General features: G+C 46.7%; 1 protein-coding gene across 2 annotated transcripts; it reads right to left on the bottom strand.

Annotated features, from left to right (window-relative positions):
* Positions 1 to 662: 662 nt before the first annotated feature.
* On the bottom strand, positions 663 to 34642 carry kpna6 (karyopherin alpha 6 (importin alpha 7)). 2 transcript variants are annotated; one of them, XM_064982862.1, is made up of 12 exons: positions 34525 to 34642; positions 29278 to 29411; positions 27824 to 28019; positions 27434 to 27528; positions 27055 to 27186; positions 26856 to 26944; positions 26647 to 26746; positions 17173 to 17474; positions 16833 to 17037; positions 12811 to 12938; positions 9196 to 9386; positions 663 to 2005 (listed from the first exon to the last, which is right to left on the bottom strand). In XM_064982862.1, the coding sequence occupies exons 1-12, from the start codon at positions 34526 to 34528 to the stop codon at positions 1818 to 1820; spliced, it is 1764 nt and encodes a 587-aa protein (XP_064838934.1). In that variant the 5' UTR covers positions 34529 to 34642; the 3' UTR covers positions 663 to 1817. The 2 variants fall into 2 exon arrangements, with proteins under 2 accessions (XP_064838934.1, XP_064838933.1); XM_064982861.1 differs by lacking the exon at positions 34525 to 34642 and having other exon boundaries at positions 29278 to 29436.
* Between the last annotated feature and the right edge of the window lie 26306 nt (positions 34643 to 60948).

Raw genomic sequence — 60948 nt, 5'->3', positions numbered from 1 at the left:
AACTCAGCCAGCACAAACATATATTTACCCCAGGGGTCAAGTCCCAAATGGCACACTATATATATACATACATATATATAACACAGCTTTTGGCCAGAGCCCATAGGGTCAGAAGTAGTGCACTCTATAGGGAATAGTGTGCCGTTTGGAACGCATCCCAGGCTCCTATGGAACGCATCCCAGGGGTCAGAGGAAAAACTAAAAAGCCCATATCCTAACCGGACATGCATGTGAGTAACTTCAATATAGTTTTGCATAAATCTGATGTTGCCATCTGACTAAAGTTACGCGTGTTTTTTTCCCCAAGTAAGGAATCATCCCTAATCCTTATATAAAAGAGCAACGATCCCTTGAAAGCCAAATGAAGATCTGACAGTGTCTGTATTTATATATAAAAATAAGTTTGGTTTGGATAATCACATATTCTCGTGCTATGGCTAGCGTAGCGTAGCCCCCCCCAGCGGTGTGCTGTTTAAACATTTACAATCACTTCATAATTCAAATGTAACATTATTAGGAACACGGCACACAACAAACATTATATTGCTAGTTATATCAAGCTCGGATCAAGCTAGTAACCTAGGTAACTTTATATATCTTTCAATATCCCCACACACCTATACTCCCTTTCCCCCTCGCAGCCCCCCCCCCCCCTTCCCTAATCAACATCCTCCCTTAGCCCCAGACGTTTACCTGATTTTACGATTCAGATCCCAACATGCTCCTCCACAAGCACAAAACTAAAAGTTCAACAATAAAGACATTGTAGAGAAAGGACTCAGTTCGAGAAGGGGAGAACCTTGGCTCTACACTTCTAACCATAGTTCTAGAATTCCTAAGAACCCCAAGAATTGCTTATTGGAACCCTGTATGTCCGATATAGACAGAAACCAATATGAATGAGGGTTTGGCCTAGTTGAGAATACATCCGGATTGTTTTATTGTTAACAGTAGAGAGACCATTCGTCTGTCTTGGGACACTTCAGTCTTCAGGTGGTGCATGTAGATGCAGTACGTTTTAGAACAAGCCAGAGGGAAACACAGGGTGGACAAAAGCTAAAACGAGGGGAAACAGATAAGGACTAGGAAGAGAATTGTCGTAAAGGAGCTGGGTAAAAATTAAATAAAAACACATCTCTCCCACTGGTTAGGTTTGACCCTTACATCCCGAAGGAGGACATCCCCTATGGGCAGACAGGAAGCACTAATAACCAAACCAAACCGCCCTTACGGTCAGAAGAATCAGGGTATCAACAGCACTGGCGGTGTATCTGTTATTGTATCTGTGCATTAAACCTGGACTGGACCAAACCTCGGCTGGTTGTGGGATCACTGATCAGGAAGAGCTTTGTTTTATCGTCAGGTCGGGTTGAGTTCAGGTCTCCTATTGGCCGAGACGTGGCATTCCGTTAGAAAGCGTCTGATCTGTTAGGGTAGGTAAAAGCCAGCTCAAAGATTGGGAATATAGGTTGGATAGTTGAATCTGTAAAGCCTTCCATGGGAGAGGAGGGAGAGGACAACGCTCTAACTTCCATGGAGGTGGAGGATATAAGGTGGATAAGGTCATTGCTTCACAGGTGGGGGGTGTGTCACCTCCACCCTTTATCTGTTGGGGCTAATACTAGCCCTTGGGCTCAGGGTGGGTATAGAGGATGGGGCAATGGTTGGACATGGAGGGTGGAGGGGACTGATTATACGCCAAATTCCTCCATGGGTATGAGGATAAGGGGGTGGATGTTTCATCTGAAACTCCTCCATGGGTATGAGTGATGGTTGGTTAAGATGAACCAGATGAGAACCAGAGGACAAGGAGGGCGTTATAGCTGAAAGCCCTCCATGGGTGCCTCCTGCTGGGGGAAGAGGAACTGCTGATTGGCCTGGTCCATTGGAGGAGCCAGGTTCTGGTCCTCCTCCTCCACTCCAAAGTAGTGCTCTATCAGATCAAAAGCCTTCTGGTAGATCTCTTGGTTCTCATGGCTCTGAAGGAACTCGATCTTATCTAGACCTGGAGAGAGATGATCTATTAATTCACATGGTAGATTATGCAAGTGTGTGTCCTGTATGTATGTGTGTATTTGTGTATGTGTGTATGTATGTATGTATGTATGTATGTATGTATGTATGTATGTATGTATGTATGTATGTATGTATGTATGTCCTGTGTGTGTGTGTGTGTCCTGTATGTATGTCCTGTGTGTGTGTGTGTATGTCCTGTGTGTGTCCTGTATGTGTATGTATGTATGTATGTATGTATGTATGTATGTATGTATGTATGCATGTATGCATGTGTGTCCTGTATGTAAACTCAGCAAAACAAAAGAAGCGTCTGTTTTTCAGGACCCTGTCTTTCAAAGATAATTCATATAAATCCAAATAACTTCACAGATCTTCATTGTAAAGGGTTTAAACACTGTTTCAAATGCTGGTTCAATGACAAATAAACAATTAATGAACAGGCACCTGCGGAACGGCCGTTAAGACACCAACAGCTTACAGACGGTAGGCAATTAAGGTCACAGTTATGAAAACTTAGGACACTAAAGAGGCCTTTCTACTGACTCTGAAAACCACCAAAATAAATATGCCCAGGGTCCCTGCTCATCTGCGTGAACGTGCCTTAGGCATGCTGCAAGGAGGCATGAGGACTGCTGATGTGGCCGGGGCAATAAATTGCAATGTCCGTACTGTGAGACGCCTAAAACAGCGCTACAGGGAGACCGGACGGACAGCTGATCGTCCTCGCAGTGGCAGACCACGTGTAACAACACCTGCACAGGATCGGTACATCCGAACATCACACCTGCCGAACAGGTACAGGATGGCAACAAAAACTGCCTGAGTTACACCAGGAACGCACAATCCCTCCATCAGTGCTCAGACTGTCCACAATAGGCTGAAAGAGGCTGGACTGAGGGCTTGTAGGCCTGTTGTAAGGCAGGTCCTCACCAGACATCACCGGCAACAATGTCGCCTACGGGCACAAACCCACCGTCGCAGGCCTGTACCCTGGCCTACACTCTGTACACCAAGGCCTGTACCCTGGCCTGTACTCTGTACACCAAGGCCTGTACCCTGGCCTATACTCTGTCCACCGAGGCCTGTACCCTGGCCTACACTCTGTCCACAGAGGCCTGTATTATACTCTGTACACCGAGGCCTGTATAATACTCTGTACACCAAGGCCTGTACCCTGGCCTATACTCTGTACACCGAGGCCTGTACCCTGGCCTATACTCTGTACACCGAGGCCTGTACCCTGGCCTATACTCTGTCCACCGAGGCCTGTACCCTGGCCTACACTCTGCACACCGAGGCCTGTACCCTGGCCTATACTCTGTACACCGAGGCCTGTACCCTGGCCACACTCTGTCCACCGAGGCCTGTACCCTGGCCTAGGCCTGTACTCTGTACACTCTGTCCACCGAGGGTACCCTGGCCTATACTCTGGAGGCCTGTACCCTGGATCGAGGCCTGTACTCTGGAGCGGGATCGCTTTGGAGGGTCCGTCATGGTCTGGGGCAGTGTGTCACAACATCATCGGACTGAGCTTGTTGTCATTGCAGGCAATCTCAACGCTGTGTGTAACAGGGAAGACATCCTCCTCCCTCATGTGGTACCCTTCCTGCAGGCTCATCCTGACATGACCCTCCAGCATGACAATGCCACCAGCCATACTGCTCGTTCTGTGCGTGATTTCCTGCTAGAGAGGAATGCCAGGGTTCTGCCATGGCCAGGGAAGAGCCTGGATCTCAATCCCATTGAGCACGTCTGGGACCTGTAGGATCGGAGGGTGAGGGCTCGGGCCCTTCCCCCCCAGGAATGTCCGGGAACTTGCAGGTGCCTTGGTGGAAGAGTGGGGTAAAATCTCACAGCCAGAACTGGCAAATCTGGTGCAGTCCATGAGGAGGAGATGCACTGCAGTACTTAATGCAGCTGGTGGCCACACCAGATACTGACTGTTACTTTTGATTTTGACCCCCCCTTTGTTCAGGGTCACATTATTTCATTTCTGTTAGTCACATGTCTGTGGAACTTGTTCAGTTTATGTCTCAGTTATTGAATCTTATGTTCAGTTTGCTGAAAATAAAACCCAGTTGACAGTGAAGACGTTTTTTTTTTTTGCTGAGATATGTATGTGTGTGTGTGTCCGTGTGTGTGTGTCCTGTGTGTGTGTCCTGTGTGTGTGTGTGTGTGTGTCCTGTATGTGTGTGTGTGTGTGTGTGTGTGTCCTGTATGTGTGTGTGTGTGTGTCCTGTATGTGTGTGTGTGTCCTGTGTGTGTGTGTGTGTCCTGTGTGTGTGTGTGTGTCCTGTATGTGTGTGTATGTGTGTGTGTGTGTCCTGTATGTGTGTGTGTGTGTCCTGTATGTATGTGTGTGTGTGTCCTGTATGTGTGTGTCCTGTATGTGTGTGTGTGTCCTGTATTTGTGTGTGTGTCCTGTATGTGTGTTCATATACTATATGAAGGTGTTTGTATATAATAACAGCACATTGAGAAAGTATTCAGACCCCGTGACTTTTTCCACAGTGTTATGTTACAGCCTTATTCTAAAATGGATTAAATACAATAATTCACACACTACCCCATAATGACAAAGCAAAAACAGGTTTATATTAATGTTTGCAAATGGTTAAAAAACATTTTTTTTTAAAGAGATAGCTAATTTACATAAGTATTCAGACCCTTTGCTATGAGACTCTTGAATTGAGCTCAGGTGCATCCTGTTTCCATTGATCATCCTTGAGATGTTTCTACAACTTGATTGGAAGTCCACCTGTGGTAAATTCAATTGATTGGACATGATTTGTAAAGGCACACACCAGTATATATAAATGTCCCACAGTTGACAGTGCATGTCAGAGCAAAAACCAAGTCATGAGGTCGAAAGGAATTATCCGTAGAGCTCCAAAACAGGATTGTGTCGAGGCATAGGGAAGGGTACCAAAAACATTTCTGCAGCATTGGTCCCCAAGAGACACAGTGGCCTCCATCATTCTTAAATGGAAGAAGTTTGGAACCACCAAGACTCTTCCTTGAGCTGGCTGTCCGGACAAACTGAGCAAATCGGGGAGAAGGGCCTTGGTCAGGGAGGTGACCAAGAACCTGATGGTCACTATGACAGAGCTCCAGAGTTCTTCTCTGGAGATGGGAGAACCTTCCAGAAGGACAACCATCTCTGCAGCACACCACCAATCAGGCCTTTATGGTCGAGTGGCCAGACGGAAGACACTCCTCAGTAAAAGGCACATGACAGCCCGCTTGGAGTTTTCCAAAAGGCACCTAAAGACTCTCAGACCATGAGAAACAAGATTCTCTGGTCTGATGAAACCAAGACTGAACTCTGGCCTGAATGACAAGGTTCACGTCTGGAGGAAACCTGGCACCATCCCTACAGTGAAGCATGGTGGTGGTGGCAGCATCATGCTGTGGGGATGTTTTTCAGCGGCAGGGACTGGGAGACTAGTCAGGATCGAGGGAAAGATGAACAGAGCAAAGAACAGAGAACCTTGATGAAAACCTGCACCAGAGCGCTCAGTACCTCAGACTGGGACAAAGGTTCACTTTCCAACAGGACAACGATCCTAAGCACAGACAAGATAACGCAGGAATGGCTTCGGGACAAGTCTCAATGTCCTTGAGTGTCCCAGCCAGAGCCTGGACTTGAACACGATCTAACATCTCTAGAGAGACCTGAAAATAGCTGTGCAGCGAAGCTCCTCATCCAACCTGACAGAGCTTGAGAGGATCTGCAGAGAAGAATGAGAGAAACTCCCCAAATACAAGCTTGCAGCGTCATACCCAAGAAGACTCCAGGCTGCAATCGCCGCCAAAGGTGCTTCAACAAAGTACTGTGTGATGGGTCTGAATACTTACATAAATGTGATATTTCAGTAAAAAAAAAAAAAGTTTTATATAATTTGCTAAAATTTCTAAACTGTTTTTTTTTGCTTTGTCATTATGGGTAGATTGAAGGGTAAAAAAACATAACGTAACAAAATGTGGAAAAAGTCAAGGGGTCTGAATACTTTCCAAATGCACTGTGCATACCATAGGCCTCCTCTATGAGAGCAGTAGGGGATGATGTTTGTATGTGCCATAGTCCTCCTCTATGAGAGAGCAGTAGGGGATGATGTTTGTATGTTCCAAGGCCATAGTCCTCCTCTATGAGAGAGCAGTAGGGGTTGATGTTTGTATGTACCATAGGCCTCCTCTAAGAGAGAGCAGTAGGGGATGATGTTTGTATGTGCCATAGGCCTCCTCTATGAGAGAGCAGTAGGGGATGATGTTTGTATGTACCATAGGCCTCCTCTATGAGAGAGCAGTAGGGGATGATGTTTGTATGTACCATAGGCCTCCTCTATGAGAGCAGTAGGGGATGATGTTTGTATGTACCATAGGCCTCCTCAGAGAGAGCAGTAGGGGATGATGTTTGTATGTACCATAGGCCTCCTCTATGAGAGAGCAGTAGGGGATGATGTTTGTATGTACCATAGGCCTCCTCAGGGAGAGAGCAGTAGGGGATGATGTTTGTATGTACCATAGGCCTCCTCTATGAGAGCAGTAGGGGATGAGAGCAGTAGGGGATGATGATTTGTATGTACCATAGGCCTCCTCAGTAGGGGATGATGTTTGTATGTACCATAGGCCTCCTCTATGAGAGCAGTAGGGGATGATGTTTGTATGTACCATAGGCCTCCTCTAAGAGAGAGCAGTAGGGGATGATGTTTGTATGTACCATAGGCCTCCTCAGGGAGAGAGCATTAGGGGATGATGTTTGTATGTACTATAGGCCTCCTCTGAGAGCAGTAGGGGATGATGTTTGTATGTACCATAGGCCTCCTCAGGGAGAGAGCAGTAGGGGATGATGTTTGTATGTACCATAGGCCTCCTCAGAGAGAGCAGTAGGGGATGATGTTTGTATGTGCCATAGGCCTCCTCTATGAGAGCAGTAGGGGATGATGTTTGTATGTACATACCATAGGCCTCCTCAGGGAGAGAGCATTAGGGGATGATGTTTGTATGTACCATAGGCCTCCTCTATGAGAGCAGTAGGGGATGATGTTTGTATGTACCATAGGCCTCCTCTATGAGAGAGCAGTAGGGGATGATGTTTGTATGTGCAGTAGGGGATGATGTTTGTACCATAGGCCTCCTCTATCAGAGGCAGTAGGGGATGATGTTTGTATGTACCATAGGCCTCCTCTATGAGAGAGCAGTAGGGGATGATGTTTGTATGTACCATAGGCCTCCTCTATGAGAGAGCAGTAGGGGATGATGTTTGTATGTACCATAGGCCTCCTCTATGAGAGAGCAGTAGGGGATGATGTTTGTATGTGCCATAGGCCTCCTCTATGAGAGAGCAGTAGGGGATGATGTTTGTATGTACCATAGGCCTCCTCAGGGAGAGCAGTAGGGGATGATGTTTACCATATGTACAGTAGGGGTTGATAGGCCTCCTCTATGAGAGAGCAGTAGGGGATGATGTTTGTATGTACCATAGGCCTCCTCAGGGAGAGCAGTAGGGGATGATGTTTGTATGTACCATAGGCCTCCTCTATGAGAGAGCAGTAGGGGATGATGTTTGTATGTACCATAGGCCTCCTCAGGGAGAGCAGTAGGGGATGATGTTTGTATGTACTATAGGCCTCCTCAGAGAGATCAGTAGGGGATGATGTTTGTATGTACCATAGGCCTCCTCTATGAGAGCAGTAGGGGATGATGTTTGTATGTACCATAGGCCTCCTCAGAGAGAGCAGTAGGGGATGATGTTTGTATGTGCCATAGGCCTCCTCAGAGAGAGCAGTAGGGGATGATGTTTGTATGTACAATAGGCCTCCTCTATGAGAGAGCAGTAGGGGCTGATGTTTGTATGTGCCATAGGCCTCCTCAGAGAGAGCAGTAGGGGCTGATGTTTGTATGTGCCATAGGCCTCCTCTAGAGCAGTAGGGGAGAGCAGTAGGGGATGATGTTTGTATGTGCCATAGAGCCTACCATAGGCCTCCTCTATGAGAGAGCAGTAGGGGATGATGTTTGTATGTACCATAGGCCTCCTCTATGAGAGAGCAGTAGGGGATGATGTTTGTATGTACCATAGGCCTCCTCTATGAGAGCAGTAGGGGATGATGTTTGTATGTGCCATAGATGCCTCCTCAGAGAGCAGTAGGGGATGATGTTTGTATGTACATACCATAGGCCTCCTCTATGAGAGAGCAGTAGGGGATGAGTATGAGCAGGTAGGGGATGATGTTTGTATGTACCATAGGCCTCCTCTATGAGAGAGCAGTAGGGGTTGATGTTTGTATGTACATACCATAGGCCTCCTCTATGAGAGAGCAGTAGGGGATGATGTTTGTATGTACCATAGGCCTCCTCTATGAGAGAGCAGTAGGGGTTGATGTATGTACATACCATAGGCCTCCTCTATGAGAGAGCAGTAGGGGATGATGTTTGTATGTACCATAGGCCTCCTCTATGAGAGAGCAGTAGGGGTTGATGTTTGTATGTACATACCATAGGCCTCCTCTGAGAGCAGAGGGGTTGATGTTTGTATGCATAGGCCTCCTCTATGAGAGGCAGGATGATGTTTGTATGTACATACCATAGGCCTCCTCTATGAGAGAGCAGTAGGGGAGATGATGTTTGTATGTACCATAGGCCTCCTCTATGAGAGAGAGCAGTAGGGGATGGTTGATGTATGTACATACCATAGGCCTCCTCTATGAGAGAGCAGAGGGGTTGATGTTTGAGCAGTAGGGGATGATGTTTTTGTATGTACATACCATAGGCCTCCTCAGAGAGAGCAGTAGGGGTTGATGTTTGTATGTACATACCATAGGCCTCCTCTATGAGAGAGCAGTAGGGGATGATGTTTGTATGTACCATAGGCCTCCTCTATGAGAGAGCAGTAGGGGTTGATGTATGTACATACCATAGGCCTCCTCTATGAGAGCAGTAGGGGTTGATGAGCAGTAGGGGTTGATGTTTGTATGTACATACCATAGGCCTCCTCTATGAGAGAGCAGTAGGGGTTGATGTTTGTATGTACATACCATAGGCCTCCTCTATGAGAGAGCAGTAGGGGTTGATGTATGTACATACCATAGGCCTCCTCTATGAGAGAGCAGTAGGGGTTGATGTTTGTATGTACCATAGGCCTCCTCTATGAGAGCAGTAGGGGTTGATGTATGTACATACCATAGGCCTCCTCTATGAGAGAGCAGTAGGGGTTGATGCCAGTACCACTGGGTCCTGCATCCTGCTTGGCCTCTTGGTCTCCCAGTCGCAGAATGTTCTCCAGACCGTTCAGAGACACCTGGACTATCTTACTGTCCATCACCGTCAACAAGTCACACAGAGGCTTGATACAGCCCAGGTTCACCAGGTACCTAGAGAGAAAAGGGGATAGAAAGAACAAAAAAAGAAAGAGGGAGAAGGAGAAAGATGCATTGAACCTCAAAGAAAACTAGGGAGGAGAGATAGTGTATCGTCGAAGAAGGAGAGGAGAAAGCAAGACAGGGAGAAAGAGAGAAACCTATGTAATAAATCTGGAATGTTATTTGGTACAATCCAGATGCTTGCCAAATGCAGCGGCCTTGAGACAGGAGTGTTATGGTCTCGTGACATTCTGGGGGAAAATAACTGCAAAGAAACTCAATATGGACAAACAGCTCCCAACCAGGCCTCAGACACATGCAAGTTCACCAAATGTAGCTCCTGTCTGATATCACCGGGACAACAAGGGAATTTAAGGATGCACACCGTGGAAAAACAGCTTGAGCCTGGAATCTCAGACCACATGAGTAGGAGAGAAAAACTAACACCAATCCACCTTTTGTTGACCCTCCCCCTTTCCTACTCCGACATGACAAGGGTTCTTGACCCCTCCCCCTTTCCTACTCAGACATGACAAGGGTTCTTGACCCCTCCCCTCTTCCGACATGACTAGGGTTCTTGACCCCTCCCTCTTTCCTATTCCGACATGACTAGGGTTCTTGACCCCTCCCTCTTTCCTATTCCAACATGACTAGGGTTCTTGACCCCTCCCTCTTCCGACATGACTAGGGTTCTTGACCCCTCCCTCTTTCCTACTCCGACATGACTAGGGTTCTTGACCCCTCCCTCTTTCCTATTCCGACATGACTAGGGTTCTTGACCCCTCCCCTTCCGACATGACTAGGGTTCTTTCCTATTCCGACATGACTAGGGTTCTTGACCCCTCCCCCTTTCCTACTCAGACATGACTAGGGTTCTTGACCCCTCCCTCTTCCGACATGACTAGGATTCTTGACCACTCCCTCTTTCCTACTCCGACATGACAAGGGTTCTTGACCCCTCCCTCTTTCCTATTCCGACATGACTAGGGTTCTTGACCCCTCCCTATTCCAACATGACTAGGGTTCTTGACCCCTCCCTCTTCCGACATGACTAGGGTTCTTGACCCCTCCCTCTTTCCTATTCTGACATGACTAGGGTTCTTGACCCCTCCCTCTTTCCTATTCCGACATGACTAGGGTTCTTGACCCCTCCCTCTTTCCTATTCCAACATGACTAGGGTTCTTGACCTCTCCCTCTTCCGACATGACTAGGGTTCTTGACCCCTCCCTCTTCCGACATGACTAGGGTTCTTGACCCCTCCCTCTTCCGACATGACTAGGGTTCTTGACCCCTCCCTATTCCAACATGACTAGGGTTCTTGACCCCTCCCTCTTTCCTATTCCAACATGACTAGGGTTCTTGACCCCTCCCTATTCCAACATGACTAGGGTTCTTGACCCCTCCCTATTCCAACATGACTAGGGTTCTTGACCCCTCCCTATTCCAACATGACTAGGGTTCTTGACACCTCCCTCTTTCCTATTCCTACATGACCAGGGTTCTTGACCCCTCCCTCTTTCCTATTCCAACATGACTAGGGTTCTTGACCCCTCCCTCTTTCCTCTTCCGACATGACTAGGGTTCTTGACCCCTCCCTCTTTCCTCTTCCGACATGTCAAGAACCCTCGTCATGTCGGAAGAGGGAGGGGTCAAGAACACTCGTCATGTCGGAAGAGGGAGGGTCAGGGCCCTCGTCATGTCGGAAGAGGAAAGAGGGAGGGTCAAGAACCCTCGTCCCCCCTCCTCTTCCCATGACGAGGGTTCTTTCCTCTTCCGACATGGAAGGTTCTTGATCCCTCCCTCTTCTGACATGGCGGGTTCTTGACCCCTCCCTCTTCCGACATGACTAGGGTTCTTGACCCCTCCCTCTTTCCTCTTCCGACATGACAAGGGTTCTTGACCCCTCCCTCTTTCCTACTCCGACATGACTAGGGTTCTTGACCCCTCCCTCTTCCGACATGACTAGGGTTCTTGACCCCTCCTATGGCCAATTTCTGATCTGAAAGGACTATAGGTGAAAGCAATAACAGTTCAATACCAAAACAACAACCCCAGCCACCTCGTTCCTGGTTCTACTCTCCTATCTACAATTATACCAGCTGTCCAGGTGAGAGGTGTAGGTCATATCTCATCTGTCCTGGTGAGAGGTGTAGGTCATATCTCATCTGTCCAGGTGAGAGGTGTAGGTCATATCTCATCTGTCCAGGTGAGAGGTGTAGGTCATATCTCATCTGTCCTGGTGAGAGGTGTAGGTCATATCTCATCTGTCCAGGTGAGAGGTGTAGGTCATATCTCATCTGTCCAGGTGAGAGGTGTAGGTCATATCTCATCTGTCCAGGTGAGAGGTGTAGGTCATATCATCTGTCCTGGTGAGAGGTGTAGGTCATATCTCATCTGTCCTGGTGAGAGGTGTAGGTCATATCATCTGTCCAGGTGAGAGGTGTAGGTCATATCTCATCTGTCCTGGTGAGAGGTGTAGGTCATATCATCTGTCCAGGTGAGAGGTGTAGGTCATATCTCATCTGTCCTGGTGAGAGGTGTAGGTCATATCTCATCTGTCCAGGTGAGAGGTGTAGGTCATATCTCATCTGTCCTGGTGAGAGTCATATCTCATCTGTCCTGGTGAGAGGTGTAGGTCATATCTCATCTGTCCTGGTGAGAGGTGTAGGTCATATCTCATCTGTCCTGGTGAGAGGTGTAGGTCATATCATCTGTCCTGGTGAGAGGTGTGGGTCATATCTCATCTGTCCTGGTGAGAGGTGTGGGTCATATCTCATCTGTCCAGGTGAGAGGTGTAGGTCATATCTCATCTGTCCAGGTGAGAGGTGTAGGTCATATATCATCTGTCCAGATGAGAGGTGTAGGTCATATCTCATCTGTCCAGATGAGAGGTGTAGGTCATATCTCATCTGTCCTGGTGAGAGGTGTGGGTCATATCTCATCTGTCCAGGTGAGAGGTGTAGGTCATATCTCATCTGTCCTGGTGAGAGGTGTGGGTCATATCTCATCTGTCCAGGTGAGAGGTGTGGGTCATATCTCATCTGTCCAGGTGAGAGGTGTAGGTCATATCTCATCTGTCCAGGTGAGAGGTGTAGGTCATATCTCATCTGTCCAGGTGAGAGGTGTGGGTCATATCTCATCTGTCCAGGTGAGAGGTGTGGGTCATATCTCATCTGTCCTGTGGAGAGGTGTGGGTCATATCTCATCTGTCCTGGTGAGAGGTGTGGGTCATATCTCATCTGTCCTGGTGAGAGGTGTAGGTCATATCTCATCTGTCCTGGTGAGAGGTGTGGGTCATATCTCATCTGTCCTGGTGAGAGGTGTAGGTCATATCTCATCTGTCCTGGTGAGAGGTGTGGGTCATATCTCATCTGTCCTGGTGAGAGGTGTGGGTCATATCTCATCTGTCCTGGTGATGTGGGTGTGACTTTATACCTGATCTGTTCAGGCATTCCTCCAGAGGTGGCGTTAGTGATGGCCCAGGCTGCTTCCTTTCTGGTTCTGAACTCTGCCTTCTGCAGGATGTCGATCAGCACAGGGAAGATGTTGGCATCAATCACCGTCTAGTAGAGCAGAGGGGGAACACGAGAGGGGGAACACGAGAGGGGGAACACGAGAGGGGGAACACGAGAGGGGAAACACGAGAGGGGAAACACGAGACGAGGAGAGGGGGAACACGAGAGGAGGAACACAAGAGGGGGAACACGAGAGGAGGAACACAAGAGGGGGAACACGAGAGGAGGAACACAAGAGGGGGAACACGAGAGGAGGAACACGAGAGGAGGAACACGAGAGGAGGAGAGGAAGGAGAGAGAATAGTAGTAGATAGAAAGATAAGAGATGTCTTACTAAACTGGAGAGCAGCACAAAACCATTTCCTTTCTTTAAACTAAAGAAAAGACCTCGTACCTCTTGAAGATCTCTTTGGATCTGTATAGTCTCTGAACTGTACCAGTCTGTGCTATGCATCTAACTGTAGAGAACTGTACCAGTCTGTGTTATCTAACTGTAGAGAACTGTACCAGTCTGTGTTATGTAACTGTAGAGAACTGTACCAGTCTGTGTTATCTAACTGTAGAGAACTGTACCAGTCTGTGTTATGTAACTGTAGAGAACTGTACCAGTCTGTGTTATCTAACTGTAGAGAACTGTACCAGTCTGTGTTATGTAACTGTAGAGAACTGTACCAGTCTGTGCTATGCATCTAACTGTAGAGAACTGTACCAGTCTGTGTTATGTAACTGTAGAGAACTGTACCAGTCTGTGTTATGTAACTGTAGAGAACTGTACCAGTCTGTGTTATCTAACTGTAGAGAACTGTACCAGTCTGTGTTATCTAACTGTAGAGAACTGTACCAGTCTGTGTTATCTAACTGTAGAGAACTGTACCAGTCTGTGTTATGTAACTGTAGAGAACTGTACCAGTCTGTGTTATCTAACTGTAGAGAACTGTACCAGTCTGTGTTATCTAACTGTAGAGAACTGTACCAGTCTGTGTTATGTAACTGTAGAGAACTGTACCAGTCTGTGTTATGCATCTAACTGTAGAGATCTGTACCAGTCTGTGTTATGTAACCGTAGAGAACTGTACCAGTCTGTGCTATGCATCTAACTGTAGAGAACTGTACCAGTCTGTGTTATGCATCTAACTGTAGAGAACTGTACCAGTCTGTGTTATGTAACCGTAGAGAACTGTACCAGTCTGTGCTATGCATCTAACTGTAGAGAACTGTACCAGTCTGTGTTATGTAACTGTAGAGAACTGTACCAGTCTGTGTTATCTAACTGTAGAGATCTGTACCAGTCTGTGTTATGTAACTGTAGAGAACTGTACCAGTCTGTGCTATGTAACTGTAGAGAACTGTGCCAGTCTGTGTTATGTAACTGTAGAGAACTGTGCCAGTCTGTGTTATGCATCTAACTGTAGAGAACTGTACCAGTCTGTGCTATGTAACTGTAGAGAACTGTACCAGTCTGTGCTATGCATCTAACTGTAGAGAACTGTACCAGTCTGTGTTATGTAACTGTAGAGAACTGTACCAGTCTGTGCTATGTAACTGTAGAGAACTGTACCAGTCTGTGTTATGCATCTAACTGTAGAGAACTGTACCAGTCTGTGCTATGTAACTGTAGAGAACTGTACCAGTCTGTGTTATGTAACTGTAGAGAACTGTACCAGTCTGTGTTATGTAACTGTAGAGAACTGTACCAGTCTGTGTTATCTAACTGTAGAGAACTGTACCAGTCTGTGTTATGTAACTGTAGAGAACTGTACCAGTCTGTGTTATGTAACTGTAGAGAACTGTACCAGTCTGTGTTATCTAACTGTAGAGAACTGTACCAGTCTGTGTTATGTAACTGTAGAGAACTGTACCAGTCTGTGTTATCTAACTGTAGAGAACTGTACCAGTCTGTGTTATGTAACTGTAGAGAACTGTACCAGTCTGTGCTATGCATCTAACTGTAGAGAACTGTACCAGTCTGTGTTATGTAACTGTAGAGAACTGTACCAGTCTGTGCTATGTAACTGTAGAGAACTGTACCAGTCTGTGCTATGTAACTGTAGAGAACTGTACCAGTCTGTGTTATGTAACTGTAGAGAACTGTGCCAGTCTGTGTTATCTAACTGTAGAGAACTGTACCAGTCTGTGTTATCTAACTGTAGAGAACTGTACCAGTCTGTGTTATGTAACTGTAGAGAACTGTGCCAGTCTGTGTTATCTAACTGTAGAGAACTGTACCAGTCTGTGTTATGTAACTGTAGAGAACTGTACCAGTCTGTGTTATGTAACCGTAGAGAACTGTACCAGTCTGTGTTATGTAACTGTAGAGAACTGTACCAGTCTGTGTTATCGGAGCTCGGGGGTTTGAACTCACAACCTTCCGGTTACCAGTCCTCCACTCTAACCACTAGGCTACCCTGCCGCCCCTCCACTCTAACCACTAGGCTACCCTGCCGCCCCTCCACACTCTAACCACTAGGCTACCCTGCCGCCCCTCCACTCTAACCACTAGGCTACCCTGCCGCCCCTCCACTCTAACCACTAGGCTACCCTGCCGCCCCTCCACTCTAAACACTAGGCTACCCTGCCGCCCCTCCACTCTAAACACTAGGCTACCCTGCCGCCCCTCCACTCTAAACACTAGGCTACCCTGCCGCCCCTCCACTCTAAACACTAGGCTACCCTGCCGCCCCTCCACTCTAAACACTAGGCTACCCTGCCGCCCCTCCACCTAAACACTAGGCTACCCTGCCGCCCCTCCACTCTAAACACTAGGCTACCCTGCCGCCCCTCCACTCTAAACACTAGGCTACCCTGCCGCCCCTCCACTCTAAACACTAGGCTACCCTGCCGCCCCTCCACTCTAAACACTAGGCTACCCTGCCGCCCTCCACTCTAAACACTAGGCTACCCTGCCGCCCTCCACTCTAAACACTAGGCTACCCTGCCGCCCCTCCACTCTAAACACTAGGCTACCCTGCCGCCCTCCACTCTAAACACTAGGCTACCCTGCCGCCCCTCCACTCTAAACACTAGGCTACCCTGCCGCCCCTCCACTCTAACCACTAGGCTACCCTGCCGCCTCTACACTCTAACCACTAGGCTACCCTGCCGCCTCTACACTCTAACCACTAGGCTACCCTACCACCTCCACTCTAACCACTAGGCTACCCTGCCGCCCCTCCACTCTAACCACTAGGCTACCCTGCCGCCCCAGGGTAGCCTATTTCATTCTACTTACTGCTGAATGAAATAATAAAACCATAAACCAACACTCATAAATGTTGTTTCTGGTAGAAATGTTTCGAAATGGCTGACTGCGACACGTTATAAGTCACTTTGTACTCTATTTTATTCACCTGTAAGCAACGGGTGTGGTTGAACTAGCCCGAATCCACTAATACGAAGGAGTGTCCCCATACATTTGGACATGTCATGAGCAACTATCATGAACATGTATGTTTATTCGTATGGTACCGGTAAAGTCCGTATGTCTGTCTGTGTGTGAAGTCTGGGCCTCACCTGTATCTGAGCCCTGTTGCCAGCGGTGATGTTAATCTGTAGTGTTTGTATGTCTGTGTGTGAAGTCTGGGCCTCACCTGTATCTGAGCCCTGTTGCCAGCGGTGATGTTAATCTGTAGTGTTTGTATGTCTGTGTGTGAAGTCTGGGCCTCACCTGTATCTGAGCCCTGTTGCCAGCGGTGATGTTAATCTGTAGTGTTTGTATGTCTGTGTGTGAAGTCTGGACCTCACCTGTATCTGAGCCCGGTTGCCAGCGGTGATGTATAAAGTCTGGACCTCACCTGTATCTGAGCCCTGTTGCCAGCGGTGATGTATAAAGTCTGGACCTCACCTGTATCTGAGCCCTGTTGCCAGCGGTGATGTATAAAGTCCGGACCCTCACCTGTATCTGAGCCCTGTTGCCAGCGGTGATGTATAAAGTCTGGACCTCACCTGTATCTGAGCCCTGTTGCCAGCGGTGATGTTGGAGACGGTCCAGCAGGCCTCTTTCCGGATGGATTCTTTAGGACTACTCAGCAGGTGGAGCAGACAGGGCAGGGCTGAACAGTTCAACACCACCTGCGTCTGGATGTCGTCTCCAGTGACGATGTTCCCCACTGCTCTCAGAGCAGGAGACGCCACCTTGTAGTCCGTGTGCCTGACAGAGGGAACACTCAAAAGTTACTACGCTGAGGCCCGTGAAGTCCGCACACACACCACAGCAGCTCTACGAGGCGCCTGCACACACACTTACATGAGCAGCTCTACGAGGCGCCTGCACACACACACTTACATGAGCAGCTCTACGAGGCGCCTGCAGACGCCGGAGTCGATGACAGCCTGGATCTTCTCGTTGGGTCCGTCAGAGAGGTAGGACAGAGCCCAGCAGGCATCTGCTAATAGATCTGAATCACTGCTGAACAACAGTCTAGACAGGACCTGCAGACAAGGGGACACCTGGGAGACAGAGGACAGACAGGGGGACATTTGGTGTATTCTATCAGAGAGGTAGGACAGAGCCCAGCAAGCATCTGCTAACAGATCTGAATCACTGCTGAACAACAGTCTAGACAGGACCTGCAGACAAGGGGACACCTGGGAGACAGAGGACAGACAGGGGGACATTTGGTGTATTCTATCAGAGAGGTAGGACAGAGCCCAGCAAGCATCTGCTAACAGATCTGAATCACTGCTGAACAACAGTCCTAGACAGGACCTGTAGACAGGGAGACACCTGGGAGACAGAGGACAGACAAGGAGACACCTGGGAGACAGCCAGGCAGGGGGAGAGTTGGGGGAATCGAGACACTTACAACCTGGGGCACAGACAGTGAGACAGGGGCACAGACAGTGAGACAGGGGCACAGACAGTGAGACAGGGGCACAGACAGTGAGACAGGGGCACAGACAGTGAGACAGGGGCACAGACAGTGAGACAGGGGCACAGACAGTGAGACAGGGGCACAGACAGTGAGACAGGGGCAACAGACAGTGGGACAGGGGCACAGACAGTGGGACAGGGGCAACAGACAGTGGGACAGGGGCAACAGACAGTGGGACAGGGGCAACAGACAGTGGGACAGGGGCACAGACAGTGGGACAGTCTATACCCTTTTGCAGGCCCAATTTCTACATATGGTTGTGCAGTCACTCAATTAGCCCATGGCAGCAATTATTTGGCAGCAGGATTGCTAAATTAGTCTACATGCTCTCTAGCGGCTAATCTAAACTTGTAGTAAGTATGGTCAAACTACCAACCGTGGTGGGGCCCATTGATGACCAGTTATATTAAAAAAATTTGCCTCAACCCCACGGCAAAACGTGTAGAATTGCAGCTGACTTGCATTAAAACAAAAACATTTTCTCTGCGCCCCATGTCAGATGGGCAGAACATTACTATCACGAGAGGGGGGGCTGTTTAAATGTGTGTGTGTGTGGGGGGGGGTCTCCAGAGCGCTCAGGACCTCAGACTGGGACAAAGGTTTACCTTCCAACAGGATAATGACCATAAGCACACAGTCAAGACAATGTAGGAGAGGCTTCGGGACAAGTCTCTGAATGTCCTTGAGTGGCCCAGCCAGAGCCCGGACTTGAACCCGATCGAACATCTCTGGAGAGATCTGAAAATAGCTGTGCAGCGACACTCCCCATCCAACCTGACAGAGCTTTAGAAGATCTGCAGAGAAGAATAGGAGAAACTCTCCAGATACAGGTGTGCCAAGCTTGTAGAGTCATACCCAAGAAGACTTGAGGCTGTAATCGATGCCAAAAGGTGCTTCAGCAAAGTACTGAGTAAAGGGTCTGAATACTTATGTAAATGTGATATCAGTAAATTGTTATATACATTTGCAAATCGGTTTTTGCTTTGTCCTTATGGGGTATTGTGTGTAGCTTGATGAGGGAAATAAACAATTTAATCCATTTCAGAATGAGGCTGTAACGTAACAAAATGTGGAAAAAGTCAAGGGGTCTGAATACTTTTCGAAAGCGCTGTGTCTTTATTCTGAGTCCGTTAATGTTGTGTCAACACCAAAATATGACAGATCCTCTCCAACGTGACATTTCTTAAATTTGTTGATTCATATTTCTAAGTAATAACCTAAATAATAATTCAATGCCAGGATAATAACAAAGTGTTAATGGCATGTTTCAAATAGGTTTAATTAAAAAGCTTATCCACGGAAACAAGGGTACAAACAGAATTGTGACCTCCCATCACGCCTCTGAAATCTGTCTTCTCATTCTGATATGACATCACAGCCTCTGAAATCCGTCTTCTCATTCTGATATGACATCACAGCCTCTGAATTCTGTCTTCTCATTCTGATATGACATCACAGCCTCTGAAATCCGTCTTCTCATTCTGATATGACATCACAGCCACTAACTATGCCACTATGCCACTCGATACCATCTACTGTATCTTGCCTATGCTGCTCTGTACCATCACTCATTCATATATCCTTATGTACATATTCTTTATCCCCTTACACTGTGTATAAGACAGTAGATTAGGAATTGTTAGTTAGATTACTTGTTGGTTATTACTGCATTGTCGGAACTAGAAGCACAAGCATTTCGCTACACTCGCATTAACATCTGCTAACCATGTGTATGTGACAAATAAAATTTGATTTGATTTGATTTGAGCCTCTGAAATCCGTCTTCTCATTCTGATATGACATCACACCTCTGTACTCTGATATCCTCTTTGTAAAATGCGTAGGGATGCATTCTGTGCTAAGTCAAAGATTTCGATAAGAGAAACCGATACTCGAACACGTCATCTCTCCTTTAGCACGACTGATAGGCCTGAATACTCTGCCCTCTCTGACCCTGTAACATCCCATTACTGTAAGGGAAAGATGACAGGCAAGGGAACCATCTAAGTGTATTGGGACACAGCCAAGAGCTGGTCCTTCACCGTGAGAGAATTTGAAGTAGTTTTAAAATGGCTTCCTGTCCCTCTTCTATTAACGCCAAGGGAACCATCTAAGTGTATTGGGACACAGCCAAAAGCTGGTCCTTCACCGTGAGAGAATTTGAATTAGTTTTAAAATGGCTTCCTGTCCTTCTTCTATTAATGCCAATAGAGAAACAGAGCAGAAGAGAACAATAACACTTTAGCCGATTGACAGATTGACAGGGTGAGAGAAACTCCTGCCTCGTCACATCCTGTCCCCTGGTCACATGCTCAGTCTCTGAGTCACTGGGGCTTTTGAAGGTTCTGGCCGGCCAGAGTCACTAGCAGATAAAACCCATCAGCTGGCTAGCCAGCTAACAGACGGGCATAACACAGCATAACAGACTAGCTCCATTGAACCCAAACAGAGTCAAATGACACCTCATCGCCTATATATTAGTGTACCACTTGTGACCGGGGCCTGTAGGCGTCCGGACGCCAAAAAAAGCTGACTTCATCTAGCTAGCTAGATGGTTTACATTCAGAACTCAATGAGCCACTTGCGCTGTTAACCTACTTACTCATTTGAGCTGTTAGTTTAGATTCAAGGACCTGTGAATGTAGCAATACACACACTAAATGGAGGTTAAATTGTGGACATGGGGTGGCAGGGAAGCCTAGTGGTTAGAGCGTTGGACTAGTAACCGGAAGGTTGCAAGTTCAAACCCCCGAGCTGACAAGGTACAAATCTGTCATTCTGCCCCTGAACAGGCAGTTAACCCACTGTTCCCCAGTAGGCCATCATTGAAAATAAGAATTTGTTCTTAACTGACTTGTCTAGTTAACTAAAGGTAAGATTAAAAAAATATATATTAAAAAATGGGCACACATACCAAACAGAGGTATTCATTTTACTAAGCTAGCATATGGAATTGTTAAGATGGATCATTTAGCTATTTGATTTAGAAATTAAGGACCCCTTTAGACAAGTGCCATGACACCATCATGTTCGTGACAATCTGCCCTTCCACATAAGTTTGTAGCGGTTCGGATAGCGCCTCAGATACCCGGGGCCTGATTCATACAGCGTCTCAGATACCCGGGGCCTGATTCATACAGCGTACAGCATCTCAGATACCCGGGGCCTGATTCATACAGAGTCTCAGATACCAGGGGCCTGATTCATACAGCGCCTCAGATACCCGGGGCCTGATTCATACAGAGTCTCAGATACCAGGGGCCTGATTCATACAGAGTCTCAGATACCAGGGGCCTGATTCATACAGCGTACAGCATCTCAGATACCCGGGGCCTGATTCATACAGAGTCTCAGATACCAGGGGCCTGATTCATACAGCGCCTCAGATACCCGGGGCCTGATTCATACAGAGTCTCAGATACCAGGGGCCTGATTCATACAGAGTCTCAGATACCAGGGGCCTGATTCATACAGCGCCTCAGAAACCCGGGGCCTGATTCATACAGCGCCTCAGAAACCCGGGGCCTGATTCATACAGCGTCTCAGATACCCGGGGCCTGATTCATACAGCGTCTCAGATACCCGGGGCCTGATTCATACAGCGTACAGCGTCTCAGATACCCGGGGCCTGATTCATACAGAGTCTCAGATACCCGGGGCCTGATTCATACAGCGTCTCAGATACCCTGGGCCTGATTCATACAGCGTCTCAGATACCCGGGGCCTGATTCATACAGCGCCTCAGATACCCGGGGCCTGATTCATACAGCGTACAGCGTCTCAGATACCCGGGGCCTGATTCACGACTCAATATTAGGACAGTGTTCCTAATGTTTTGTAGACTGGTTCCGGTTGGAGCGAGCGGTCGCATCTACACTTCGGTCCGCAGGTAGTATAACTTTTCATTACATTTCGTTATAGTACAACGGTTTGATTTGTCTAATCTTAGCAATTTCTTCTTAGCCAGCTACATAGCCGTCTTTGTATCAACGACAATTGCATAATTATCGTATTTCGTCGTCCTAACGTATCTGCCCAGCAGCTAGCTAAGCAGCTAGCTAACATCCACTGTCCACTAGCACTGTAGAAACTATTACACTCAACTGAACGACTCGATTAGCGTAGTGTCAGCTAGCTACATAGTTGTCTTCGCTGTCTTCGTATCCAAGATAATTGTGCAGTTTAGAGTGTGTAGACTTAGAGTGATTATCTTAATTTACCGAGGTTAGCTAGCCAGCTATTTGTCGTCCTTAACGTAGGAAATGCTGCTAGCTAGCTAGCCAACAGCTAGCCAACCTCTACCGAATTGAACTCCAACTACCCGGTCAACATTCCGCGTCGCTCCACAGGTAGTATCACATTTTCATTTCACTTCATTACAGTACAACGGTTTGATTTGTTTGATCGTAGCTAGCCAGCTACATAGCCGTCTTTGTATCTAGACAATTGTGTAGTCTAGAGCGATTTTCTAGGTTAACTGGCCAGCTATTGTCGTTCTTCTAACGTAGCTAGCCAGCTAGCCCCCGAATAGCAGCACTGTAGTAACTATTACAGTACAACGGTTTGTTTTGTTTGATCGTAGCTAGCTGGCTACATAGCCGTCTTTGTATCTAAGACAATTGTGTAGCCTAGAGCGATTTTCTAGGTTAGCTGGCCAGCTATTGTCGTTCTTTTAACGTAGCTAGCCAGCTAGCCCCCGAATAGCAGCACTGTAGTAACTATTACAGTACAACGGTTTGTTTTGTTTGATCGTAGCTAGCTAGCTACATAGCCGTCTTTGTATCTAAGACAATTGTGTAGCCTAGAGCGATTTTCTAGGTTAGCTAGCCAGCTATTGTCGTTCTTTTAAAGTAACGTAACGCAATTAACCTGCTAGCTAGCCAGCTAGCCCCGAATAGCAGCACTGTAGAAACTATTACACTCGACGGAACGACTTGATTAGTGTAGTGTCAACATCGCAGCCACTACCAGCTAGCCTACTCCAGCAGTACTGTATCATTTCAATCATTTTAGTCAATAAGATTCTTGCTACGTAAGCTTAACTTTCTGAACATTCGAGACGTGTAGTCCACTTGTCATTCCAATCTCCTTTGCATTAGCGTAGCCTCCTCTGTACCCTGTTAACTATGTGTCTATCTATCCCTGTTCTCTCCTCTCTGCACAGACCATACAAACGCTCCACACCGCGTGGCCGCGGCCACCCTAATCTGGTGGTCCCAGCGCGCACGACCCACGTGGAGTTCCTGGTCTCCGGTAGCCTCTGGAACTGCCGATCTGCGGCCAACAAGGCAGAGTTCATCTCAGCCTATGCCTCCCTCCAGTCCTCGACTTCCTGGCACTGACGGAAACATGGATCACCACAGATAACACTGCTACTCCTACTGCTCTCTCTTCGTCCGCCCACGTGTTCTCGCACACCCCGAGAGCTTCTGGTCAGCGGGGTGGTGGCACCGGGATCCTCATCTCTCCCAAGTGGTCATTCTCTCTCTCTCCCCTTACCCATCTATCTATCGCCTCCTTTGAATTCCATGCTGTCACAGTTACCAGCCCTTTCAAGCTTAACATCCTTATCATTTATCGCCCTCCAGGTTCCCTCGGAGAGTTCATCAATGAGCTTGATGCCTTGATAAGCTCCTTTCCTGAGGACGGCTCACCTCTCACAGTCCTGGGCGACTTTAACCTCCCCACGTCTACCTTTGACTCATTCCTCTCTGCCTCCTTCTTTCCACTCCTCTCCTCTTTTGACCTCACCCTCTCACCTTCCCCACCTACTCACAAGGCAGGCAATACGCTCGACCTCATCTTTACTAGATGCTGTTCTTCCACTAACCTCACTGCAACTCCCCTCCAAGTCTCCGACCACTACCTTGTATCCTTTTCCCTCTCGCTCTCATCCAACACTTCCCACACTGCCCCTACTCGGATGGTATCGCGCCGTCCCAACCTTCGCTCTCTCTCCCCCGCTACTCTTTCCTCTTCCATCCTATCATCTCTTCCCTCTGCTCATACCTTCTCCAACCTTTCTCCTGATTCTGCCTCCTCAACCCTCCTCTCTTCCCTTTCTGCATCCTTTGACTCTCTATGTCCCCTATCCTCCAGGCCGGCTCGGTCCTCCCCTCCCGCTCCGTGGCTCGATGACTCATTGCGAGCTCACAGAACAGAGCTCCGGGCAGCCGAGCGGAAATGGAGCAAAACTCGCCTCCCTGCGGACCTGGCATCCTTTCACTCCCTCCTCTCTACATTTTCCTCCTCTGTCTCTGCTGCTAAAGCCACTTTCTACCACTCTAAATTCCAAGCATCTGCCTCTAACCCTAGGAAGCTCTTTGCCACCTTCTCCTCCCTCCTGAATCCTCCTCCCCTCCCCCCCTCCTCCCTCTCTGCAGATGACTTCGTCAACCATTTTGAAAAGAAGGTCGACGACATCCGATCCTCGTTTGATAAGTCAAACGACACCGCTGGTTCTGCTCACACTGCCCTACCCTGTGCTCTGACCTCTTTCTCCCCTCTCTCTCCAGATGAAATCTCGCTTCTTGTGACGGCCGGCCGCCCAACAACCTGCCCGCTCGACCCCATCCCCTCCTCTCTTCTCCAGACCATTTCCGGGGACCTTCTCCCTTACCTCACCTCGCTCATCAACTCATCCCTGACCGCTGGCTACGTCCCTTCCGTCTTCAAGAGAGCGAGAGTTGCACCCCTTCTGAAAAAACCTACACTCGATCCCTCCGATGTCAACAACTACAGACCAGTATCCCTTCTTTCTTTTCTCTCCAAAACTCTTGAACGTGCCGTCCTTGGCCAGCTCTCCCGCTATCTCTCTCAGAATGACCTTCTTGATCCAAATCAGTCAGGTTTCAAGACTAGTCATTCAACTGAGACTGCTCTTCTCTGCATCACGGAGGCGCTCCGCACTGCTAAAGCTAACTCTCTCTCCTCTGCTCTCATCCTTCTAGACCTATCGGCTGCCTTCGATACTGTGAACCATCAGATCCTCCTCTCCACCCTCTCCGAGTTGGGCATCTCCGGCGCGGCCCACGCTTGGATTGCGTCCTACCTGACAGGTCGCTCCTACCAGGTGGCGTGGCCAGAATCTGTCTCCTCGCCACGCGCTCTCACCACTGGTGTCCCCCAGGGCTCTGTTCTAGGCCCTCTCCTATTCTCGCTATACACCAAGTCACTTGGCTCTGTCATAACCTCACATGGTCTCTCCTATCATTGCTATGCAGACGACACACAATTAATCTTCTCCTTTCCCCCTTCTGATGACCAGGTGGCGAATCGCATCTCTGCATGTCTGGCAGACATATCAGTGTGGATGACGGATCACCACCTCAAGCTGAACCTCGGCAAGACGGAGCTGCTCTTCCTCCCGGGGAAGGACTGCCCGTTCCATGATCTCGCCATCACGGTTGACAACTCCATTGTGTCCTCCTCCCAGAGCGCTAAGAACCTTGGCGTGATCCTGGACAACACCCTGTCGTTCTCAACCAACATCATGGCGGTGGCCCGTTCCTGTAGGTTCATGCTCTACAACATCCGCAGAGTACGACCCTGCCTCACACAGGAAGCGGCGCAGGTCCTAATCCAGGCACTTGTCATCTCCCGTCTGGATTACTGCAACTCGCTGTTGGCTGGGCTCCCTGCCTGTGCCATTAAACCCCTACAACTCATCCAGAACGCCGCAGCCCGTCTGGTGTTCAACCTTCCCAAGTTCTCTCACGTCACCCCGCTCCTCCGCTCTCTCCACTGGCTTCCAGTTGAAGCTCGCATCCGCTACAAGACCATGGTGCTTGCCTATGGAGCTGTGAGGGGAACGGCACCGCAGTACCTCCAGGCTCTGATCAGGCCCTACACCCAAGCAAGGGCACTGCGTTCATCCACCTCTGGCCTGCTCGCCTCCCTACCATTGAGGAAGTACAGTTCCCGCTCAGCCCAGTCAAAACTGTTCGCTGCTCTGGCCCCCCAATGGTGGAACAAACTCCCTCACGACGCCAGGACAGCGGAGTCAATCACCACCTTCCGGAGACACCTGAAACCCCACCTCTTCAAGGAATACCTAGGATAGGATAAGTAATCCTTCTCACCACCCCCCCCCCTTAATGATTTAGATGCACTATTGTAAAGTGGCTGTTCCACTGGATGTCAGAAGGTGAATTCACCAATTTGTAAGTCGCTCTGGATAAGAGCGTCTGCTAAATGACTTAAATGTAATGTAAATGTAAATTCATACAGCGTCTCAGATACCCGGGGCCTGATTCATACAGCGTCTCAGGTACCCGGGGCCTGATTCATACAGCGTCTCAGATACCCGGGGCCTGATTCATACAGCGCCTCAGATACCCGGGGCCTGATTCATACAGCGCCTCAGATACCCTGGGCCTGATTCATACAGCGTCTCAGATACCCGGGGCCTGATTCATACAGCGTCTCAGGTACCCGGGGCCTGATTCATACAGCGTCTCAGGTACCCGGGGCCTGATTCATACAGCGTCTCAGATACCCGGGGCCTGATTCATACAGCGTCTCAGAAACCCGGGGCCTGATTCATACAGCGTCTCAGATACCCGGGGCCTGATTCATACAGCGTCTCAGATACCCGGGGCCTGATTCATACAGCGTCTCAGATACCCGGGGCCTGATTCATACAGCGTCTCAGATACCCGGGGCCTGATTCATACAGCGTCTCAGGTACCTGGGGCCTGATTCATACAGCGTCTCAGATACCCGGGGCCTGATTCATACAGCGTCTCACAGTAGGAATGCTGATCTAGGATCAGGCCCCCCCCCCTGTCCATGTAATCATATTAATTAGGATATAAACGGCAACACTGATCTTAGAGCAGCACTACTACCGTGAGATGTTAAATGAATATAGGGTTGGATGTTACCTTCTCAAATACAGGTGGGGGGCTCTTCCCCCTGCACAGGTTAGACAGAGCCCACACTGCATTCCTGGTCATTGTCAGTCTGGTGGATTTAGTCAGAAGCCTGGAGAGGAACCGGGAAGAGGAACCATGAGCCATCTTCATATGTGGAGTAGTAGATGACATCAGAGGACACAAGACATAAACAGTAGTGTGTGATTGCGTGCGCTCACATTAATAGTGGTGGCAGGATATTACAGTTGAGTACATAGTCTCTGCACACTGCACTGTCCCCTGCTATGTTACCCAACGCCCACACCGCCTGGGAGAGAGGAGAACGAAGAGACAGGAAGTAGGTATAAATTATAGATGGTCTTGTAATACATGTTTGTTCCATGACTGTTTATATGTACGGGGGTTTCAGGGCTTTACCTGTTCCTGAACATCTTCAAAGTCCGAGGTGAGTAGTTCTATAAAGATGGGGACTGCTCCTGCCTCGATTACTATGTTCGTCTGCATGGATGTACCTGATGCTATGTTGGTCAAGGCCCAGGCTGCCTCAAACTACACACAGACAGTCACTTTATTAAAATGATGACACATTGTTATTGATAATGAAATTTGATACAAAAAAAAAAATACAAAAAACAAAACAAACATTCAATGACAGAAATGTTATCGTAGATTGCAATAATTGACAATATATCCGCAATGATTTACTAGCTATTTAAGTCTGACCATTCTCCATTTTAGGTTAACTTTTTATATTTGACCAATAAAGAGTGGTTCCTAATATTTCAAAAGGTCTCACCTGTAATGTGCAGTTGACGCTCCTCTTCAGGAACTCTACAAACCTCTCTACAATGCCTGGGGTGTTGATGACCTCGTCAATAGGTGGATTGGGTTCTGGAACAGATCAGACAGAATATATGAGTAATGATCTAACAATTAGCACCATGGACTCAACCTTTACCACCCTAGAGGGAGGTAGCTGAATCATCCGAGTTAGTGCTGGGCTTGAAGCAAAAGCCTGCAGACCGAGGGCCAGGGGGGGTCCCCAGGAGGACCAGCAGCCTGAGGGTCCCCAGGAGGGCCAGGGGGGGTCCCAGCAGGCCAGGGGGGGACCCTCAGGCCAGCAGCCTGGACTAGGCCTAAGTGTGCACGGCCATACGCAGGTAATATTCACTCAACAGCCTGGTACCTTTGGACAGTAGTTTCCTGAACGACTGTGTGGTGGTGAGTTGCATCTCTGGGTCCTCTGAGAAGAGCATCTCCACCAGGTCTTTAGTTAGGACTCCTTCCTCTGTGGCTGTGGAGGTGACATACGAGTCGACCAGGGGACTCTCAAACATGACTCCTTCCTCGTTCAACATGTCAACGTTTCTCCTCTTGAACAGCTGCCAAATACAGGAGAGAAACAACACAGCAGTGTGTGCGCTGTGGCCCTTGGACCTCCTCTCACCTGTCTAGACACTAGCAGTGGGCAAGGTGTTATAGGCTTGGTGTTCTAGGCTAGGTGTTCTAGGCTAGGTGTTCTAGGCTAGGTGTTCTAGGCTAGGTGTTCTAGGCTAGGTGTTCTAGGCTAGGTGTTCTAGGCTAGGTGTTCTAGGCTAGGTGTTCTAGGCTAGGTGTTATACAGGGGGGTTATGTTGTGTACCTGTTTAGACACCAGCAGTGGGCTAGGTGTTATAGGCTAGGAGTTATAGGCTAGGAGTTATAGGCTAGGAGTTATAGGCTAGGAGTTATAGGCTAGGAGTTATAGGCTAGGAGTTATAGGCTAGGTGTTATAGGCTAGGTGTTATAGGCTAGGTGTTATAGGCTAGGTGTTATAGGCTAGGTGTTATAGGCTAGGTGTTATAGGCTAGGTGTTATAGGCTAGGAGTTATAGGCTAGGAGTTATAGGCTAGGAGTTATAGGCTAGGAGTTATAGGCTAGGAGTTATAGGCTAGGAGTTATAGGCTAGGAGTTATAGGCTAGGTGTTCTAGGCTAGGAGTTATACAGGGGGGTTATGTAGTGTACCTGTTTAGACACCAGCAGTGGGCTAGGTGTTATAGGCTAGGTGTTATAGGCTAGGTGTTATAGGCTAGGTGTTATAGGCTAGGTGTTATAGGCTAGGTGTTATAGGCTAGGTGTTATAGGCTAGGTGTTATAGGCTAGGTGTTATAGGCTAGGTGTTATAGGCTAGGAGTTATAGGCTAGGAGTTATAGGCTAGGTGTTATAGGCTAGGTGTTATACAGGGGGGTTATACAGGGGAGTTATACAGGGGGGTTATACAGGGGGGTTATACAGGGGGGTTATGTTGTGTACCTGTTTAGACACCAGCAGTGGGCTAGGTGTTATAGGCTAGGTGTTATAGGCTAGGTCCTATACAGGGGGGTTATGTTGTGTACCTGTTTAGACACCAGCAGTGGGCTAGGTGTTATAGGCTAGGTGTTATAGGCTAGGTCCTATACAGGGGGGTTATGTTGTGTACCTGTTTAGACACCAGCAGTGGGCTAGGTGTTATAGGCTAGGTGTTATAGGCTAGGTCCTATACAGGGGGGTTATGTTGTGTACCTGTTTAGACAACAGCAGTGGGCTAGGTGTTATAGGCTAGGTGTTCTAGGCTAGGTGTTCTAGGCTAGGTCCTATACAGGGGGGTTATGTTGTGTACCTGTTGCTCTCGTTTCTGCTTCCTCAGCTGGACACCCTCCTCCTCTCTCCTGCGTCTCATCTCCTCCACATTCAGGGCTTTGTTCTTGTAGCTGTTCATCCTGTGGTTATCCTTCGCTGGACTGGCTGACGGCTCTGAAACACAAACAATCATCTTCATTACAAATCTTCTCTACGAATCAAAATCTTTTAACAGTACTTTATTTTTTTATTTATATATATATATATATATATATATATTTTTTTTTTACAAAGTTTGTCATAGAACGGTTACGCATTTAAGAAAATGAAGTTTAGCAACAGTCGGCCGGGAAAATCACTGCCAAGAGAAGGAACACATTCCACGGAACCAGACTCTTCCAGGGATGCCAATGCGCGCGTGTGTGTATGTGTGTGTTTTTGCTGTGTGTTTATTAGGTTTGTGAGTGGATAGTCAGAGACAGTAAGACTGAGTTGCATAACTGTGCGTGTCAGATCCCAGGGAGAAATACCGCTTGGTGATGACACAGGGGTACATGAGCCCCAGTATAACAAGCTCCCGGACACATGGTTAAAAATACACTGGAGCATATGCTGCGCAGTACACACACACGCACACACACGCACACACACGCACACACACGCACACACGCATTTCACAGACAGAGCTCTTCTCTCCAGCAGTGAGCTGTCAGACAGAACAAACATATTAATTCAGGTGATCTGATTGCAGAGTTAGCAGGAAGTGCCTGAACTGCCTGACAGCCAGCCAAACTGCCCCGACTCAGCATTTGTGCAATCATGGCACCAGACCCGCGTCACCAGAACCAGCCAGACTGGGCTCCAGAACCAGCCAGGCTGACACGAGTCACTAGAACCAGCCAGACTGGGCACCAGACCAGTCAACAGAACCAGCCAGGCTGACCCACGTCAACAGAACCAGCCAGGCTGACCCGAGTCACCAGACCCAGCCAGACTGGGCACCAGACCCAGCCAGGCTGACCCACATCAACAGAACCAACCAGGCTGACCCGAGTCACCAGAGCCAGCCAGACTGGGCACCAGACCCAGCCAGGCTGACCCACGTCAACAGAACCAGCCAGGCTGACCCGAGTCACCAGAGCCAGCCAGACTGGGCACCAGACCCAGCCAGGCTGACCCGAGTCAACAGAACCAGCCAGGCTGACCCGAGTCACCAGAGCCAGCCAGACTGGGCACCAGACCCAGCCAGGCTGACCCACGTCAACAGAGCCAGCCAGGCTGACCCGAGTCAACAGAGCCAGCCAGGCTGACCCAAGTCACCAGGCCCAGCCAGGCTGACCCGCGTCACCAGAACCAGCCTTGGCTGACCCGAGTCACCAGAGCCAGCCAGACTGGGCACCAGACCCAGCCAGGCTGACCCGAGTCACCAGAGCCAGCCAGACTGGGCACCAGACCCAGCCAGGCTGACCCGCGTCAACAGAACCAGCCAGGCTGACCCGAGTCACCAGAGCCAGCCAGACTGGGCACCATGGAGTGTGATTGTAACATCACAGGCGAAGTGCATGGCCACGCACACATGTCCTTATTTCTATTACAGCAGATTGGATGATAGATTCATATTCCATTCACCCAGTTCAATATAACATCAATAGGTTTAGGATACTACATGATACTATAATTTCCCCTATACCCATCACGAGGTTCCTACAACGCAGCCTATAAAATTAAAGTTAACAACTTAAGTGCACACAGGTTGAGAGAAAAGTGAGTAATCAAGTGGACAGACTGACACGTTCAATAACACCTTGCACACTCTTGCCTGCATATACAGTTGAAGTTGGAAGTTTACGTACACCTTAGCCAAAACATTTTAACTCAGTTTCACAATCCCTGACATTTAATCCTAGTAAAAATTCCCTGTCTTAAGTCAGTTAGGATCACCACCTTATTTTAAGAATGTCAAATGTCAAACCAATAGTATAAAGAATGATTTATTTCAGCTTTTATTTCTTTCATCACATTCCCAGTGGGTCAGAAGTTTACATGCTACCCAATGCTAATTGAGTGTATTGTCTTTAGATTGTTTAACTTGGGTCAAACGTGTCGGGTAGCCTTCCACAAGCTTCCCACAATAAGTTGGGTGAATTTTGGCCCATTCCTCTTGATAGAGCTGGTGAAACTGAGTCAGGTTTCTAGGCCTCCATGATCGCAGAGCTTTGTGATGGCCACTCCAATACCTTGACTTTGTTGTCCTTAAGCCATTTTGCCACAACTTTAGAAGTATGCTTGGGGTCATTGTCCTTTTGGAAGACCCATTTGCGACCAAGCTTCAACTTCCTGATTGATGTCTTGCAATATTGCTTCAATATATCCACATAATTTTCCACCCTCATGATGCCATCTATTTTGTGAAGTGCACCAGTCCCTCCTGCAGCAAAGCACCCCCACAACATGATGCTGCCACCCCCTTGCTTCACGGTTGGGATGGTGTTTTCGGCTTGCAAGCCTCCCCCTTTTTTCCTCCAAACATAACGATGGTCATTATGGCCAAAAAGTTCTATTTTTGTTTCATCAGACCAGAGGACATTTTGCAACTCTACCCAAGGCTGAAAAATAGCAAAAGAGCTGAAAAAAATGGCAAAATAACTTTGGCTAAGTTGAAACACTAGTGTGAGCCAATAGCAAATGAATGGAATGGAACTTCGCAGCGCCTATTTTGACTGGAGTGAAGCTTAGAATGTGATGAAAGAAATACAGCATATTGGATGATAGATTCATATTCCCTTAACCCAGTTCAATATAACATCAATAGGTTTAGGATACTACATGATACTATAAACTGCTAGTGTCTGAACAGGAGAAAGGTACACAACATAACCCCCCTGTATAACGCCTAGCCTGTAACGCCTAGCCTGTAACGCCTAGCCTGTAACGCCTAGCCTGTAACGCCTAGCCTGTAACGCCTAGCCTGTAACGCCTAGCCTGTAACGCCTAGCCTGTAACGCCTAGCCTGTAACGCCTAGCCTGTAACGCCTAGCCTGTAACGCCTAGCCTGTATCGCCTAGCCTGTAACGCCTAGCCTGTATCGCCTAGCCTGTAACGCCTAGCCTGTAACACTCCACTCCATTTCGCCTAAATGGCACCAAAAAATGTATCCCTTTTTATTTTATCAACATATTTTATTAGCAATGTGTTCTTGGGACGAAATTGAAAAATAACTTGTGTAGAAAGTAAACATCCGCACCTCGATGGTGCAAAACTGTGCTTATGTCTGCATAACGATGAAGTAGGAGAAAATGTTTAAATGTTTCACTATTTCTGGTCTAACGATCGATGATATCAGAGTACGCTGCCCAACCTTACGTAATTCGAAAGAGGAGATTATCCTGATTAAGATGGTGTCCGATTTTGATTTTATATAAACATTGTGAAATATTTGGCGAAATATACCAGCATGCCTCTCCATAGGAAAAAAATGGGGGGGGGCTCAGCGTTCCAAGGGCAAAAGGTATTTCGGGGCTAGCGTTTGACAACGGAGTACGCTGTCCAGCCTTACATAATTAGAAAGAGGAGATTCTCATGTTTAAAATGGTGTCCAATTTAAAAATTTGAAAAAATCTAAAATATACACATTGTGAGATATTTGGCAAAATAGACAGACATACCTATACTCCCCTATAGTAAACAATGGAACGACCTCAGAGTTCCATTAGCAACTTTTGTTGTTGTTTACATTTTAACTACCAGCAACGTGGGCAGGTCTCATTGCCATCAATAGCAAAGCAAGCATTGAGACATAGAACAATAAAATGACAATAGAACAATAAAATGACAATAGAACAATAAGATGACAATAGAATGTTCGGAACACTATAGAACGAAGAGGAGCTGGCAGGGTGAAAAATACCCTAAAATAAGGCCGGTTTTCAAATCAAATCCAATGTTATTTGTCACATACACATGGTTAGCGGATGTTAATGCAAGTGCAGCGAAATGCTTGTGCTTCTAGTTCCGACAATGCAGTAATAACCAACTAGTAATCTAACCTAACAATTTCACAACTACCTTAAACACACAAGTGTAAAGGGATAAAGAATATGTACATAAAAAATATATGAATAAGTGATGGTACAGAACGGCATAGGCAAGATGCAGTAGATGGTATCAAGTACTGTATATACATATGAGATGAGTAATGTAAGGTATGTAAACATAAAAGTGGCATTGAACGCGAAGCGGCCATCTCTGTCGGCGCCGGAAGTACAATATAATTGAGCAAGATGTTTTCCGTGATTACTTCAAAACTATCAGCTGGGAACATATGGTAAAATTATGAAACTGGGCTCCACAGCAGATACAATGAACTCGTATTTATGAGAAAAGGGAAAAAAGCATTGTTAAAAACGTCATGTGCCCAGCCTACCTCAGAGGACGGACGGACACTAGCTGTCCTCCAGCTACACCCTGGTGCTACCCTACAGTGTGCTTTTGAAGCGACTGTAGCCCTTCATTGCAAAACAGTGTGTTTTAATTAATGATTTGGTGACGTAAATATATTTATTATAGTTTAATTTAAAAAAAAAATATTTAAAAAAGTGTCACTTTAATGGTTCACTAGTTTTATATAATTCACAGAGTAGTATGGTCCTCCCCTGATTAATGTGCATTCCCAGTAGGCTGTAATACAGTCGGAAATTCAACAGAGTACGAAAGCTTTTGCTAACGATAAGTTAGATCAGTTATGAACCTCAAGTTGTAGCAACGACAAGCCTTAGATAGCTAGCGTAACGCTAACCAGTTAGCTAAGTTAACTTGTCAACAAAACAACGTTTGTGTGACCCGCCCTAGTTAACTCTCAGTAGGTGTCAACATGCAAGTAACAGGGATATGGCTGGTTGCTCATTTCAGTTAAGTAAATTGACGGGCGTTAACATGTTTTGCTAGTTATCTAACAACCTGCGTACTACTGGCTTCCATATTAACCTGGTTAAGACACAAAAAAAGCTAACTACCTAACGTTAGCAGGCGATGCATGTAAGGTTAACGTTAGTTGGCGTTTGCTTCTGAAATTGCCACCTTATGTCATTTGTAGACTTTCTTGAAGGACACGTCGCCCTAACAACCTAGATAATACTGTACCAGTAAAAGGTTGCAATCTGTAGGTGAAAACAATAACAATAGCTTGCTAGCTAGTGGGGGATTTGACAATCATGTAAGTTATTCCAACACGCAGTATTCTCTAGTCCCGTGTATGAACCATACGGTCTAGAAACACATCATAACTCACCCATTTTTTTTATCTTAAATGACAGATACTTCTTGTGTTTAGAGAGAAATAAATTGTAATCCTCTTTCCCAGTTTGCTTTTCAGAATTTGCTCCTCACAAACAATATGTCGTCGGAGAAATACGGATGGCGAGAGATGACAAATTTAATACCACTGTTTCCCACGGACGCTAGTGGGCGCAAATACGGCGCCAATGAAATGATTGCGCAATACATTGTCACAAATTATATCAGTGGAATGTTCTTCTGATATAATTTGATAAAGATGTCCACAGACTGTTTTCATGAATTGTTAATTATGAAAAAATGCACAAACATATTTCAATATTCACCTCCCTCTCTCAATTCAATTCAAGGGGCTTTATTGGCATGGGAAACATGTGTTAACATTGCCAAAGCAAGTGAGGTAGATAATATACAAAAGTGAAATAAACAATACAAATTAACAGTAAACATTACACATACAGAAATTTCAAAGCAATAAAGACATTACAAATGTCATATTATACATATATATATACAGTGTTGTAACAATGTACAAATGGTTAAAGAACACAGGGGAAAGTAAATAAGCGTAAATATGGGTTGTATTTACAATGGTGTTTGTTCTTCACTGGTTACCCTTTTCTTGTTGCAACAAGCTGTGATGGCACACTGTGGAATTTCACCCAGTAGATATGGGAGTTTATCAAAATTGGATTTGTTTTCAAATTCTTTGTGGATCTGTGTAATCTGAGGGAAATATGTGTCTCTAATATGGTCATACATTGGACAGGAGGTTAGGAAGTGCAGCTCAGTTTCCACCTCATTTTGTGGGTCTCTCTCTCTCTCTCTCTCAATTCAGTTCAAAGGAACTTCATCGGCATAGGAAACGAGTGTTTACATTGCCAAAGTAAATGAAATAAACAAAAGAGAGAAGATACAAAACATCAACAAAAATCTCTCTCTCTCTTTGGCCTTGAAAGCTCTCTCTCTCTCTCTCAATTTCAATTCAATTCAGTAGACTTTATTGACATGGCAAGTTAAATAACTTACATTCTCAAAGTATGCATATAACAAACACATGGTGGGACCAACAGCAATAAGGCATCAATAATTATAGTAGTAGTGGAAATGTGATTACCATTAACAGCAACTACAACAACAATAATAATACATTAAAGCAATAGTAGTTGACCAGTCTCAACCTGACCAGTCCTATGATATCCTGCCGGGTCCTCCACAGAGAGGCGCAGTACATAAAACCACCCACAGGGGGGCAGTGTATCATAAGCAGAGAACAAACAGGATGGAAAGTCAGCTGTTTCTTTGATCAAATCCAGGGCTCGAGTTGACATGCTTTTGTCTTCACCGTGAGTAAGGTGAAAGCCAGTGTGACCGATCAGGTAAATGACAGCTGGATCCAATCAGATCATGTGATGTGGTTAGCTGATGTTTTAAAATACCTACTGTGTTCAGGTATCGTGAGAGCTGGAATGCGTCTGCAATGAAGTAAAATTGGACATTTTTGGAACAAGTAAACCCCTGCCTTTTGGCTGATCCATTTGTGGTTTCAAGGTGGGTAAAAACAGAGTTGGGGAGTGTGTGTAGAAAAGGTGAGGGTAACCAGAAGTGGTCTTGTGATAATTGTTTGTGTTTCTGCTGGTCAGAAGAAGCAGGCGATGGAGGCAAGAGTTGTAAATTGTTTTGCTCTCAAGAAAAAAGGCATAATTGAAAGGAGTGATTACTGGGGTAGAGGTAAATGTGAAAGTTGACCAATTTGAAGGGGAAGATTCCCGGTGTTTGTGATGCTCGTCGTTTGGTGCGACTCAGACAGGGTGGCGTGTGTGGTGAAACAGAAGAGTCGTTGTCTGTTCTTTTGCCTGACAAAGTGATGTTAGGATATATAAGTTATCCTGTATGAGCTTTAGTGCCGAATAAATGTACGTTGTTACAGGTGTCAGGCTCATGGGCAGGTGGAAGCAGTGTGTAGGACGGAGGTTCCGAGGTGTGAGAAGTGTGCAGAAGGGCATGAGACAAAGGAGTGTGTAGAATTGGGGAAAGTAGTGGTATGTGTTAATTGTAGGGGTGCCCATGGGGGCTGGGGATCAGACATGTCCCGTGTGAGAGAGAGGCAGGTTGAGGTTTCCAGGGTTAGAGTAGTGCAGAAGTTGACCTATGCTGAGGCAGTGAAGAAAGTAGAGGAAGATTGGTGGAGGGATCCTGACAGGAGGGGTGTGGCTAGTAGATCTGTATCAGAACAGAGGGAGGGATCCTGACAGGAGGGGTGTGGCTAGTAGATCTGTACCAGAACAGAGGGAGGGATCCTGAGAGGAGGGGTGTGGCTAGTAGATCTGTATCAGAACAGAGGGAGGGATCCTGAGAGGAGGGGTGTGGCTAGTAGATCTGTATCAGTACAGAGGGAGGGATCCTGAGAGGAGGGGTGTGGCTAGTAGATCTGTACCAGTACAGAGGGAGGGATCCTGAGAGGAGGGGTGTGGCTAGTAGATCTGTACCAGTACAGAGGGAGGGATCCTGAGAGGAGGGGTGTGGCTAGTAGATCTGTACCAGAACAGAGGGAGGGATCCTGAGAGGAGGGGTGTGGCTAGTAGATCTGTACCAGTACAGAGGAGGGATCCTGAGAGGAGGGGTGTGGCTAGTAGATCTGTACCAGAACAGAGGGAGGGGTCCTGAGAGGAGGGGTGTGGCTAGTAGATCTGTACCACTACAGAGGGAGGGATCCTGAGAGGAGGGGTGTGGCTAGTAGATCTGTACCAGAACAGAGGGCGGGATCCTGAGAGGAGGGGTGTGACTAGTAGATCTGTACCAGAACAGAGGGAGGGATCCTGAGAGGAGGGGTGTGACTAGTAGATCTGTACCAGAACAGAGGGAGGGATCCTGAGAGGAGGGGTGTGGCTAGTAGATCTGTACCAGAACAGAGGGAGGGATCCTGAGAGGAGGGGTGTGGCTAGTAGATCTGTACCAGAACAGAGGGAGGGATCCTGAGAGGAGGGGTGTGGCTAGTAGATCTGTACCAGAACAGAGGGAGGGATCCTGAGAGGAGGGGTGTGGCTAGTAGATCTGTACCAGAACAGAGGGAGGGATCCTGAGAGGAGGGGTGTGGCTAGTAGATCTGTACCAGTACAGAGGGAGGGATCCTGAGAGGAGGGGTGTGGCTAGTAGATCTGTACCAGTACAGGAGGAGGGGTGTGGCTAGTAGATCTGTACCAGTACAGGAGGAGGGGTGTGGCTAGTAGATCTGTACCAGAACAGAGGGAGGGGTGTGGCTAGTAGATCTGTACCAGTACAGGAGGAGGGGTGTGGCTAGTAGATCTGTACCAGTACAGGAGGAGGGGTGTGGCTAGTAGATCTGTACCAGTACAGGAGGAGGGGTGTGGCTAGTAGATCTGTACCAGAACAGAGGGAGGGATCATGAGAGGAGGGGTGTAGTAGATCTGTACCAGAACAGAGGGAGGGATCCTGAGAGGAGGGGTGTGGCTAGTAGATCTGTACCAGAACAGAGGGAGGGATCCTGAGAGGAGGGGTGTGGCTAGTAGATCTGTACCAGAACAGAGGGAGGGATCCTGAGAGGAGGGGTGTGGCTAGTAGATCTGTACCAGTACAGAGGGAGGGATCCTGAGAGGAGGGGTGTGGCTAGTAGATCTGTACCAGTACAGGAGGAGGGGTGTGGCTAGTAGATCTGTACCAGTACAGGAGGAGGGGTGTGGCTAGTAGATCTGTACCAGAACAGAGGGAGGGGTGTGGCTAGTAGATCTGTACCAGTACAGGAGGAGGGGTGTGGCTAGTAGATCTGTACCAGTACAGGAGGAGGGGTGTGGCTAGTAGATCTGTACCAGTACAGGAGGAGGGGTGTGGCTAGTAGATCTGTACCAGTACAGGAGGGGTGTGGCTAGTAGATCTGTACCAGTACAGGAGGAGGGGTGTGGCTAGTAGATCTGTACCAGTACAGGAGGAGGGGTGTGGCTAGTAGATCTGTACCAGTACAGGAGGAGGGGTGTGACTAGTAGATCTGTACCAGAACAGAGGGAGGGATACTGACAGGAGGGGTGTGGCTAGTAGATCTGTACCAGTACAGAGGGAGGGATCCTGAGAGGAGGGGTGTGGCTAGTAGATCTGTACCAGTACAGAGGGAGGGATCCTGAGAGGAGGGGTGTGGCTAGTAGATCTGTACCAGTACAGAGGGAGGGATCCTGAGAGGAGGGGTGTGGCTAGTAGATCTGTACCAGAACAGGAGGAGGGGTGTGGCTAGTAGATCTGTACCAGTACAGAGGGAGGGATCCTGAGAGGAGGGGTGTGACTAGTAGATCTGTACCACTACAGAGGGAGGGATCCTGAGAGGAGGGGTGTGGCTAGTAGATCTGTACCAGTACAGAGGGAGGGATCCTGAGAGGAGGGGTGTGGCTAGTAGATCTCTACCAGTACAGAGGGAGGGATCCTGACAGGAGGGGTGTGGCTAGTAGATCTGTACCAGTACAGAGGGAGGGATCCTGACAGGAGGGGTGTGGCTAGTAGATCTGTACCAGTACAGAGGGAGGGATCCTGACAGGAGGGGTGTGGCTAGTAGATCTGTACCAGTACAGAGGGAGGGATCCTGAGAGGAGGGGTGTGGCTAGTAGATCTGTACCAGTACAGAGGGAGGGATCCTGAGAGGAGGGGTGTGGCTAGTAGATCTGTACCAGAACAGAGGGAGGGATCCTGAGAGGAGGGGTGTGGCTAGTAGATCTGTACCAGTACAGAGGGAGGGATCCTGAGAGGAGGGGTGTGGCTAGTAGATCTGTACCAGAACAGAGGGAGGGATCCTGAGAGGAGGGGTGTGGCTAGTAGATCTGTACCAGAACAGAGGGAGGGATCCTGAGAGGAGGGGTGTGGCTAGTAGATCTGTACCAGTACAGAGGGATAAATCAACAAGTGATATATGTTTCAGTAAGATTACATTTGTAGCAATGGTTATCAACTGTAATGCAGGGACTGAACTTAAGCCCCAGAAAACAGAGGTAGCAGCTGCAGAGAGATATGTGGGTGTGAGAGACTTGACGTCAGAAGAGTTACAGGGTGTATTAAGTGTTGGTGTCCCATCCTTTCAGGCCTGAAGTAGGACTAAGTAGATTGAAATTGTGGAGTAGGTTGTTTATTATCTTTTATATATATATTTCTTTTGTGACTGTAGGGTAGGGTAGTTTTTATTTAATTTTTTATTCCAGCAAAGTATGAGGTAGTTATATTCCAGTCCAGTAGGTGGCGGTAGTGTACCATTTATTGGATGCCGACCGCCGTTAAATCGAAGAAGAAGATGCACACTTGCTGCATAACTATGTGAATATCACCAGCTCGCAGTCTCTAAACAGTCCACGGTGGTGAGTTGGTTAGGCCTACTGGTAAGCGATACAAAGGCTGCGTTTCAAACTCAAAAGCCCTAAACCCTAAGCTCTTGAATTACGTGTCACATCGTCACATCCGAGTGTACCAACTTACCTGGTAAAATAACGGATAAAATAAACAACATTGAAAAATGTCCTTTGCTCAAGTGAGGGAGATGATCGGAGCGACAACGTCCTTGGTGTAAATCTTGAAGTTGAGTTTAAAATGTAACATTACCTAGTAAGTTAACGTATCTAGTTAGCACTTCTGTCGGGTAGCTAGCTACAGTTACTCATAGCTGGCTAGCTAGTTTTATAGTTTGGTAATTTATTACAATACATTTAAAAAATATGTTTATGAATCTGGCAACATTTTGTAGGCTGCTCACTACAAGACTAAGCCAATTCGCCAACGCTAAAATCAAAGTATATACACTACCTATCAAAAGTTTGTCACTTAGAAATGTCCTTGTTTTTGAAAGAAAAGCACATTTATTGTCCATTAAAACAACATCAAACTGATCAGAAATACAGTGTAGACATTGTTAATGTTGTAAATTACTATTGTAGCTGGAAACGGCAGATTGTTTTAATGGAATATCTACATAGGCGTACAATGGCCCATTATCAGCAACCATCACTCCTGTGTTCCAATGGCACGTTGTGTTAGATAATCCAAGTTTATAATTTTAAAAGGCTAATTGATCATTAGAAAACCCTTTTGCAATTATGTTAGCGCAAACTGTTGTCCTGATTTAAAGAAGCAATAAAACTGGCCTTCTTTAGACTAGTTGAGTATCTGGAGCATCAGCATTTGTCGGTTCGATTACAGGCTCAAAATGGCCAGAGACACAGACCTTTCTTCTGAAACTCGTCAGTCTATTCTTGTTCTGAGAAATTAAGACTATTCCATGTCAGAATTTACCAAGAAACTGAAGATCTCGCTGTGTACTACTCCCTTCACAGAACAGCACAAACTGGCCCTAACCAGAACAGAAAGAGGTGCTGGAGGCCCCGGTGCACAAAAAACCCCAGCCGTTTTCAGGTACAATAATTCATTTACAACATTAACCATGTCTGCACTGTATTTCTGATCAATTTGATGTTATTTTAATGGACAAAAATGTGTCTTTGTTTAAAAGACAAGGATCCCAAACTTTTGAACGGTTATTGTATATATTTTTTTTTAGCAAGCTAGGTTCATACTTTTTTTCTGAGATGCCAAAAATGCAGCCTTTTTGATACAATTTGACACTTCGCAGCCACCAGAGTTTGACATGTGACTTCAGTTTCATTCATTCAGTTTGCATTGAATTGTGAGTCAAATCAACCCGGCAAGTGACCAAAGTTGTTCACTCACTCCCTCGAGCCTTAGTAAATTGGACCTCCATTTAAGATGGCAATCAAACTGCATCAGGTTTTGTGGCTAGGGCTGAAGGGGTAGGTGGCTAGGGCTAGGGCTGAGGGGGTAGGTGGCTAGGGCTAGGGCTGAGGGGGTAGGTGGCTAGGGCAAGGGCTGAAGGGGTAGGTGGCAAGGGCTGAAGGGGTAGGTGGCTAGGGCTGAGGGGGTTGGTGGCTAGGGCTAGGGCTGAGGGGGTAGGGGGCTAGGGCTGAGGGGGTAGGTGGCTAGGGCAAGGGCTGAGGGGGTAGGTGGCTAGGGCTAGGGCTGAGGGGGTAGGTGGCTAGGGCAAGGGCTGAGGGGGTAGGTGGCAAGGGCTGAGGGGGTAGGTGGCTAGGGCTAGGGCTGAGGGGGTAGGTGGCTAGGGCTGAGGGGGTAGGTGGCTAGGGCAAGGGCTGAGGGGGTAGGTGGCAAGGGCTGAGGGGGTAGGTGGCTAGGGCAAGGGCTGAGGGGGTAGGTGGCTAGGGCAAGGGCTGAGGGGGTAGGTGGCTAGGGCAAGGGCTGAGGGGGTAGGTGGCTAGGGCAAGGGCTGAGGGGGTAGGTGGCTAGGGCAAGGGCTGAGGGGGTAGGTGGCTAGGGCAAGGGCTGAGGGGGTAGGTGGCTAGGGCAAGGGCTGAGGGGGTAGGTGGCTGGGGCAAGGGCTGAGGGGGTAGGTGGCTGGGGCAAGGGCTGAGGGGGTAGGTGGCTAGGGCAAGGGCTGAGGGGGTAGGTGGCTAGGGCTGAGGGGGTAGGTGGCTGAGGGGGTAGGTGGCTAGGGCTGAGGGGGTAGGTGGCTAGGGCTGAGGGGGTAGGTGGCAGGGGGTAGGTGGCTGGGGCTGAGGGGGTAGGTGGCTGGGGCTGAGGGGGTAGGTGGCTGGGGCTGAGGGGGTAGGTGGCTGGGGCTGAGGGGGTAGGTGGCTAGGGCTAGGGCAGAGGGGTTGAGTGGCTAGGGCAGAGGGGTTGAGTGGCTAGGGCTGAGGGGGTAAGTGGCTAGGGCTGAGGGGTTGAGTGGCTAGGGCTGAGGGGTTGAGTGGCTAGGGCTGAGGGGGTAAGTGGCTAGGGCTAGGGCTGAGGGGGTAAGTGGCTAGGGCTAAGGCTGAGGGGATAAGTGGCTAAGTGGCTAGGGCAAGGGCGGAGGGGGTAAGTGGCTAGGGCTGAGGGGATAAGTGGCTAAGTGGCTAGGGCAAGGGCTGAGGGGGTAAATGGCTAAGTGACTAGGGCAAGGGCAGAGGGGTTAAGTGGCTAGGGCTGAGGGGGTAAGTGGCTAGGGCTAGGGCTGAGGGGTTGAGTGGCTAGGGCAGAGGGGTTGAGTGGCTAGGGCAGAGGGGTTGAGTGGCTAGGGCTGAGGGGGTAAGTGGCTAGGGCTAGGGCTGAGGGGTTGAGTGGCTAGGGCTGAGGGGTTGAGTGGCTAGGGCTGAGGGGTTGAGTGGCTAGGGCTGAGGGGGTAAGTGGCTAGGGCTAGGGCTGAGGGGGTAAGTGGCTAGGGCTAAGGCTGAGGGGATAAGTGGCTAAGTGGCTAGGGCAAGGGCGGAGGGGGTAAGTGGCTAGGGCTGAGGGGATAAGTGGCTAAGTGGCTAGGGCAATGGCTGAGGGGGTAAATGGCTAAGTGACTAGGGCAAGGGCAGAGGGGTTAAGTGGCTAGGGCTGAGGGGTTGAGTGGCTAGGGCTGAGGGGTTGAGTGGCTAGGGCTGAGGGGTTGAGTGGCTAGGGCTGAGGGGTTGAGTGGCTAGGGCAGAGGGGTTGAGTGGCTAGGGCAGAGGGGTTGAGTGGCTAGGGCAGAGGGGTTGAGTGGCTAGGGCTGAGGGGTTGAGTGGCTAGGGCTGAGGGGTTGAGTGGCTAGGGCTGAGGGGGTAAGTGGCTAGGGCTAGGGCTGAGGGGTTGAGTGGCTAGGGCAGAGGGGTTGAGTGGCTAGGGCAGAGGGGTTGAGTGGCTAGGGCTGAGGGGTTGAGTGGCTAGGGCTGAGGGGGTAAGTGGCTAGGGCTGAGGGGTTGAGTGGCTAGGGCTGAGGGGTCGAGTGGCTAGGGCTGAGGGGGTAAGTGGGTAGGGCTAGGGCTGAGGGGGTAAGTGGCTAGGGCTAGGGCTGAGGGGATAAGTGGCTAGGGCAAGGGCGGAGGGGGTAAGTGGCTAGGGCTGAGGGGATAAGTGGCTAAGTGGCTAAGTGACTAGGGCAAGGGCTGAGGGGTTAAGTGGCTAGGGCTGAGGGGTTAAGTGGCTAGGGCTGAGGGGTTAAGTGGCTAGGGCTGAGGGGTTAAGTGGCTAGGGCAAGGGCAGAAGGGGCAGCCTAACTTAACTTTTTAAATAAAAAATATTTTTTGTTTGATTCTGTTCCGACCAGGAAAATAAAGTTTTGAACTGGTTTTGGTTTTGAACCCCCTCTCCAAAAAAACATGGTTCACATTGTTCCTTTCTGTTCCTTTTCAAATTATTTAAAACAAAATGTAACCGTGTGTCACGGCTTTCGTTGTGGGAAGGAGGAGCGGACCAAAATGCAGCGTAGTTGTGATTCATTTTATTTAATAAGGAAACTATACACGATGAAACTAACAAACGTACTAAAACAGCCCTATCTGGTGCAAAACACAGAGACAGGAACAATCACCCACAAACACACAGTGAAACCCAGGCTACCTAAATATGGTTCCCAATCAGAGACAATGACTAACACCTGCCTCTGATTGAGAACCATATCAGGCCAGACATAGAAATAGACAAACAAGACATCCAACATAGAATGCCCACTCAGATCACACCCTGACCAACCAAAACATAGAAACATACAAATAAACTATGGTCAGGGTGTGACACCATGTAACCAAGAGTCAGTGTCCTGAGTGTGGGAACAAACACAGTCTGTCCCATGGTCGGGTGAACAAGCAAGTTCATAGTCAACAAAGCAAGCAAGAGTCATGAGACAAATAGCATAGAGCACAAGAAAAAAGTATAATGACTAGCCATTAACTGGTCAGAGATTCACTCGCCCAAACAAGGTAACTTGAGGGTAGAGCTCTCTCTGTCTAGTAAGCTACAGAAGTATGAAATTAAATTCATAAATAGTAGGCCTATACTAGTTCATTAAAACTTCTCCGGGATCGGTGTCCCTTCCAGAAGACGGTTGAGGTAATGTAGGCTTAACATGAGGTTGTAAGTAACAAGAACGTTTCCCAGGACATGGACATATCTGATATTGGCAGAAAGCTTAAATTCTTGTTAATCTAACTGCACTGTTCAATTTACAGTAGCTGTTACAGTGAAAGAATACCATGCTATTGTTTGAGGAGAGTGCACAATTTTGAACATAAAAAGTAATTAATAAACAAATTAGGCACATTTGGGAAGTCTTGATACAAAATGTTGAACAGAAATGCAATGCTTAATTGGATCAGTCTAAAACTTTGCACCTACACTGCTGCCATGTTTTGGCCAATATCTAAATTGCACCTGGGCTGGAATAATACATTATGGCCTTTCTCTTGCATTTCAAAGATGATGGTGTACAAAATAATGTTTTTTTTTCTCTTTATATTATCTTTTACCAGATCGATTGTTATATTCTCCTACATTCCTGTCACATTTCCACAATCTTCAAAGTGTTTCCTTTCAAATGGTACCAATAATATGCATATCCTTGCTTCAGGGCCTGAGCTACAGGTAGTTAGATTTTAGGTGAAAATTGAAGGAAAAAAGGGGGTGGATCCTCAGTGTTTCTGAGTACTCGTATAATAAACTGAACAAGTTAATTAGCTTACCTAAAATTCCGATCAGTCCAAAGTCGTGTGTGTGTGTGTGTGTGTGTGTGTGTGTGTGTGTGTGTGTGTGTGTGTGTGTGTGTGTGTGTGTGTGGCTCGCGAAAGCTCAGAAGAGAGAGGGGAGTGTGGCTGGTGTACCTGTCCCAGACGAGGGGAGACCGGACAGGGCAAACGGTGAACAGGTAGTCAGGTGTTATCCAAGCAGTAGTGCAGCAGGCAATGGAAGTAGGTGTCAGACCCGCTTGGGAGAAGCTTATTCAGGAGGCAGATTCCTTGTAGAAAAGTACAAGTCTAAAAAGTAGGTAGTTTTCTATCTCTTCGGATTTGGGGAATGGTCCTTTACGATTTCCACACAAAGTTGTCCTGTGGCTGTTGTGTTTGTGTAAAACATTCACCTGATGTTTACAACAAAAAAAAACATTCCTAGAACACATTTTAAGGTTGTCAGAATGTTTAATTAGGTTGTGGGAACATTCTGGTGAGAACCAAATACATGTTCGCACAACACTGAATCTGTCCCGTTGTGCGGATGCAACAAAAAGCAGGTGCAAAAACATTCACCTGATGTTTACGAGAACATTCATCTGTTTTAAAGGTTCTCTGAATTTTACTTTTAGGTTATGGGAACTTTTGTCAAATCAAATTTTATTTGTCACATACACATGGTTAGCAGATGTTAATGCGAGTGTAGCGAAATGCTTGTGCTTCTAGTTCCGACAATGCAGTAATAACCAACAAGTAATCTAACTAACAATTCCAAAACTACTGTCTTACACTTGTGTGTATAAGGGGATAAAGAATATGTACATAAAGATATATGAATGAGTGATGGTACAGAGCGGCATAGGCAAGATACAGTAGATGATATTGAGTACAGTATATACATATGAGATGAGTATGTCAACAAAGTGGCATAGTTAAAGTGGCTAGTGATACATGTATTACATAAAGATTCAGTAGATGATATAGAGTACAGTATATACGTATACATATGAGATGAATAATGTAGGGTATGTAAACATTATATTAGGTAGCATTGTTTAAAGTGGCTAGTGATATATTTTACATTTCCCATTATTAAAGTGGCTGGAGTTGAGTCAGTGTGTTGGCAGCAGCCACTCAATGTTAGTGGTTGCTGTTTAACAGTCTGATGGCCTTGAGATAGAAGCTGTTTTTCAGTCTCTCAGTCCCAGTTTTGATGCACATGTGTGACCTCGCCTTCTGGATGATAGCGGGGTGAACAGGCAGTGGCTCGGGTGGTTGTTGTTCTTGATGATCTTTATGGTCTTCCTGTAACATCGGGTGGTGTAGGTGTCCTGGAGGGCACGTAGTTTGCCCCCGGTGATGCGTTGTGCAGACCTCACTACCCTCTGGAGAGCAAATCAAAATCAAATCAAATTTATTTATATAGCCCTTCGTACATCAGCTGATATCTCAAAGTGCTGTACAGAAACCCAGCCTAAAACCCCAAACAGCAAGCAATGCAGGTGTAGAAGCACGGTGGTTAGGAAAAACTCCCTAGAAAGGCCAAAACCTAGGAAGAAACCTAGAGAGGAACCAGGCTATGTGGGGTGGCCAGTCCTCTTCTGGCTGTGCCGGGTAGAGATTATAACAGAACATGGCCAAGATGTTCAAATGTTCATAAATGACCAGCATGGTCGAATAATAATAAGGCAGAACAGTTGAAACTGGAGCCGCAGCACGGCCAGGTGGACTGGGGACAGCAAGGAGTCCTCATGTCAGGTAGTCCTGGGGCATGGTCCTAGGGCTCAGGTCCTCCGAGAGAGAGAGAGAGAAAGAGAGAATTAGAGAACGCACACTTAGATTCACACAGGACACCGAATTGGACAGAAGTACTCCAGATATAACAAACTGACCCCAGCCCCCCGACACAAACTACTGCAGCATAAATACTGGAGGCTGAGACAGGAGCCTTACGGTTGTGGGCGGAGCAGTTGCCGTACCAGGCGGTGATACAGCCCGCCAGGATGCTCTCGATTGTGCATCTGTAGAAGTTTGTGTGCTTTTGGTGACAAGCTGAATTTCTTCAGCCTCCTGAGGTTGAAGAAGCGCTGCTGCTCCTTCTTCACAATGCTGTCTGTGTGGGTGGACCAATTCAGTTTGTCTGTGATGTGTATGCCGAGGAACTTAACTTACTACCCTCTCCACTACTGTTCCATCGACGTGGATAGGGGGGTGTTCCCTCTGCTGTTTCCTGAAGTCCACAATCATCTCCTTAGTTTTGTTGACGTTGAGTGTGAGGTTATTTTCCTGACACCACACTCCGAGGGCCCTCACCACCTCCCTGTAGGCCGTCTAGTCGTTGTTGGTAATCAAGCCTACCACTGTTGTGTCGTCCGCAAACTTGATGATTGAGTTGGAGGCGCGTGTGTGGCCACGCAGTCATGGGTGAACAGGGAGTACAGGTGAGGGCTCAGAACGCACCCTTGTGGGGCCCCAGTGTTGAGGATCAGCGGGGTGGAGATGTTGTTGCCTACCCTCACCACCTGGGGGCGGCCCATCAGGAAGTCCAGTACCCAGACCCAGGGTCTAGAGCTTGATGACGAGCTTGGAGGGTACTATGGTGTTAAATGCCGAGCTGTAGTCGATGAACAGCATTCTCACATAGGTATTCCTCTTGTCCAGATGGGTTAGGGCAGTGTGCAGTGTGGTTGAGATTGCATTGTCTGTGGACCTATTTGGGCAGTAAGCAAATTGGAGTGGGTCTAGGGTGTCAGGTAGGGTGGTGGTTATATGGTCCTTAACTAGTCTCTCAAAGCACTTCATGATGACGGAAGAGAGCGCTATGGGGCGGTAGTCGTTTAGCTCAGTTACCTTAGCTTTCTTGGGAACAGGAACAATGGTGGCCCTCTTGAAGCATGTGGGAACAGCAGACTGGGATAGGGATTGATTGAATATGTCCGTAAACACACCAGCTAGCTGGTCTGCGCATGCTCTGATGGCGCGGCTGGGGATGCCGTATGGGCCTGCAGCCTTGTGAGGGTTAACACGTTTAAATGTTTTACTCACCTCGGCTGCAGTGAAGGAGAGTCCGCATGTTTTTGTTGCAGGCCGTGTCAGTGGCACTGTATTGTCCTCAAAGTGGGCAAAAAAGTTATTTAGTCTGCCTGGGAGCAAGACATCCTGGTCCGTGACGGGGCTGGTTTTCTTTTTGTAATCCGGGATTGACTGTAGACCCTGCCACATACCTCTTGTGTCTGAGCCATTGAATTGAGAATCTACTTTGTCTCTATACTGACGCTTAGCTTGTTTGATTGCCTTGCGGATGGAATAGCTACACTGTTTGTATTCGGTCATGTTTCCTGTCACCTTGCCCTGATTAAAAGCAGTGGTTCGTGCTTTCAGTTTCACGCGAATGCTGCCATTAATCCACGGTTTCTGGTTTGGGAATGTTTTAATCGTTGCTATGGGAACGACATCTTCAACGCACATTCTAATGAACTCGCACACCGAATCAGAGTGTTCGTCAATGTTGTTGTCTGACGCAATACGAAACATATACCAGTCCACGTGATGGAAGCAGTCTTTGAGTGTGGAATCAGATTGGTCGGACCAGCGTTGGACAGACCTCAGCGTGGGAGCTTCTTGTTTTAGTTTCTGTCTGTAGGCAGGGATCAACAAAATGGAGTCGTGGGCAGCTTTTCCGAAAGGAGGGCGGGGCAGGGCCTTATATGCGTTGCGGAAGTTAGAATGGCAATGATCCAAGGTTTTGCCAGCCCTGGTTGCGCAATCGATAGGGAGTCTTGTTTTCAGATTAGCCTTGTTAAAATCCCCAGTTGTAATGAATGCAGCCTCAGGATGTATGGATTCCAGTTTGCAAAGAGTCAAATAAAGTTTGTTCAGAGCCATCGATGTGTCTGCTTGGGGGGGAATATATACGGCTGTGATTATAATCGAAGAGAATTCCCTTGGTTGATAATGCGGTCGACATTTGATTGTGAGGAATTCTAAATCAGGTGAACAGAAGGATTTGAGTTCCTGTATGTTTTTGTGATCACAACACGTCTCGTTAGCCATAAGGCATACGCCCCCGCCCGTCTTCTTACCAGAAAGATGTTTGTTTCTGTCGGCGCGATGCGTGGAGAAACCAGCTGGCTGCACCGACTCCGATAGCGTCTCTCCAGTGAGCCATGTTTCCGTGAAGCAAAGAACGTTAGTCTCTGTTGTCCCTCTGGAATGCTATCCTTGCTCGGATTTCATCAACCTTGTTGTCAAGAGACTGAACATTGGTGAGAAGTATACTAGGGAGTGGTGCACGATGTGCCTGTATCCGGAGTCTGACCAGAAGACCGTTTAGTTTTCCTCTTTTACGAAGTCGTTTTTTTGGGTCGCCGTCTGGGATCCATTCCGTTGTCCTGGGTGAAAGGCAGAACACAGGATCCGCTTCGCGAAAGTCATATTCTTGGTCGTACTGATGGTGAGTTGACGCTGCTCTTATATTCAGTAGTTCTTCTCGACTGTATGTAATGAAACCTAAGATGACCTGTGGTACTAATATAAGAAATAACACGTAAAAAAAAAACTGCATAGTTTCCTAGGAACGCGAAGTGAGGCGGCCATCTCTGTCGGCGGCCATCTCTGTAGGGATATGACAAGAGGTTCCCAAAACACTAAAACTTTCCAGTTGCACTGACATTCAGATAGTGTTTGTATCAGGGTGCACAAAATATTACTTTGATGTTGCCAGAATGTTGACAGAACAGCCTTTTTGTGTAATTTTAAAAGGTTCCCAGAACATTTATTAGGTTGTGGGAGTTTGGTTCCTAAAACACCAGATGTACTTAGTCGTGATGACATCCCTATGATGTTGGAATGTTGACACAACACCTTGTCTTCGTTCTTCAAAACAGAACATGTCATTAGGTTATGGGAGTTGTCTGGGATGTTGCAAAAGTATTCTTGTGTTATTTACATTGGGGCAGTTTCCGATAAAGTCAGTTTTTATGACGTTTATAGCATATTTTTTTATTTTAGCTTTTACATAATATTCCATTGATGTTCACGCAAACTACATTTTACCTTGTCACGGAGGTCCTCAGAACATGTTATATTTAAGTTTTACCTAATATTACCACAACAATCTCAGCATGCAAGTTTGTAGCTCCTTAATCTAATTCATAGAACATTTGAACAGCAAGTAATCATACAAACACAACCATATATTTTTTTTATACATTTCATATGTTGACAATCTGCACCTGTGGGGTTTAGAATCTACAACGTGTGGTTCCCAAGCCAGGGCTTTAATTCGCTGGCCCGCCAGGGAAGCTCTCTTATCTTGTAGCCAGTATGGTCAATCAGGAAGTTCACGCATCCTTTTTTAGTCTTCTTAGAGATAACTAATCCATATTTAACTAATCCATATTTACAAGGTATCCAGCATAACTATTTCTGCTGATCTGGGGTAACTATTTCAAGCATGTCAAAGTAGGTATTATATGGGGTGATAAAAGTTTATTTTTTTAATATATTTTTTATCAGTCAAGTGTCGTGGAAATTTCCTCTATTTACCAAATCATGAGAGCAAACCACACACAAGTCAGAGTTATCACAAAGTCCATCTTTAATTATATGAGCTCTATCACAACCCTGTGACTCTCAGATCAATTCAGTGTCTATCAATGAATTCTCTGAGAGTCCCTCACACATTGTTACTGAGATCCTTTATAGCAAAGACACACAATTTATCGTTCAGCTTTGCTCTCTTCTCAAACTCAGAACCATAAACCAATCCTCCATATCAACAGGCATATATCAAATCCATCCTATCTTGACAAGATCACAGAGACACATTGACTGGCACACAGACATTGTAGAGCCAAGAGATACACGCTTGACCTCTCCCCTCTCTCCGGCCCAAATAACTTAGTCTTGACATAGAACAGATACTGCAACCCCGCCACAGTATTATACAAAAATAACATTCTGATGAGAAGTAACTTACAAACATATGATGAATATAAAACATCTTACCGATGTTACCAACTAATTCTGATTATTTCCCAACACAAGTCTGTTCTGCATTTCTGCCTATTTTATACATTTTGACAAAATAAAGACATCCTCTCTTTTAGTAGATGAGAACTGAGCTTCAATTATTTGGGATTGAACCTGCAATCTTCAGCTCTGCAGTCATTAACCCTCTGCACCACCATGAGATAATTGTGATATTGTCACGCCCTGACCTTAGAGATTTGGTACAAGGTGCAATGGTGGGTGAGTGACTTGGCATTTGTAATAAAGCGCAAGGATACATGATAAACAGAGTCCAGTCTCTGTTAGACAGAGGAGGCTGCATGATAAACAGAGTCCAGTCTCTGTAAGATGGAGGTTGCATGCACATACAACTAGTCACCATAATCAATTACAGAGAGACAAGTGGCCTGAACAAGCTTCTTTCTCGTGGGAAGCGAGCCTTATTACGAAAATGAAAACCCAATTTAAGCTTAATCACAAGATTATCCATATGAACTTTGAAAGGACAATTTGTCATCCAACCATATACCTACAGTATATAGTAGTATATGTAGTATTTGGACATTGTCACTTAGGGGTGGACTCACTTTTGTTGCCAGTGGTTTAGACATTAATGGCTGTGTGTTGAGTAATTTTGAGAGGGACAGCAAATTTCCACTGTTGTACAAGCTGTACACTCACTACTTGACATTGTAGCAAAGTGTCATTTCTTCAGTGTGGTCACATGAAAAGATATACTGAAATATTTACAAAAATGTGAGGGGTCAGATATACTCACTTTTGTAAAATACTGTTAAGTATTTGCAGGATGACACTTTGTCAATGGATAAGCGTCTCTGGCAGAGTTCGAGCCCTGGTCAAGGTCATGTTCAAGGTCATGGTAAAGGTCATGGTCAAGGTCATGCATTTTGTTTTGTTTGACATTCAAGGCCTGCAGTGACTGAAAAGCAGTCTGGAGCTCTTCAACAGTCTGAACCAGAGAAGGAGCACATGAATATATGACTGGATCCATCTGACAACACATCCTCTATTTGTCATTTCATCAAGGAGTGCCAGCGAAGTGCAGAGGTTGTCATGAAGGAACTTGCAACCTTGAGGCACCTGCTCTGCAACACCGAGAACGACACTGGGTCCCTGACCCAACCCAGTCTCAGGGAGGAGAGTGTGCGATCCACCATATGGCGCCATGTGATCACTGGATGAGGCAAGGCTCCGTAGCTTGTAACCAACACGGATTGGTTTACCTCTTATGAATTGCTTGTATCCATGTCGGCCATAGTATCAGATCATGCTCTCATCCACTGACAGCCATTCCTGAAATGGCATGACTTTGTATGACTGACTGAGCTCTGAGGAGAATGGGTCGTCAGTGATCTTTGTGTTGTCAACCACATGAACTGAGGCCATTTTATTTAAATAAAAGCAAATTCTTCCGCATTTGAATCTGAAGTGCTTTCATTGTGTACGTCACTGTAAAGTGACCAGTACACGTGTCTTATTGGAACAGAGCTGTACCCAGATGGGATAAGGATCCCATAGAATATAAGAAGCTCATCAGATACAGTTGCTTGTCCTTGGTCTGGGTGGAGTGGAGGTTGGACATTTCAATGGCGATCTCTCTTAGGGTGGGTGGATACAGTTGGGGTTTTAGGCTGGGTTTCTGTACAGCACTTTGTGATATCAGCTGATGTACGAAGGGCTATATAAATACATTTGATTTGATTTGTTTATTCCATGTGTAACTCTGTTGTGTGTCGCTTTGCTTTATCTTGGCCAGGTGGCAGTTGTAAATGAGAACATGTTCTCAACTGGCCTACCTGGTTAAATAAAGGTGAAATAAAAAAATAAAAATAAACAAATCCCTAATTAATTCTCTGAAGGAGGCACAGTCAACAGAATAATTTGTATGTCTAGCTTTAGGACTGTATTAAATTAGGACTACATTAAATGAGGACTATATTGAATAGTCCCGTCCTCTTCATATGCTTTGTACTGCTAACACTGTATTAAATGTTCCCGTCCACTTCAAATGATGTGTACTTTTAAATAATCTATTTTTCAACGGAGATCTCGTCCAACAGCAGCAGGGGAACTAAGTTTCAGTCAAAACAACATACACTAACACAACATCGAACAAAACTAAAGACATACATACAGTACAAAATATATTTTGTGATGGGCAAGTAACCGAAAGGTTGCAAGTTTGAATCCCCGAGCTGACAAGGTACAAATATGTGGTTCTACCCCTGAACAAGACAGTTAACCCACTGTGGGTTAACCCACGGTTCCTAGACCGTCATTGAAAATAAGAATTTGTTCTTTAACTGACTTGCCTAGTTAAATAAATCAAAAACTGGATTGTTTTTGTGTCATGAGAACATGTGCTGCAACATAACGAATATTACGCAAAACTTTAAAGAAACAATTTTGGTTTGCTGTGTAGTTACCATAGTAACTTAGAGTAAGTCTGCAATGGTGGTCTGATATGGAGGGGAAAAAAAAAATTAGAGAAAATAGCCTGTTTTATATCAAAAGTCTGCTTATATGTGACAAGCAGGGATGCGTTTGTGACTGTAGGGTGAAGTCACAGCATGCACAGTAAGTAGCCTGATATGAAATACACAGAATATTAAATTACATCTTGTTAAAAGGTGTCAATCTTTCCCAAACTTTTGATTTGTGGGATAAAAACACTTCCAGGGCTGTGGAAATGTTTGGATGACTTTATTGGAGATGTTGCCCATCTTGAAGAGTCGTATAAAACAACTCTCTGTTCTGATTTTACATCGTGTCTCTAACAGCTTATTTCATTGTAACCCGTCATTGAACGAGCCAGCTACCCCCCTTCGCCCTGGGGTAAAATACCACAACAAAAACTCACCCATGTACTTAAATCAGGACTTTAAACGATTGAGGAAATCTGCTCGACCAAAAACAAAACTAATCACGTTACGTATTGGTTAATCACGTTAAGGAGAATATGAATCAACTGCTATATACAGGATAATTGCACAATTATGAAGAGTCTAAAACATTTTGCTTGGTGGTACGTTCCTGAACACAGCCCGCGGTATAATCTCCTAATTCAATTACACCCAGTGTGCTAATAGAACTACTTTGCTAAAATGCATCTTGGGGAACGAACGGCGCATATGCAGGAGATGGAGAGAATATCTAAAAGGTTCCGCTCAGATCTTTAATAAAGGGAGAGAGATATATGGCCATGGGGAGGGAGGGTGTGGGGGGAATGAGGTAGGTGTGGGGGGAATGAGGTACGTGTGGGGGGAATGAGGTAGGTGTGGGGGGAAGAGCGTGTGTGTGTGTGAGAGGTGTGGGGGAAGGGGGTGTGAGGTAGGTGTGGGGGAAGTGGGTGTGAGGAAGGTGGGGGGAAGGGGGTGTGAGGAAGGTGGGGGAAGGGGGTGTGAGGAAGGTGGGGGGGGAAGGGGGTGTGAGAGGTAGGTGTGGGTGTGTGGGGGGAAGGGGGTGTGAAAGGTAGGTGGGGGGGAAGGGGGTGTGGGGGGAAGGGGGTGTGAGAGGTAGGTGTGGGGGGAAGGGTGTGAGGTATGTGTGGGGCGAAGGGGTTGTGAGGTAGGTGTGGGGCGAAGGGGTTGTGAGGTAGGTGTGGGGCGAAGGGGTTGTGAGGTAGGTGTGGGGGGATGGGGAAAGAGGTGTTTGAATGGAGAGGAAGCGATATGTCTTTATTGAGTGAAATATAATCAAACTTCTTCCTCATATCAGCCTATCCCTTGCTTTCTTGAAGTCAATCTGTAGGTCTGTGCAGCTCTTTCTCCATTGTCCATCTGTCCATCTGTCCGTCCGTCCGTCCTGGATGACCGCCGTTTTGCTCCAACCCAACTTTGCTATTTTGTGACTCCGCTATCATTTCTTACAACCAACAATCGACAAAAATGTTTGAACATCAGATCAGTAGTTGCTTACCTCAATCCTGACTTCGACTCATCTGCCCTGGGCTCTTTCTATTCTTCCGACCCAATTTTTGGGCTACCCAAGAGGAAACGCCGACGTTACAGAGGCAAGAGAGAAGGGATCCTGGCGTGATTAAGGCGAAGGGAGAACCCGGCCACCTCTACCCTCCATTCTACTGGCCAATGTACAGTAACTTGCAATATTCTCTGCTTTTCTGAAACATGGCTGTCAAACAAGATACACCCCCATGGATATCCAACTCGATGGATTCTCCCATTCACCTTGCTGACAGGACAGTGGAGTTGCCTCTTCATCAACAACAACTGGTGTGTTGACTTGAGCGCGGTGGAAGTTTCGACCCATTGTTCACCCGTCTTGGAATACCTGATGGTCAAATGCGACCCTTTTTCACTTCCCGAGGGAGTCTTCAGCTGTTATCGTGACTGTTGTAGACGTTCCAACTCAGGACAATAAAAATCCCATGCTGGCCCTTATTAAAGAACTGTACGAGGCTGTAGCAGAAAAACTGCCATCCAGAGCCTGCTTTTCTGTTTACAGGTGATGTTTAATTCTGCGTCATTAAGACACACGAAGCCCGACTTCCAATAATACTTCTCTTTCAACACCAGGGGAGATAAAGAACACTGTTATTCTACCCACGAGCAAACATACAAGGCCTTCCCTCGTCTGACATTTGCTTTTTGTTCACAAGCAGAAGCTCAGACAGGAATTACTCTTCGTCTTTGTCAGACGCAGAGCAGGTGAACGAATGATCTCTGCATGTGTAGTTTACGCATAGTTCCCACAGTGAAGCAGGGAGGAGGAGGTGTGATGGTGTGGGGGTGCTTTGCTGACAGTCAGTGATTTATTTAGAATTCAAGGCACACTTAACCAGCATGGTTACCAGGGCATTCTGCAGTGATACACCATCCCATCTGGTTTGGGCTTAGTCCCACTATCATTTGTTTTTCAACAGGACAATGACCCAACACACCTCCAGGCTGTGTAAGGGCTATTTGACCAAGAAGGAGAGTGATGGAGTGCTGCATAACATGACCTGGCCTCCACAACCACCCAACCACAACCCAATTGAGAGGGTTTGGGATGAGTTGGACCGCAGAGTGAAGGAAAAACAGTCAACCGCTTTCATTAAATAAGATGTCCTTTTTCGTTTCCATTTTGTTTGCACAGCTTGCTTGGCCCGTTGTCAAGTTACTCTGGTTCACATTGTCTGATTTCATTTTCAGAGTCAAAGAGAGTAAGGGTGGTACGATCGTCCTCCTGATAGTAGTCCATCAAATAAACTTGTATTTGTCACATACACATGTTTAGCAGATGTTATTCCGGGTGTAGCAAAAATGCTTGTGCTCCTAGCTCCAACAGAGCAGTAATATCAAACAATTCACAACAATACAGACAATCTAAATGTAAAAGAATGGAATTAAGGAATATGTAAATATTAGGACGATCAACGTCTGAGTGGCATAGATTAAAATACAGTAGAATAGAATACAGTATATACATAAGAGATGAGTAAAACAAAAATGTGTAAACTATTAAAGGGACCAGTTTTCCATTATCAAAGGGACCAGTTTTCCATTATCAAAGGGACCAGTGTTCCATTATCAAAGGGACCAGTGTTCCATTATCAAAGGGACCAGTGTTCCATTATCAAAGGGACCAGTGTTCCATTATCAAAGGGACCAGTGTTCCATTATCAAAGGGACCAGTGTTCCATTATCAAAGGGACCAGTGTTCCATTATCAAAGGGACCAGTGTTCCATTATCAAAGGGACCAGTGTTCCATTAACAAAGGGACCAGTGTTCCATTAACAAAGGGACCAGTGTTCCATTATCAAAGGGACCAGTAATTTCAAGTCTTTGTACTGTATTTGGGGCAGCCGCCTCTAAGGTGCAGGGTTACATAACCGGGTGGAAGCCACCTTATGATGGCTATTTAACAGTCTGATGGCCTTGAGATAGAAGCTGTTTTTCAGTCTCTCTGTCCCAGCTTTGATACATCTGTGCTGACCTCACCTTCTGGATGATAGCGGGGTGAACAGGCAGTGGCTCGGGTGGTTGTTGTCCTTGATGATCTTCCTGTGACATCGGGTGTTGTAGGTGTCCTGGAGGGCAGGTAGTTTGCCCCCAGTGATGCGTTGTGCAGACCGCACCACCCTCTGGAGAGCCCTGAGGTTGCGGGTGATACAGTTTCCGTACCAGGCGGTGATACAGCCCGACAGGATGCTCTCAATTGTGCATCTGTAAAAGTGTGTGTGTTTTCGGTGAGTAGACACATTTCTTCAGTCTCCTGAGGTTGAAGAGGCGCCGTTCACCACGCTGTCTGTCTGGGTGGGCCATTTCAGATCGTCAGTGATGTGTACGCTATCGCAACTTTTTCCCACTGACCTTTGTCGATAGTGCCTGATAAATTCCTGTCAGCAATGTTATTGAGAGCAGGGGACACAAATGATTTGCAGTTCACCCTAGCTAACGTTATATCTTTATAAAAAACTGCAGTAGAATTGATTATCTACACATAACGAGGAGCTCATTACTAAACGAAAGAAGAAGAACCCTGAAGGAGGAGAGATTACTAGAAACTAACTAACCCTTTTATCTGTGGATTATTGTCAGAGTAGAGGACCTTGTGCATTTCAGGTAAAATAACAACCCAATGTTTATATCCCAGGACAAATTAGTTAGCAACAGCAAGCTAGCTAGCTAAATTGCCATAAATGTTTAATGCTCTTCGATCTGTCCCCAAATTAATATGGTTGGTTCAGAGTTCGTTTTGATATTTCAACCATGGTGTCCCGATAGCGTCTGGTGTGGGTGGACAAAATCAACACGCAAGTGTTCTGGTCAGCATGTCAGTCCTAATGAGTAAGTTAACACCAGCTCATTGTGACTCTGAGGTTGTCCCAATATGGACACCGTAATCCCAACATAATCTTGTGTCCGAGAGGCTGTGTCCCAAATGGCACTATTCTCTATATAGTGTACTATTTTTAACCAGGACCCATGAAGTTTGCAAAAGTAGTGCACTATATGGAATCAGTGCCATTTGGAACAGAACTAGGGACTCGCATCACAGAGCCCGTGGGAACAGTACTAGATTAATTAATTTCACAGATCAATATGATACAATTATTTTTACACAGACCGTAATTGATGAACACTTGCACTGGAGAGACGTGCCTCTCTGGTCTCTCAACTCTCTTCCCCTCACTTACAAGACAATTCTAACTCGATCAAACAGACTCAATAGCAACATTTGAAAGTCAAAACTATTTTATTTACCTGTGGCTGGAAAAAAGGCTTTATGGTGATTTTATTTTTAAAATTTGGGTTAGTTAGGATTTAAGTGACCATACAACAACCAGTATAGTCAGTAATGTCCTGGCAGTATGACATGACAACAACCAGTATAGTCAGTAATGTCCTGGCAGTATGACATGACGACAACCAGTATAGTTAGTAATGACACGACAACAACCAGTATAGTCAGTAATGTCCTGGCAGTATGACATGACAACAACCAGTATAGTCAGTAATGTCCTGGCAGTATGACATGACAACAACCAGTATAGTCAGTAATGTCCTGGCAGTATGACATGACAACAACCAGTATAGTTAGTAATGTCCTGGCAGTATGACATGACAACAACCAGTATAGTTAGTAATGACATGACGACAACAACCAGTATAGTTAGTAATGTCCTGGCATTATGACATGACAACAACCAGTATAGTTAGTAATGTCCTGGCAGTATGACATGACAACAACCAGTATAGTTAGTAATGACATGACAACAACCAGTATAGTTAGTAATGTCCTGGCAGTATGACATGACAACAACCAGTATAGTTAGTAATGACATGACAACAACCAGTATAGTTAGTAATGTCCTGGCAGTATGACATGACAACAACCAGTATAGTTAGTAATGACACGACAACAACCAGTATAGTCAGTAATGTCCTGGCAGTATGACATGACAACAACCAGTATAGTCAGTAATGTCCTGGCAGTATGACATGACAACAGTCAGTAATGTCCTGACAGTATGACATGACAACAACCAGTATAGTTAGTAATGTCCTGGCAGTATGACATGACAACAACCAGTATAGTTAGTAATGACATGACGACAACAACCAGTATAGTTAGTAATGTCCTGGCAGTATGACATGATAACAACCAGTATAGTCAGTAATGTCCTGGCAGTATGACATGACAACAACCAGTATAGTCAGTAATGTCCTGGCATTATGACATGACAACAACCAGTATAGTTAGTAATGTCCTGGCAGTATGACATGACGACAACCAGTATAGTTAGTAATGACATGACAACAACCAGTATAGTCAGTAATGTCCTGGCAGTATGACATGACAACAACCAGTATAGTTAGTAATGTCCTGGCAGTATGACATGACAACAACCAGTATAGTTAGTGACAACAACCAGTATAGTCAGTAATGTCCTGGCAGTATGACATGACAACAACCAGTATAGTTAGTAATGTCCTGGCAGTATGACATGACAACAACCAGTATAGTCAGTAATGTCCTGGCAGTATGACATGACAACAACCAATATAGTTAGTAATGTCCTGGCAGTATGACATGACAACAACCAGTATAGTTAGTAATGGTGACAACAACCAGTATAGTTAGTAATGTCCTGGCAGTATGACATGACAACAACCAGTATAGTCAGTAATGTCCTGGCAGTATGACATGACAACAGTCAGTAATGTCCTGGCAGTATGACATGACAACAACCAGTATAGTTAGTAATGACACGATAACAACCAGTATAGTTAGTAATGTCCTGGCAGTATGACATGACAACAACCAGTATAGTTAGTAATGTCCTGGCAGGACATGACAACAACCAGTATAGTTAGTAATGTCCTAGTATGTGACAACAACCAGTATAGTCAGTAATGCAGTATGACATGACAACAACCAGTATAGTCACATGGCAGTATGACATGACAACAACCAGTATAGTTAGTAACCAGGCAGTATGACATGACAACAACCAGTATAGTTAGTAATGACACGACAACAATCAGTATAGTCAGTAATGTAGCAGTATGACATGACAACAACCAGTATAGTTAGCACAGTATGACATGACAACAACCAGTATAGTTAGTAATGACATGGACAACAACCAGTATAGTCAGTAATGTCCAGTATGACATGACAACAACCAGTATAGTTAGTAATGTCCTGGCAGTATGACATGTATAGTTGTAAACCAGAACAACCAGTATAGTCAGGACTGGCAGATGACATGACAACAACCAGTATAGTTAGTAATGTCCCAGACAGCAACCAGTATAGGTAAGGACAACAACCTGAGTATTAAGAGGTTTCTGAAACTATTGGACTGACTGGGTTGAATAAAGGCTGAGTACAGAGCACCAGGCAGGACTAGAGAGAGACATGGTGAACCAGAGCACCAGGCAGGACTAGAGAGAGACATGGTGAACCAGAGCACCAGGCAGGACTAGAGAGAGACATGGTGAACCAGGGGTAGGCCCACATCAGCAGCAGCACTGAACAGATCCTAGAAGGTACGTGGACCTTACAATTATGGATGAGAGAGAGAGAGAGAGAAAGAGGTAGTGAGGAGAGAGAGATAAGAGAAGAGAGAGAGAATGAGACAAGTACAAAGAGAGAGAGAGATGAGAGAGATGAGAGAGAGAGTGAACCAGAGAGGAGGAGAGAGAGAGAGAGAGAGAGAGAGAGAGAGAGAGAGAGAGAGAGAGAGAGAGAGAGAGAGAGAGAGAGAGAGAGAGAGAGAGAGAGAGAGAGAGAGAGAGAGAGAGAGAGAGAGAGAGAGAGAGAGAGAGAGAGAGAGAGAGAGAGAGAGAGAGAGAGAGAGAGAGAGAGAGAGAGAGAGAGAGAGAGAAAGAGAGAGAGATGACTTTCAGACATCCAATTTCCTCTTGGTGTAAATGAAATGGCTTATAGACAGCAAGCTGTGGTGGTGATTGTA

This window comes from Oncorhynchus masou, chromosome 13 (assembly GCF_036934945.1).
Source record: "Oncorhynchus masou masou isolate Uvic2021 chromosome 13, UVic_Omas_1.1, whole genome shotgun sequence".
Taxonomy (NCBI): Eukaryota; Metazoa; Chordata; class Actinopteri; order Salmoniformes; family Salmonidae; genus Oncorhynchus; species Oncorhynchus masou.
The sequence above is the reverse complement of the archived record's forward strand: the minus strand, read 5'-3'. Positions and strand labels throughout refer to the sequence as shown.

What these genes read in the sequence shown, in the direction of transcription:
- kpna6 (XM_064982861.1), bottom strand. Translation starts at nt 29,436, where the DNA reads ATGAAGATGATTGTTTGTGTTTCAGAGCCGTCAGCCAGTCCAGCGAAG. An exon ending in AGCAGAAACGAGAGCAACAG is followed by an intron (nt 28,020 to 29,277) that starts GTACACAACATA and finishes TGTATTTGGCAG; the next exon opens with CTGTTCAAGAGGAGAAACGT. An exon ending in CAGGAAACTACTGTCCAAAG is followed by an intron (nt 27,529 to 27,823) that starts GTACCAGGCTGT and finishes GATCTGTTCCAG; the next exon opens with AACCCAATCCACCTATTGAC.